The 72,089-nt window shown below is 35.7% G+C and overlaps 3 protein-coding genes across 3 annotated transcripts; 2 read left to right on the top strand and 1 right to left on the bottom strand.

Moving 5' to 3' along the window:
- Nucleotides 1-31,132: 31,132 nt before the first annotated feature.
- On the top strand, nt 31,133-31,786 carry LOC145164262 (uncharacterized). The gene has a single exon (XM_079082983.1). The coding sequence runs from the start codon at nt 31,133-31,135 to the stop codon at nt 31,784-31,786; it is 654 nt and encodes a 217-aa protein (XP_078939109.1).
- Nucleotides 31,787-32,680: 894 nt separating this feature from the next.
- LOC145164263 (uncharacterized) lies at nt 32,681-33,139 on the top strand. The gene has a single exon (XM_079082985.1). It carries the CDS (start codon nt 32,681-32,683, stop codon nt 33,137-33,139), a length of 459 nt encoding a protein of 152 aa, XP_078939111.1.
- Nucleotides 33,140-50,289: 17,150 nt separating this feature from the next.
- Nucleotides 50,290-54,119, bottom strand: DWF4 (Cytochrome P450 superfamily protein). The gene is made up of 8 exons (XM_079085852.1): nt 53,822-54,119; nt 53,389-53,713; nt 53,155-53,307; nt 52,691-52,945; nt 52,447-52,539; nt 52,268-52,346; nt 52,043-52,149; nt 50,290-50,844 (listed from the first exon to the last, which is right to left on the bottom strand). The coding sequence occupies exons 1-8, from the start codon at nt 54,037-54,039 to the stop codon at nt 50,602-50,604; spliced, it is 1,473 nt and encodes a 490-aa protein (XP_078941978.1). The 5' UTR covers nt 54,040-54,119; the 3' UTR covers nt 50,290-50,601.
- Between the last annotated feature and the right edge of the window lie 17,970 nt (nt 54,120-72,089).

Raw genomic sequence — 72,089 nt, forward strand, 5'->3', positions numbered from 1 at the left:
TGTATTATTAGGTTTTAATTGGTTTTGAAACTCCTAGATTCTTTTGAGATTCATTCAACTTTTCAATGGCATGTTTCAGTCTCGAGTGTGCCCTTCAGGTTTTGTGACTGGGATGCCGAGGATCACAAAACAAGGTGTGAAGTAACCATGCAAATATACTTGGTACCCTTAATATTTACCCCTCAATCGATGTGTCGGTTAACCACACACGTTCCAACGATACTATGATAAACATTAAGTTACCCTTTCCCTACCTTGTTAAGTCCAGGTTAGTGTGCCGGTTAACCACACACGCTCCACTAACAGCTTAAACAAAGTGCAAAGTGTAATTTCATGGGTTAGCACCTTATTCACATTTTCCTAAGTAACTAAGATTGAGAATTTATAAGTGTTTAGTTACTTAGTATTTATCATTATACTTATAATGAAGGGAGAGGTATAGTCCTTGTCCTACCTGTTCAGCTAACGACCCTCCACCAGTCAAGGAAGCCGTGAGTGAGAGTGGACACCCATTAAACTGCCATTTTATAGGCAGTAACCTTATACCCCCCTTATAGACCGGCTTCGTGAATGAGGCCTACTAATGGTAAGACGACTTGCTCTTATACATATAATATATTAAACTTTTAATATTATAATAGTATAAGGGTGTATTTTAGACATTTAAAATACTTTGTGGTTTAATCTATTAATTAAACTAGACTTTTAATTTAATTAAACTCAAACCATATATTTCTGGATTTAATAATACTCTTTTAATTAAACGCTCTAATTAACTATTAATAAAGTCCATAAGAGTTAATTTGAACTATTCAACAAAACATCATAATTCCAATTATTAAACTCAAAATTAAAACCATTTAATTAATTGTTTAAGTTATGAACCCAAGAGTCTTAGAATTCAATTCTTTTTTTTCCATAAAAAACTTTTTCCAAATTCCAAAACTTGAGGGCAAGTTTTGTAACTCTTGAAAACTTTTGGATTCCATAACTTATGGAGTTAAATACTTGTTTTATGATGAAACTTTTCATGTTCCATAACTTAAGAACAAGTTATGGAATTCTTTAAAACATTAAGACCAAGTTTTGTAACTCCATAAAAAACTTTGAATCAATTTTTTTAAAAACCTTTACATATCCATAACTTATGGAGGTTTCAAAAAACTCTTTAGATCAAACTTTTAAAACTAATAAAATAATCATATCATTTTATCTTTTACTATATTTGACCTAATTCAACTCATATAGCAAATGATTCAAATTTTACAAATAATTAGTTTTTCACAAAAACAAGTAATTATCTTAAAATTTGACAAACGTCATGTTTTTTTTTCCTTTTTTTTCAACTTGAAATAAAACATTTGCATCAATATAACAGAAAACAACCCATGGCTCTGATACCACTGTTGGTTTTGAGCATTCTAACACTCCTATGGTGTACATGCAACCCTATAAACCTTGGATCTATGTTTTCTCTATTATACATGCAAATATTAACTATTCCAAGGTTTCATCCTAACTAGCATATTATGAAGCACCTATACTACAAAGTTCTAGTTAGATGACATACCTTTTGATGTAGCTTGATGTCTTCAAGCTTTAAGAGCTTAGCCCCAATAGTGTGGAAGCCTCAAATGGAATCACAAATCACCAAAACACCTTGGAAGAACTTGAGAGAATATGTATGCACACTAAAATCGGCCCAGTCTTATTTTCACTCACTTGTGTCAATTTTGTGAGCCAAGGACCCCTTTATATATTATGGAGGATTAGGGTTACATCCATGTAAACCCTAATACCCATGACCTTTCATTTACATAGGATCCATGGGTTAAAAGCTCCATGGACCATCCATGAAAGCTTAGCCCAACCTAAATGAACTTGGCCAATTCCATATATATAAGAGTCCATATTTAATTAGTTCTTTTTGATCACTTAATTAATTCTAAATTAATTCTTGATCAATACTAATTAAATAATATGATTCCATATTAATATATTAGAACTTATAATATATTAATATAAATCATAAATATACTATTCTCAAAAGACTATCCATATAAATTGTGCCGGTGAAGTGCAACCCAAATGGACCATGTCGGGTCGGGTCAAGTACATACCAAATATAGTTATGTAATCCAACAGTTCGAGTACGTCCCCTTTTAGTGCAGGTTCTCAGGATGCAGTAATTATAGCAAGTGTGATTGGAACTCGGGATATGTTCCGCTAGTTTTCAAGACAGGTATTGATTAGTATTGTTCAGTTAGATCACTAGTAGTGGTGAGCGTTGGATTGCAAGCGGATCGATCGTTGGATGGTAAGAGGGATGGGGAATCCTTTCCAAGGATGTGAGATGTAAGGAGTTAGTTGAATCGAAGTAGGGGAGAACCATCCAAGTATTCAGGAGTAGAAATAAGTGCGAGCCGGGATACGTTCGCATCCTGTTGGGTAGGGAAGCAGCCAGATTGACCATTTGGATAGAGGAGTGGAAGAATTGGAAGTTTGGGAAACCTCCCGACGTAGAGTTCGTGTATTCACGATAGTAGATAGCTGGTTTGAGGAAACCAGGTCGGAGAATTCCCGGCAAGACGCAGGTTTAGCCAGGATGTAAGACTACGGGATAGTCGTAGCATCCACCAGCAGTCAGACAGTGAGAAAAGGGTTGTAAGTCTACGGGATAGTCGTAGCATTCAATAGCAGCCTAGTTAGCGGAGTGTGGGCGAGGCCCGTATCTCCTAGTCAGCATGATAAGAGTCAGGAAAGGATAGTAAGCTGAGATTTGAGGAGGAGTGGGCCTGCATAGCCCTAGAAAGGTGAGACCTGTGGGAGAGGCCGCTCCGAGATATAGTTTGGGTGGGACCCGTGGGCGAGGCCCATGTACTTATAGCAGCGCACGTGGGACCTGGTCGAGACCGTAGGGTCAAGGTAGGGGATCAAGGATCCAAGGACTTATAGAGCCAGAGTGGCAAGGTAGATAGAGCAGGTTTAGATAGCCGAAGTTTCTTCGGAAGTCGTTGGGAGCGACTGAGAGATTGAGCTTGGGTTCAGTAACCGGTGGGAGTCCGGTAACCCAGATGATGGCAGACCAGTTGGGACCAGGGTGGTCCCGGTTGATCCAGAAGGCGGATAAGAAACAGCAGAATCTTCAGACAGGTAGTGATAAGAAAATTCTGGAGTGGAGCAGCTAGTTGACCGAGAGGTGCTAAGTCACTCACAGCTGGATTAAATAATCTCATAGTAAAGGGTTTGACTCTGTTACGCAGCTCTCGTATGAGTCTAACCGTTACAGAGATGAATTAACTACTTGAAGGATTATCTGATTTTCACGCTGAGTTGAGCGTTCAGCATCTGGACATTGTAAGTGGAAGCATTCAGTGGGTAACAGCAAAAGAACCAGCACTGGGAGTGGCTGGAGTTTTAGTTATAGCGAAGGATCTGTCCTTCACAGAGATAGGAAGGGTTTTGATTATGTACAGTTGCCTTGGGAAGGTCGTGGACTGTGCAGAGTAAAGAGGTGAACCCCTTGGCATGTCAAGTCTAAGTACTCGGGGAGTACCGGAAGGGTTGTCGGTTGGGTAAGAGAGATGTACTCCGGATTGATAGTGATTAGATAGCTCTCAAGGTTTTTACCTCCAAGGATTAGCTTTTGCTCAGGAAGACCGGACGGGAGCCCCATAGAATCGTTCCTTCGAGGATTTGACCGAGCTATACATCATATAGGAATGCTGTGAGTGGTTGCGGAGCAGGTGGCTGTAGCGAACTTCGAGGACGAAGTCTAGTTTAAGTGGGGGAGAGTTGTAACACCCGGAATCCTAAAGACCAAGAAAGGAAAGAAAACCTTAAATCAAGAAGGCTACTCGTCGAGTCCAGGGAGGAACTCGACGAGTAGAAGTGGATTTTGGGTCGCGGGTTAAGTGGCCAACTCGACGAGTTGTAGGACCAACTCGACGAGTAGTTCTGGGTTTGGGAAACCCTAATTTCGGGCTTATGTACCCTATTTAAGCATCTCATTCTCTACCCCTTGGCCTCATTTACAGCCCCCATTGTCCAAAACCTAACCCACGAAACCCTACAGTTCTCATTGAGTGTGTGAGCCATTTTTAGGTGATATAAGTTGTTCTTGAAGCATAGAAGAAAAAGAAGGATTTTGAAGGTTCAAGGCGAAGTTGTAGATTCAGGAATCTCGCCCCATTCTCATCACTTTCTGGTAATCAAGCTCCTATACACGTGGGCGAGGCCCAAGGAATGTTAGTATGCTAGAGGTATTTGTGATTCTTGCATGTGTCGATATTTGTAGTTTCCGGACTAAGGTCCGATGCCGGGGCAAGCCCGAGGAATGTTTATACGTTGCATATTAGATTATACATGTTGTCTACGTGACACTTGTATGTGCTTGGTAGGGAGGTGAGTGTGGGCGAGGTCCAGTATCTCACCACTAGCTTAGTATGGACGGGGTTCCATATCTCATCATTAGCAAAGCAGGGGCGGGGCGGGGCCCGTGGTAGGAGAGAAGTGAGTGTGGGCGGGGGCCCGTATCTCACTTACAGCAGGAGCATGGATGGGGTTCCATGACTCATCAGTAGCAGGACAGGGGCAAGACCCAAGTTAGGCGAGGCCTTAGAACAGGCACACATTAGAGTATGTTTCTTTATGTGTTAGTATGTTTATGTTATTGTATGTGGATAGCGGGTGAGGCCCAGAGACAGGCGGGGCCTAAGAGAAATAGATATGTATATCGAGCGGGGCTCGATGCCAGGCGGGGCCCGATGCCGGAGCAAGTCGGATGTCGGGCAAGTCCCGATGCAGTGGGTGGGGGCCCAGTGTATGTGCTTGTATGTATGGTATGTGGTTGATTGGGGAACTCACTAAGCTTCGTGCTTACAGTTTTCAATTTTGGTTTTAGGTACTTCTGGTAGCAGAGGGAAGAGCTCGCGATGACTGCACTGCACACACCAAGAAGTTTTAGCCTGGGATGTTTTACTCTGATAAAAAGGAACTTGTTTTGAGATGATACTCTGATTTTAAATAGCGACTTTTGTTTATGAATGAAATGAATTGATAATTATGGTTTTTATTAATGATTAAAAAAGAAATTTTTGGATTGTATTTTTGGGATGTTTCATGCCAGGCCCTGCCCACCGAGATATGGGCCCCGCCCACCAAGATACGAGCCCCTCCCCCACTCACATGACCATATAATCATAAAAACATTCAAACACATGTGCAAATTACAAAGGTAATAGATAATTGTGCAATCATCGGTCCCCCCACATACAAATCATATATGCATAGCCTAATACTAGCATACAAAATACCCATCGGCCCCCGCCCAGTAAGCATACAAACACATACACATGCAAGAGTAACGCATACATCTAACACTCTACATAGCAACTGTGGGCCGGCATTGGTGCCTTCGACCCGCTATACATAGTGAGGAAACTCACCTCGCACTGTTGAAATCTCGCGGATAAATCTCTGGTTGTTGGTTGACAGATCCCCAAACTGTCAACATCAAAACAAAACCCAATTAACAATTGGGTTCCAATACATATCCATAAATCCATACTTGGGGTAAAAAGACCATTTTACCACTAACCTAGCTTAGTCCAAGCCAAATGCCCAAACTCACACTCTGGAGGCCCAAAATCCAAATAATAAGCCAAGGCCAAATTATGGCCCAATTTTCCAAATTACGCCCAAACCCCCTTGCATGGGCCTTACCCTAAAGCCCATCCAAATACCATTGTCCATACACTTGTTCACAGATGGCCCATCAAGAACCCAAACACCTAAGCCCAAAAGAAAGGCCCAACTCGAAGCCCAAACACAATTAGGGTTTTCACATGAAATGACAATTAGGGTTAAGTAAGAACACTAAACCCATTAAGGACTTAATCCATTAAGTCCATAACTCTACTAGGTCAGTCATTCAATATGTTCAGGCATGACCCACGCACTGACGTTCACATCTCATTCTTTTCTCTTCGGTGGTTCTCCCGGCTGCTCACGACGTCACCGACAGTGGGGCTGTGGTGGTGGCGTTCAACGACAAGGTAACAGGTGGTTGGGTGGCGGTCGGACTCGGCAATGCAGGTGGCGGCTGAGAAGGCTCCAAAAATGGTGGTGGCTGGAGAAATGAGCTAGGGTTAGGGTTGATACAAAAGGAAGACGAGGGGGAAAGGGAAGCGGGTTAATCCCGTGTTCTTTTCAAACATATGATAATTTTTCCAAGTTTGGCCCTCCTCCACCAAATATTTTTCAACTTAACTCCAATATTTACCAAACATCCCCTAACTTCTGAAATTCTTTACAAAACCACCCCGGAAATTACACATTAACCTCCAAATCCAAAATTATGACATTTAACTCCCGGAACCAACACCCTGCTAAATTATTATGGATTTAGGGCTACGATAAAATATAATTTACATCTCAGGGTTTAGGGTTTAATATTTATTTACATATTTTATTTAATTTTTATTTATTTTAATTTCAAATAGAATGTTACAGTTAACACCCCAACTTGTGATTGTTAGATACAACCTTGACGGACGAGACGTAGTGGGTGATAATTGTCCACACCGTTACGGCATCGATGAAGCGTCAAGATATTTTTACGGCTCACAACAACCATGCCAAGTAGAGGCATGAAGTGTCATATAGCTCGGTTATAGGGACTCGTTGTAACACTCACTACACTCTAAAAGAAGAAATCATATAAGTTGAAATCATATTTATATGTAGAAAAAACACATACTTCTATTGTTTACAAGTACATATATTTTATATAAGTTCGATAAATACTTATATACGAATTACACAAACATTTTGGTTATAAAAAGTATATTTTTATACAAAGGGGATACATGCTTGTAGGGTTTACAAGTACATTACACAGAAGTCAGGTAAGTACTTATACACAACAATCACATACTTGTAGGGTTTATAGGTACATATAAGTCAGGTAAGGACTTATGCACTGTAAATACATACTTTTTTGTAATAAAAAGTACATTTTCATATATGATGAGAAAGCAGCTATATACATTTTAAACATACTTTTTTTTATAAAAGACACACAGTCAAAACCTGTGAACTCACCAACTTTATGATGTATCTTCAAAATGCATGTATTCTCAGGAATATAAGAGCTGGAAATACACACACAATATTACACATGGAACTTTTTGTTTACCACTACACTGTATTTTGTAAATGCCTATCTATTAAGGCATGTATCGTATTTTGATTATCTTGTAATGGTACAATTGATATGATGTACTCGTAGAACAAAGACAATGTAATTTCTATTTAAGTATAATAGAACCTTATATTTAATGTTGTTAGTTTTGTACTGTTTAGTGTATGCAATGAATGTGATCCATGAATAAGTCACACAACCCGACGTTTCCGTTGCCGGCCGGGGTGTGTCAACATATATAGTAAGTATAGATATTTTGGAAAACACTTCTGGATCGAGCTCCAACTGACTGTACACATCACAAATCCTTTCTCCTTTTATAAAAATTTAATTCAAAATGTTTTTGAAAATTTCTCAGATCCTTAGTTTGAGTTTAGAATCCCACGACGTTTCCGCTGCCGGCCGGGGTGTGTCAACATATATAGTAAGTATGGATATTTTGGAAAACACTTCTGGATCGAGCTCCAACTAACTGTACACATCACAAATCCTTTCTCCTTTTATAAAAATTTAATTCAAAATGTTTTTGAAAATTTCTCAGATCCTTAGTTTGAGTTTAGAATCCCACGAGTGTTCACCCAAATCCCCCAAACCAAAGCTCTGATACACACTTGTAATGTACCACTTTTCAGAGTAAATTTTCATTTTTAAACTAGAATAAACAACCATTTCCATAAATATATATTCAAAGCAAAACCATGTGTTCATCAACCATAATCTAAAAATCAAATTTATAACTAAAGTATCGCAAAATCTCAAATCGTAAAACTACTGATGTGTGTATAGTCACGCCTTCGCCTTCTCATGATCTGATGAAGTACTTGAAAAAACATTTAATCCACAAATATAAGCCAAATCTTAGTGATTTCCCTAAAATACCACATACAAGAATATACATAACAAAAACGGGTCCAAATCAACCCTAGGTCTGTATGAACCCAACGAGTATCTAAGCTCACAACACTTTAGTTTATCTTGCCATCAACTCGCCACATGTGAGTATCTAGACTCACAACACTTAATGTTGTTCATGTCATTAACTTACTATTGGCGTTCAGGCCGCATCTTGGCCTACCGTACAAAGTTGGAATGCATATGCCCATCACAAAATATGTCGACATTTACATAATACAGATAAACAAACAACTCAGCATCACATGTAACAGTCTATGATTTTACCTGCCTAACAAAAAACTAAAGTCTAACCATATCCTAGCACATAAGGACACATACTACATTATATAGTGTAGTGAGAAACTCACCTGAGCCAAACAGTAGAAACTCACTAGCAACCCTCAACACAGAGATATATAATACTGGCCACTTAATGACAAATTGAGACCGATCCTTAGATAAAAACTCAAATCCACCAATGTTTGACCAAAGTCAAACTGGTCAAAAAGCCAACTCTTCGGTCAATAAGTGCACCACTTCCTCCACTGGGCTCCCTGGGCCCACAATAAGACAAAATAGTCAGGCTTTGGTCAAAAACAGACATGGATCAGAATTTTATGAAATACATCGTGCCCTCATAAGATGCGTTGCACCAGGCCAACCTCAGAATTTCAAAACGACTTAATTCATTAAGTCTAAGCTTCTAACTCTCACATCTGTACCTAAATGGTGTCGTAATGGATAAATTTTTCAACTTTATACATTTAAACACTCCAAGCAGGATCCTTTTTCACTATATGCACTCTCTATTCCATTAAAACATCATATCTGAAGTGAAACATGATTCTACGATCATGGACTTGTCCAAACTCTAAATATCAAACCAATAAAGAGGCCAAAACACTACAACATGGAACAAAACACCATTATCTTATAGATCCAAAGATGAAATAAAATAAATCAATGATCTTTGCAACTTGCAAGGGTCCAGAAGAGTAGAGATGATAGATATCCACAAGCTTCAAGCTTCCAATCACAACCTTTCTTGCTTTCATTGCCAAAATACCCAAAATAAACACAAAAAATGGTTCAAGGATGAAGAATGAGCTCACAACACTTAAAGGAGGCTAAGGTTCTCTCTAAGGATGTTTTGGAGGCTGAAGAGGCGAAGAATGACAAACCCTAGGATTTGTGTGTGTTACATATCCCCAAGTAATGAGATAAGGCCACTAGCCTAAAGGTTGGGGCATGTCGCGTTGCGGTTTAGGTCGATTCACCCCTCCTAGGTAAAACCATGGTTCTTAATGATTAAATCCTTCAAGTTTCATCCCTACCTTATATCTACCCATGGACTAAAAAACTACAAACTGAAGAATGGAAAAACACCAATAAAAATAGGGTGTTATAGCTCCCAGAACCTCATGTTTGTGAGTTCACTTTAGGTTATTCGAGTGTGCATTGTGCATCTTCAATTTCAGGAAGTATCCAAAATTGAATTACCCCATCTCAAGTTACTCTCGGCTATACTAAAAGGATTGATGACACTAAAATCACCAATATCCCCCCTATTTTAGTGTAATCCGTGATTAACTTAAATAACAGACATAAAACCAAACTCATGCATAAATGGCAGTATCTAGAATACTGGGTTTTCAAATAAGTATAATATAGATGTGAAGTACTCGAGAGTCTGGGTTTCCTTTTAATTGATGCACTTTTTCAAAAGAACTATTGAGAAATATTCAACCTAACTTTAATATAGAGATCAAGGTACATAGCTTAGGATGATGTGAATAAATATGCTTCCATCTCCTAAAGCAAGCTTTCCACGTTGAATTCAACTGATAGCATTGTATTAGAAGGTAATTAGGTATATAATGCTTAGAGATGTCAAACGACCCTTAAATCTATCTTGATTACAACTTATTTACCATGTACCTAGCTAAACCTTTAGTCAAGTGATCATCTAAATTTTGTTGAGATTGAACAATTTCAAATATATTATCCCATGAGTGATCAAGTACTCACATACCATACTGTGTAAACACCAAAATGTTGCGATTTTCCATTATACACTTGACTATATATTTTAGCCAATGTTTTTTTTACTATAATAATGTACAAAAATTGGTGAAATAGGTATTGACCAAAATGAAACCTCATAAATCTAATTCCTTAGCTATTTTTCCTCATTCCTGAGAGTAGTTAGAGCTACAAATTCATATTCTATTATTGAATTGGTGATCAAGTATGCTTCTTTGAGGCCTACAAGAATGTTCCTCCTCTAAGAATAAATACTCAACCACTCATGGATGAGTGATCTTCAATATTGGTAATTCAACTTTCATTTAAATATCCCTCTAATATGTAGATAAATCCTACATATGACAAGCCATAATATTCGGTTGACTTAAGATATTTAAGCACCCGCTTTATTACTTGCCAATGATTAGTATTATGGTTTCTATTGAACATACTTATTTTCCCACAACGATGGCAATATCAGGACTTGTGGAAGTCATGGCATTCATTAAATATCCAATGATTTTGAATTTTCGATTTACAAAATTACTTGACCAGTATTGGGCATAAGTTTCATAACTGGATCCTTAGGAGTACTAACTAGAGAAAAATGTGAAAAATAGAATTTTTTGAAGTACTTTCTCAATAAATTGAGATTATTTAATAGACATTCATTTGTGTTCACACTTTATAATTATTCCAAGAATCACTTACACCTCCCACATATCCTTCATGGAGAATTGGAATGATAAATTTTATTAGTGATATGAACTTTGTCTTTAATCTATTCCAAAGATCAACATATCACTGATTTTTCTAAAATTAGTCATATATTCTTAGCAATATTTTAATATATTTAGCTACATTTTGGTTATTTATAAAGATATTTGGAACTTATTGTGTGTGAAATTTATTTTATAGCCAAAAAAGACATTCTTAAAGGAAAAGAGGAAAATTGGATAGCTAGAGACTTGGAGATTAGAAGCATTCATCAAGAGGAAGTAAAGAGAAAAAATCATGCAGAAAAGTATCTGCCACGTCGTGGAAGTACCTTTTGCGATGATCTACATGGAAACTTGGTTCACATGTAAAGAAAATGTCTCCCACGTCGTGATGAGAATTGTGCCACGACTTGGTGGATAATTTAAGGCAACATATTTTAACGACTTTTAGGTCGAATTTTAGTGGAGTGTTACAGAAGCCTACGATTTTATAGAACTAAAAGACAATAAAACCTTCTAAGAAACCTCTACAAGGCCAAGAATCGGTTGGAGATCAAGTCTTGAAGAGATATAGAGTGAAGAACATCATTATTCATTTGGTTTTCTAGTCTATTCTATTTTATTCGATGTTTATGCGTTTTTCAGATTTAGTTATGGGCTAAATACCGTAACTTTAATTTAGTGTAGATGAAACCTAATATTATGTGTTGATTTTGAGTTTTATGGATTTCATTGTGTTGGTTTTACTTGTGTTTGATAGATCAATATCCTAGAATTTTAATGTTCTAATTTTTATCACTTTTCTGCAATTTTTGTGTAGTTAGATGATCAGTCTTATTGTATGAACTTAATATTTAGTCATTTATGATCATTGAATTGCTAAACCTAGAGATAGAACAAATCCTAGGGTTAAGTGGTAACAGTTAGTAAGTTTAACTATGTTAGAGAGCATTAATTATTATACTATGTGCTCGAATTGCTTGTCTTGAACATAGAAAAGTAAGTCATTAGATCATGTCATTCAAAGTCCAAATAACCTTAAAATCAATTTAGTGTCCAACTTCGTGCAAGACCATTGTAATAGTAGTTCATGAATTGATCAAACACTATAAAATCAGAACAACATCACTAGTAATTTTATAATTTGGGAACCACATAAATAATCCATTGTATTTGAAATCAACCATAGGAAAGAATGGGGTTTGAAGCTAAACGAAAGTACTCTTTAATCAGATAACCCCCCCCCCCCCATTTACTTTCTTTTATTTAGTTTAATTAGTAGCAGTATTTTCATATTAATTTTCTCGTTCCCTGAGTTCGATACGCTGCCTACCTTTACTTCACTATTACGTGACTAGGTATAGTGCCTATTTGTGTTTTAGCTGGTTAAATTAGTTAGGTTTTATAAATATTAAAACTAATAGTTCAAGTAAACACATCAACCATCCATACATAGGAAAATAATTACTCATTTTCAAGACATATCAAATTTACTATATAGACACTCGTCCGATTGATTCAAATTAAAAACATGAGTTAAGACAACATGATATTGCTATATTTATTCATATATTGAGTACAATATTTAAGTACATTTAGCTTCATTTTGGTTAATTATTAAGATATTTGGTACTTATACAGTGTCAAATCTATTTTATAACTAAAACGAACATTCTCAAAGGAAAATGACCAAAAGGACAAAGTTAGAAAATTGGAGGGTTGAAGTATAAATCAGGAGGAATTGAGGAGGAGAAAACGTGCAAAGTGAAGATGCCACGTCGTGGCATTCATTGTTCCATGATGTGGAGAATAGAACTGTTGGGTCAAAATATTGGTTTATACTTTGCTTTTCTAGTTGATTGTATTTTTATGTAATATTTTATGAGTTTACGGTCAGGTTTATGGCCAGGTGGGTGTTTACGGCCGTAAACAGGTTTACAGCCGTAAACCCTGTTTACGGCCCAATGGGTGTTTACGGCCGTAAACCCATTTACGGCTGTAAACCCATTTATGGCCCATATTCCCCAAGTATATATATAGGTGTTAGGTAGTTGAGGAGGGTTTGATTAACAGAGAAGGAGTGTACGGAATAGAGAGAAGAGATGAGTTTTAGTGTGTGTAAGTGTGTGAATCTTGTGTAAGGGAACTTCATTCTAATCAATACATTCAAGATTCATCTTCTTCTTCTTCTTCTCTTCTATTTGATCTGACATCATCCAATTGATTGGGATTCCGCACCATCAATTAGATCTGATTGATACACAAGCAGATTAGGGACTTACAATTGGTATCAGAACTTGGATTGTATCAGTCAATTTTGTCAGATCTGGAGCTTATTTGATCTTATTTTTGAAAGATTGTTGCGTTTTTGGATAGATCTCTGAAAATTAGGGGGGGTTTGTTCTTCGCGTTTTTCATAAAAACGAGTTTTTGATCGAGTTTTGGAGCAAAAGGGGGAAAAAATCGTTGTTTTTGGTCGTAACCAGCGAGGGGTGGCAGCGTGTACGGCCAGCAGCTAGGGTTTCCGAGGAGTTTACGGCCGGAGTCGGAGTTTACGGCCGGAAACGGTTTACGGTCCGAGGCCTCGGAGTTTACGGCCTCAGAGTTTGCGGTCGTCGGTGAGCTTACGGTGCGAGAGTTTGCGGTCAGCAGCGTGTTCGAGCCTTGTTCAGCGAGTCCGAAGTTCGCGGCCAGCAGGAGTCCTCGCAGGCGCGCCTTTATTTAAAAAAGGGGAAGCGAAATTGAGGATGCCTGGGATCGAACCCGGGTCTCCCATTCTTCCCTCCATCGCGCCTTACCAGTTGGTCTAGGAAGTCTCTTGGTTCATTGCTTCGAAATTTAATTCAAAAGCAGTCCTGTTCGGTTCCTTATTTCACATTTTTACACTTTTAACCCCAAAATCAATTTCTTTTTATTTTTAAGTTCCATTTTCAACCAAAAATTTTAGTTTTTAAATTTTGACTTCTATTTTTGACTTTTTACTTAAAATTTTGACTTTGACTTTTAAAGTTTGACCTTTGACTTTAAACTTTGACTTTCTCGTTTAACTTTTAAATTTTCAAATTTAGCTTTTCGGTTTGACTTTTAAGTTTGACTTTTCAAGTTTGACTTTTGAGTTTGACTTTTTAAATTTGACTTTTAAGGTTGACTTTTGAGGTTTATAGTCAAAGGGCATTTTTAAATTTAAGTTTGACTTTTAAGTTTGATTTTGGCTTCTAGTTGTGTTTTTAATGGCTTTTGAGGTCAACAAGGGAAATGAAGACATGAAAGAGAATCGTCAGGATATGTTAAGACAAAATTTCAACATGTTTGATTATATCCCTGGAGAAACCCTGGAAGCTCAGTTGCAGCGATTTACTACACTTACTACTGAGATGAATATAGCTGGGATTTTCATGACTAAATCTGAGATAAACAAAAAGCTGCTGAATGCACTTCCAAAGTCGTGGGATATGAACGTGGATGTCATCAAGAACACAAAAGATCTCAATCATCTTAGTCTTGCTGCTGTAATTGAAGAACTTGACGCTTTGAAGTGTGGAAAAACAATGAGTTCCGCAAACATCCCGGTCAATGAAGTTTCATGTACTCCATCTTGTGAAGATACGATTAAAATTCTTCGTGAACAAATTGATTTATTAAAAAGAGAAGTTAAGGACCTGAGATATGAAGGTTATCAACTCAGGAAAGGACAGAAACCCCTAAAGGCCCAGTTAGAAACAAAAATAAAGGACTTTAGGAGACTTCAGGAAGACTACAGTAACAAATGTGAAAATTATGATTATATCAAGAGACAGAATGCTGAGTTAATTACTGAGCTTGATACATAAAAGGGCAATTTGAAACTGCAAATTTTGATTTTAAAAGGTTTGATGTATCAACCGAGGTAGTTGCCAACATGACTGACCATTGCCTGCAGTTCAAACGAAACCAGCAAAAGGGTTTAGGATACGATAATGTACCTCCTCCTTTTAATCATACATATCAGTATCACTCTTTGACGAAAGAGGAGATTGCCAACGAACCATTCATGGTTTATGGCAAGCCATCTGGTTTTGTTCAGGAGGATTTATTAATGTTGAAAGTACTAACGTTTCTACTTCCCCTGCAGATCAATCCTTAGATCAGTCAAAGCACGAAGTTGAAGGATATGTTTCTGATAATAAAATTGGGTCTGAACTTGCTGTTTCTGTTTCGAATAAAAACTCTATTGTTTATGATGTTAAAATTGATGATATATCTTGTGATGCTTCTGCATTGGATCATGTTGAGTTAAATTTTTTTGACATATTTGATGATTTGTTTGAAAATACTGATGTTGTTCTTTCTAGCACATCTACTTCATGTGCAGGTAAAGTAGCAGAGGATGAGAACAAGGAGAACACCATTGAACAAACCAACATCTCCTTGAGCTCTGAATATGTTGCTTCGAACTCAGCTGCTTCTGATTAACCTGCTATTGAGAAATACAGGCCACCAATTCCAGTGAAACAGAGTGCCTGTTGCAATTGTGTTTGTGGGAAAAATAAGAGACAAGGCAAGGACACGCCACCAGGGGCAGGAAGAAACAATTTCCCATTGAATAAAAAGACTTGTTTTCACTGTGGAACACCTGGTCATATTGCCCGAAACTGTCCAAATCGCGCATATGTTCCCTACTACGCACAAGGGTGGCAGAACGCGCCAAGAGGGAGATACTCCAAAAGAAACCCCTCGAGGTCACGTTCAGACCATGATGACTGGAACGCGCAGAAGGCCAAGAATCAAACCCACAAGGCCAAGAATCTGAATCCCAAGGTCAAGAAGGGAATGTCGGCCAAGAAGCCCAATCCAAGAGATGCTCCAGTGAAACAAAAACCGGTTAGGTCGAAGTCATCTCGGCAGCCGACTTCAAGTTCAAAATCAAGTGTCGGGGCACCCATCGGATCGAAAAAGAAATGGGTTAAACCCAACTACAAATGGGTACTAAAGGTTCAATCTCCTAAATCTCCTAATGCTTCTAATATTTCTACATCTTCTGTTTGTGATAAATAGGATATGTCATGGGAGAGAGTACCGTGCAAGGATGACAAAGGTCAACCCAGTTTCAAAATGGACTGGGTTCCAAAGACCAACTAATCCCGCTCTGTGTCGGAGCAGCTATGGAGGCATATCATCAAACTTCGATTTGTTGGTAGTGGCTGTTCCAGGCTCATGATAGGAGGCATCTCTCAACTGTACAACACTCAGAACATTGGTTGAGAGTATGTGTCCTTTGTTGGATTAATGTCTAAGTCCATAACTATATTTGGTATGTACTTGACCCGACCCGGCATGGTCCATTTGGGTTGCACTTCACCGGCACAATTTATATGGATAGTCTTTTGATAATAGTATATTTATGATTTATATTAATATATTATAAGTTCTAATACATTAATATGGAATCATATTATTTAATTAGTATTGATCAAGAATTAATTTAGAATTAATTAAGTGATCAAAAAGAACTAATTAAATATGGACTCTTATATATATGGAATGGGCCAAGTTCATTTAGGTTGGGCTAAGCTTTCATGGATGGTCCATGGAGCTTTTAACCCATGGATCCTATGTAAATGAAAGGTCATGGGTATTAGGGTTTACATGGATGTAACCCTAATCCTCCATAATATATAAAGGGGTCCTTGGCTCACAAAATTGGCACAAGTGTGTGAAAATAAGAGTGGGCCGATTTTAGTGTGCATACATATTCTCTCAAGTTCTTCCAAGGTGCTTTGGTGATTTGTGATTCCATTTGAGGCTTCCACACTATTGGGGCTAAGCTCTTAAAGCTTGAAGACATCAAGCTACATCAAAAGGTATGTCATCTAACTAGAACTTTGTAGTATAGGTGCTTCATAATATGCTAGTTAGGATGAAACCTTGGAATAGTTAATATTTGCATGTATAATAGAGAACACATAGATCCAAGGTTTATAGGGTTGCATGTACACCATAGGAGTGTTAGAATGCTCAAAACCCAACAGTGGTATGAGAGCCATGGGTTGTTTTCTGTTATATTGATGCAAATGTTTTATTTTCAAGTTGGAAAAAAAGGAAAAAAAAACATGACGTTTGTCAAATTTTAAGATAATTACTTGTTTTGTGAAAAACGAATTATTTGTAAAATTTGAATCATTTGTTATATGAGTTGAATTAGGTGAAATTTAGTAAAAGATAAAATGATATGATTATTTTATTAGTTTTAAAAGTTTGATCTAAATGTTTTAAGGAGTTACATATTTTGTCATAAAATTTTGGAGCTCAAAAGTTTTTTAAAGTTGTGATCTTAAGGGTTTTTGAAACTTCCATAAGTTATGGATATTAAAGTTTTTTTTTAAAAAAAAAATTTGATTCAAAGTTTTTATGGAGTTACAAAATTTGGTGTTAATGTTTTAAAGAATTCCATAACTTGTTCTTAAGTTATGGAACATGGAAAGTTTCATCATAAAACACCATTAATTCCATAAGTTATGGAATCCAAAGGTTTTCAAGAATTACAAAACTTGCCCTCAAGTTTTGGAATTTGAGAAAAGTTTTTTATGAAAAAAAGAATTGAATTCTAAAACTCTTGGGTTCATAACTTAAACAATTAATTAAATGGTTTTAATTTTGAGTTTAATAATTGGAATTATGATGTTTTGTTGAATAGTTCAAATTAACTCTTATGGACTTTATTAATAGTTAATTAAAGCGTTTAATTAAAAGAGTATTATTAATCCATAAATATATGGTTTGAGTTTAATTAAATTAAAAGTCTAGTTTAATTAATAGATTAAACCACCAAGTATTTTAAATGTCTAAAATACACCCTTATACTATTATAATATTAAAAGTTTAATATATTATATGTATAAGAGAAAAACGTCTTACCATTAGTAGGCCTCATTCACGAAGCCGGTCTATAAGGGGGGTATAAGGTTACTGCCTATAAAATGGCAGTTTAATGGGTGTCCACTCTCACTCACCGCTTCCTTGACCGGTGGAGGGTCGTTAGCCGAACAGGTATGACAAGGACTATAATTCTCCCTTCATTATAAGTATAATGATAAATACTAAGTAACTAAACGCTTATAAATTCTCACTCTTAGTTACCTAGGAAAATGTGAATAAGGTGCTAATCCATGAAATTACACTTTGCACTTTGTTTAAGCTGTTAGTGGAGCGTGTGTGGTTAACCGGCACACTAACCTGGACTTAACAAGGTAGGCAAAGGGTAACTTAATGTTTATCATAGTATCGTTGGAGCGTGTGTGGTTAACCGGCACATCGATTGAGGGATAAATATTAAGGGTACCAAGTATATTTGCATGGTTACTTCACACCTTGTTTTGTGATCCTCGGCATCCCAGTCACAAAACCTGAAGGGTACACTCGAGATTGAAACATGCCATTGAAAAGTTCAATGAATCTCAAAAGAATCTAGGAGTTTCAAAACCAATTAAAATCTAATAATACATTTCGTTATCTTGGTAGAAATTGGTGAATTGTTATTCACCTACCTTCAAATATTTTATAGCTTGGATTACGGCATCCCTCTTCCAAGTTATAAAATAGTTTGTTGGGTCCTAGCCTTAATATATCATATTGGGTATTATATTAAGGACTTAAATCACCTTTACGTGAATTTCTCCCATTGTTGATGTCTGGTTTAGACAACAATGATCTTCCCAAACCAAGCTTTCCTAATGAATATGACTTCACGAGTTTGGCTCATGGAAGTCATACTTCTCTTCCTCCACCTCCTCCAATTATTCTCCCTAACCCACAAGTTCAAGGTCACTCAAGCCCTAATGGCAAGCAAGGTCTATGTGTGATCACATCTTAGAGATGAAGTCACATATTGACAAGCCGGGAGAGTTGGGTGTCAAAGTCTTGAGAAAGTTGGATGTTCAATCACTTTCTAGGTCACATAGTGAGTTCCTTTGGGACTACTATGAAACAGACTATGACATGAACCTAAATGATCATATCTATTTCCTTGGTGCTGCTGAATCAGCAATGATTTGGAACGATAGTAAAGCAAATTTGATTAGAAGATCAACTTCCCAAAAACTTTATGGACAGTGACAATGGTGACACTGGAAATCCAGAAAAAGCATTCTCTTCCCAATGGAAAGGGATTGGCCATAGTCAACCCGGTTGACCAAATGGTAAAGAGAAAGGCTAAGTCTGAGATAGTCTCATTACCAAAGGGTCCATATGTTTATTTTGCCAAAGGAAGGGGCGTTGATTGCAAAGCTGCCAAATTTACCTAAGGATGTTAAAGTCAATAAGTTTGACTCTACATCAGGTAGAGCCCATTATCTAACTCTGTTAAGTTCTATTCTGAGATCCTCATTACATGATGTGACTGGGTCACATGTTCATGTTTTAAGAATCAAAGAATAGAGAGAAATCTTAAAGGAAGTATATGTTGATTCTGATCGCGAAGGTGGATTTCGATCGCATCAGAATTTTGAGCAGTTGCTTAAGAAGTTATGATATATTGCTAAGGAATAGATAACAACAATTTTCCATGTGGATTGTAAGGATAAGTTTTTCCGCAAAGTTTTAAAATAAAAGAAAATTGTTTAATTTTATTTATTTGAAGTATCCTTACAATGGCATTTGTGGAAAATTGTTGCTTATATGATTCCACTGACAGCAATATTGGAAAATGGATTTGATTCTTTCATTTGTGGTAGTGTCTAAATTTACCAAATCAGGAAAGTACCTCATCACCCAAGTTTTAATTGGACCGAAAATTGGAATCATGCAAGTTGAATAGTATGATGAATGAGAACTTTCAAGCATTGGAAAATCAAGACTAATTACTTGTTCACATGGATGTGTGAGTCAAGTGAAGGACTAAAGGGATCGAGTACACATTCTTGTGCACTGGTCATGTCCACCACAAAGCTCGTTAAGACTATTTGATTTACTAAAGTTTAGTAAATATGGTTATACTTACAAGTTTAAGTATAATTCTGAAACATTGGAAAAGTCTCAATGTATGGCAGAACGAATGGGAAGAATCAAATTAGGTAGAAAGATAAAAGTTTCTCAAATCTGAAAAGATGGGAGAGTACTTTAGTATCATGTTTGTGATCATCTTAATGATTTAGAAATCATATCACAATTAGTCCTCTAAAGGTCATCTTAGTGCATTCTTATGACTAAGAAGAGGAGTCATGAATTGTTGAAATGGTTAGATCAGGAAGATGAGTCATACTTCGTTCCAAAACAATTCTTAGAGTCATACTCCAAGATTGTAACTTGAGTGACATATCTTAAAGAAAGGTTTAAAACACTTGTCAAATGTAAAAGTAAAAGTGTCCTACTCTTGTACATTTAAAATTGGTAAGTTGTGATGTTTTGGATAAAACAAAGACCAACTAAGGCCAATTGTGTAAAGTGTTTGTCTTGATAAAGATTCCGCACTATCTCTTGAATATTTGACAAGATAGTCTTATATGTCAAGAGGATAGTGGGAGTCTTAAAGATCCTAAAAAGAATTTCAAGAACTAATCAAGAATAAAACATGAGGTTCTTCACTAGCACACGACTTGAGGTTTATAACCTATCGTGTTGACATATTCTGTGCCCATTCCAGTTAAAGTTGCCTTTGCATAGGAGTTCTGAAAGTTCTCAATTGGTTGCATAACAACTTGGAAGCAATGGCAGGCCCTGTACTGCCAGGTGGCAAGAAGTTAAGATTGCATAAGTTCAGTCCATATGAGTTTGGATTTGTCATTATCTTTGTCTTGTGACTATGGTTTTGACGATTCACATGGATAAGAACACATACACCATAAAATCTAAGGATCATAAGGTTTCTCTCCGATTCATGAAAATGATGGTGAGGAAACACTTCCACCAAGTAGATTTGAAGCAGATGGCAAAAGGTCTAAACAATTGAGACTATGATTACGGCATCCCTTTTCATAGTTCTAAAATTGTTTAGACACACATGCATGCTATCTAAGGAAAGGTGTATGATTTTGATAAAGTTTTATCAAAGCATCTCGTATCAGAAATCTGAACTTTGGTAAGAAAGTCAATAAAGTATTGATTTCTAGAAGTCCAGCTGATTTCTGAGTACATGTCAAAGCTAGTGGGAGCATAAGTGTTATGCTAATAATCATCATGTTAGTGGGAGCATGATAATTATTGTTAGTGTTGCAAGTTAGCAATGTTAATTATAGAAAACAAAAATTTCAATTCGTGAGGCTGCAGGGATTGAAAAAGTTGTTTTGCTATAATTAAGGGAGAGGATATACTTCATTTCAGTTCTAAAGGCTTAGATTGAGACCTTAATCATCTTTAGTCAAGAATATATATATGAATTTCATGTTGGATTGGTTCAACTTAAGGAAATTCTATATATTGCGTTCTCAAAATTCGATTATGATTACGGCATCCCTCTTCATAGTTAAATTTTGAAAACATGGCAAATAAAAATATTGTAGCAAAAGACTGGTCTAGAATCATGTCTTTATGTGAGACATCATGAATCGTGTACCATTTGCTTTGGGTACAGGATCGATTGCATGTGCTATAATATTTGTCATTTCTAAATTTTTCCAAATGCCCAGAGGCATTAAGAAGGGAAAAGGTCTAGAATTGGATATGACTAAAATGATTAAGCAATTGTCGAGGACAATCTGAGGTTTACCAAAGATTGGTTGCTCAGGGACAGTTGGAAGTATAGTGCTAATTTTGGAAGGACCATATTGACATATTCTGAAAAGAGGCATCTCTTATTCAGAAGTGATAGTCAAAATGAGAATATGGAGTTGTCTCCATAGGTAGAAGTTATCTGTGTAAGATTAGAAAACTTAATGCAAGAAGCATGTCCAACGCAATGTACTTTGAATATGAGACTTAGTTTCCATGGAGTTGATCTCCATTGGAATACCTTAAAATGACTGTTGACAAGTCTTTGTGACTTTGTACATATTCATTACAGGAGGGTCAGTGCATATAAGTTTAAAATCTAAACAGATTTCGATAAATGATAGGAATTTGAAATTCTCACATTTTTCGATAAGGATTTGGGAGTGTGAAATTAGAATCATTGAAATTATGTTCAATTGGTTTATTTCACAAAGTAAGGATCATAGACAAACATAGAGTGCATACTTGGTGTATGGCAAAGCTATTGTTTAAGAAAAACATAGTGTACATGCTTGGAGCATGGGACAACTAGTGTTTTTAATTCAAGTATAAAGTTGATAAAACCGAAACTAAGTTGATAATCAGTATGGTGATAAATAAAAGTGTTTATTTATATTCATAGGGTTTGATACCATATTTGATTCATTTATTCTTGTGTTTCACTTTGCATGTTTTGACTTCCAGAATAACTAAGTCGCTCTTCCTGAATGATTAAGTTATTCAAACCATCCACAGTCGGTCATATGTTGGAAGTAGATATGAATCAAGACTGTCATGGGTTGGTTTGTAGAGGTCCAAGTTGGTGGACAAAGTGGTGCTACAACACTCATGAGTGCTCATAAGTTCTGAGTATTGGATTCAACCCGCGCTCATTTGAATCACTTCATGGATTTTATCACGAGTGATCATGAGACGATAATATCTTATATTCTTCAAACCTAGAGATATGAGTTGTTACTATGAGTTGGTTATACATTGATTGCACGAAAACGCATTTGGTAACTCGATGTTATAAAATGTGCCTTTGTGTATGATTCAACAAGTAGTAGAACAAGCCATATGAGTCGAAGTTTATCCATTCCTTTTACCTTCAGGATAAAAGCGATATATGTGGGCCCCTCGATGATTTAGCGATGACACATGTGAGTGCTTGGCCAAGCCAGGACTGATTTGATTTGTTCAATCAGTCAGTCATAATAAATCGAAAATCGGGAAACAACAAATGGACAGAGAGAATGATTATAATCCATGTCTTAGTCCATATGATATCTAGAATGGAGGAATATATGATCCCTTATCTAATGGACAAGTCATTGACAAGGTCAGAGTTCGACAGCGGCTTTAAGAGCTACGATTGCCAGTTAGGTTTTGAAGTCATAGTCAATAATAGCTTTAGACTTATCCAAGTGGGAGACTGTTGGATTAATGTCTAAGTCCATAACTATATTTGGTATGTACTTGACCCGACCCGACATGGTCCATTTGGGTTGCACTTCACCGGCACAATTTATATGGATAGTCTTTTGAGAATAGTATATTTATGATTTATATTAATATATTATAATTTCTAATATATTAATATGGAATCATATTATTTAATTAGTATTGATCAAGAATTAATTTAGAATTAATTAAGTGATCAAAAAGAACTAATTAAATATGGACTCTTATATATATGGAATGGGCCAAGTTCATTTAGGTTGGGCTAAGCTTTCATGGATGGTCCATGGAGCTTTTAACCCATGGATCCTATGTAAATGAAAGGTCATGGGTATTAGGGTTTACATGGATGTAACCCTAATCCTCCATAATATATAAAGGGGTCCTTGGCTCACAAAATTGGCACAAGTGTGTGAAAATAAGAGTGGGCCGATTTTAGTGTGCATACATATTCTCTCAAGTTCTTCCAAGGTGCTTTGGTGATTTGTGATTCCATTTGAGGCTTCCACACTATTGGGGCTAAGCTCTTAAAGCTTGAAGACATCAAGCTACATCAAAAGGTATGTCATCTAACTAGAACTTTGTAGTATAGGTGCTTCATAATATGTTAGTTAGGATGAAACCTTGGAATAGTTAATACTTGCGTGTATAATAGAGAAAACATAGATCCAAGGTTTATAGGGTTGCATGTACACCATAGGAGTGTTAGAATGCTCAAAACCCAACATCCTTTGCGGGAAGGGAAGAAAGGAAGGGATCACTCATGGGGTTAGTGCTTAACGATGTGAATAATTTTTGGATCTGTTCTGAGATTACGCGTGCTGTTCTCAGACCTTCTGGATGCAAATTCAATCGGTGACTTACGGTTTGAGTTTTCTTCTCTATACTCCTGAGTTTTTCTTAAGTTGATTCGCTTTAAAGACTAATTTTTGTTTTAGGATAGTTTCAATTTGCGTATTTACTTTCGTTTCTCTCCTATGCACAAATTTAGGGGGAGAAATAGAAACAAAACAAAAATTAGAAAATTTTAAAAAAAATCCAAAAACATTAGAAAATCAGAAAATCCAAAAATATGTTGGTTATGGAATGTGCTTGCAGGTGATGTGATGGGAAGTGATATAATCATGTGATAACAGGCAATCTGAATCTGTGTAAGGGACTGAATCTGAATTGTCTAGGCTCTATGTTCGATGCGCTGGTAGGCACGAGAGATTAAAATGGACTTGACTAGGCATTAATGAACTTAAGGAATCTAGAGACTTCAAAAATCTTGACCTAGATAGATCCATTTAGCCTGACAATACGACGCTCAGATAGGTTGAGCAGGGAGATATACATGATAATCCATCGGTCACACTAAGATAATCTGTATCTGGAACCGTGGTTTAACTCTTCCTCGATGTACGGACTTTGTCCTTAATTCCGGTATTGATGGGGCGACTGGGGAATTCCGATAAAGTAGGTCTGTAGAAAATTATTTTCTTGCTTTCTTTCTGTTAGTCATATGTTGCCTCCTCTGCGTGATTGAAATAATCCGACCTGGACTGCAACATATGCAATTCTATTTCTCTGCATCTTCTATCTATGCAATTCTTCCTGTCTGTTAGTCATATGATGTCTCCTTTGCGTGATTGAAATACATCGGACCTGGTACACAGCATATGCACCATTCTATTTCTCAATCCCTCTAAATCTGGTTAGTCATATGTTTCACCCTCTGCGAGATTGGAAGAGATCCGACCTGGGTGTATAGCATATGCACTCTAAATCTGACTTCTCTCATAATAATTGTCTGCTCACATAAATTAAGGAGTACTTTGGAAGTTCCTGATTGTTGGGGTATGTCAGGAAGTGGGAAACATGTTCTAGTACATTTAAAATTGAACAATCACTAGGTTGTCCGTAGATCTCGATGCTCAATTTAGGTGGACAACAATATCTTTGGTCGTCGTCAGCTGAATGGTCCTTAAGGAATATTATCTAGGAACTTAGGATCACATTGTCTTGTCACTTATAGTATGTCCTAATTTTGTCACAATCTCTCGTGTTTAAGTGGACCACAATACCGTCGATTGACCAGATCTATTCATGAAGGGAGAGGTACTGATAAACGGATAAAGGCTGTCTAAAAACTTTGATCCCAAATCACTCTTAAAGTTAGATATCATTTTTAATTTTGTTAAATTTGTTCATAGTTTTCTTCTAATTTAAATATCAGGGGAGAATTAAAAATTTTAAAAACCAAACAAAAATCAGAAAATTAAAAAAATCCAAAAATAGTGTTATTTCTGTTTTATTTCTTTTTCAGAAAATATGAAAAATCCAAAAATATTGTGTGCTAAGTTTTCTTTTAGTTTTGTTTTGTCTTGAAAGGTGAATTTAGGTGTAGATGAGACTCATGGAGTTTGAATCGAAAATTTCTGAGCCAATGCTTCATCCGTGAGCATCGAAGAATTCTCATTCGAAGGAGCAAGAAATGAAGATTATTCTTTCAACATTTAATCCTTCAACCCCAGAAGCAAGGTGAAGCTGACTTGAAGATTATGTGACAGATTGCATTGAAGCCTCCTCAATCAATTTGCTGCTATCTTGAACCTGCTGAAGTGATCCAGAAGATTGTTTCTCTCTGATATTCTCTCTGAAGATTCTCAAGCTAAAAGCACTATCTTTCAAGAATCAGTACAAGAAGCCTCCTCACCCAATGTGCGTTCAATGTCAAATTCTGAAGAAATGCCCAACTGCTCAAGATGAAGTCATTCATTAAAGATTCATCAAGTTCATCTTGAAGCTGTGAAAAATTTGAAGATTAATGCTGAAGCCAAAGCTCCCAATGAAGATTAACAACAAAAGCCAGCTACATTTTAGGGGGAGCTTGTTGGGTCAATTTAGAAAAGAAAGCTATAAACCAAGGGGGAGATTGTTGGGTCAAAATATTGGTTTATACTTTGCTTTTCTAGTTGATTGTATTTTTATGTAATATTTTATGAGTTTACGGTCAGGTTTACGGCCAGGTGGGTGTTTACGGCCGTAAACCCTGTTTACGGCCCAATGGGTGTTTACGGCTGTAAACCCATTTACGGTCGTAAACCCATTTATGGCCCATATTCCCCAAGTATATATATATATATATATATATATATATATATATATATATATATATATATATATATATATAGGTGTTAGGTGGTTGAGGAGGGATTGATGAACAGAGAAGGAGTGTACGGAATAGAGAGAAGACAGGAGTTTTAGTGTGTGTAAGTGTGTGAATCTTGTGTAAGGCAACTTCATTCTAATGAATACATTCAAGATTCATCATCTTCTTCTTCTCCTTCTCTTCTATTTGATCTGACATCATCCAATTGATTGGGATTCCGCACCATCAATTGGATCTGATTGATACACAAGCAGATTAAGGACTTACAAGAACCTTCCCGATGAATCTGCAAAGAGGCTTGGTGCTTACGGCGTAAAAATGTATCTCACGACTTGGATGTCTGTTCTCCATGATGTGGTGCCTAACTTTAGGAAACTATTTATATCAAATTTTAAGTCAAAATTGGGGTCATGCGACATAGGCTGCGATATCCAGGGACTAAGAACGATCAAGAACTTATGAGAAACCCTTGGAACGATGTAGAACATTTAGAGATTAAGTTTTGAAGTGATTTACGCAAAGAACACAATACATTCATTTGGTTTTCTAGTTTACATTATGTCTAATCTAGTTAACTTTGTTTTTACTTGTGTTTCTACTATAATTATAGGCTAATAACCCTTTACTTTCGTTTGGTGATGATGAACCCTAATACTTTGATTTGATTTTGTTATTTATGTATTTATTTATGTTGGTTTAACTTGTGTTTGATAGATCGATAATCCTAGCATGTTAACGTTCTAACCTTTATTGTTTCTCCTACAAGTTTTTTGTAGTTAGATGATCACTCTTATTAGATACACTCGATATCTAGTTGTTTATGAACATTGAATTGCTAGATCTAGTGATTGAATAAATCGTAGAGTTAGTGGTCAAATTTAGTAACATTGATTGTGTTAGAAAGCATTATTAATTCATAATATGTTCTTATATTACTTGCCTTGATTATAGATAGGTAATCCTTAGATTTATCATTCATAGTCCAATTATCCTTAAAATCAATCTAGTGTCCAACTTGTGCTAAACCATTGCATAGTAGCTAATAAATTGGTAATTACGAGGAATCGGAACATGATAAGTAGTAAATTAAAAATTTGGTAACCAACATATTTAATCCATTAGTAATCAACCATACGAAAAAAGGATTCAAAACTAAACGAAAGTACTCTTAAATCTTGAATCAAAATCGTTTTTCTATTTTCTTGCTTAGGTTTATAGTTCTAGTAGTCACTTGATTGCTATTTGCTTGATTTAAGTTACTGGTCTTGTAAAATCAATAACCCCCCCCCCCACCCTCCCGCACTTAAAGTTATTTCTTTTAGTTTAAAAATAGCATTTGTTTTATCTTTAAAATTTATGTTCCTTGTGTTCGACTTCTTACTTGCTTTACTATACTACTACGCGACTAGGTACACTGCCTAATTGTGTTTTAGCTGATAAATTTATATAGGATTATAAATTTAAAGCTTTTAATGAATTTAAAATACATCAAGTTTTTGGCATCGTTGCCGGGAAAGAACTTACTTTTCTACTGAAAATTATTTCCCTTAGTTGAACGATTCTTTTTGTGGGATAGGAACTCCCAAAAAGTTATTTTTTCGTTTTTTGTGAATACAGTAACCACGATGTGACCACTACCTTGCCATAATGTGGAAACTGTAGTTTTTCAGTTTTCAGTTTTATTACGTTTTGTCCATTTTATGTGTGTTTCCTTGTTTTGTTTCAGTAGTTCATGACCAAATGATCCTCCTTCAAGATTGTGCCAACTTTGAACGATCCGAAATCCAAATTTCACAAGAAAAGGAAGGGAAAAAAAGCTGGAATATTTTAATTTAGACAAAACTGACACCGAAGGAGAAGCAAGCGAACCAGAAATCAAGGGCTTTTCTTCTGATGTTATCTCTCCCTTCAAGAAACCGGATAAAAAGGAGAGTGGGTATGAACCAAAAATCGAATACAAGAGCGATATCGAAAGCGATATAGAAGACATAGCTAACATTACAACCATGAAAATTGTGTTAGCTATACCCACTGAAGTGGGCCAATTATCAAGGCTTTTACAAGATAGATTACCAGGAACATTGTCGAGAAATACCGAGACGAATCCAAAAGAAAATGTGTTAGCTATATCCACTAAATAATGAGAGAAGTTAGAGCCCTTAGTACTCTTAACAACAACCAAAGCAAGTCCTGATCAAAAAGTCGAAGGAGTAGGGAAGAAATAGAAAAACGAGTCTGCCCAACAACCACGGCGTGGTGACCAAGATGCCATGACGTGTCCATTGAACAGAAGTTTTAAAACTTTTTTTGTTAAGCCATACAAGTCGTCATTTCCATAACCATCTCGAGCCAAGAATACCTACTGGAGCAGGAGCATAAGATATTTTTGGAACAACTGAAGGGGCTCTCGATTAATATTCCATTCATTGAATCTATTGCTAAGATGCCCAAATATGCAAAATTATTGAAAGATCTTATTAGGAATCGTAAAGAGTTGGAGAAGACCTCTACAATAGTACTTAATGAGTAGTGTTTAGCGGCTCTTATGCAATACATTCCAACTAAGATGATGGATGTGGGGAGGTTGACTATTCATTACGAATTGGGCAAATCAACAAAGACGAATGCACTAGCTGATTAAAGAGCTAGCATTAACTTAATTCCATATTCATTTTACCAAAAGCTCAAAACCTACTTCCGGCGATTTCGGTCTTTCAAAATAGTGCAGTCGCCGGCGGGATCAAACGCCGGTGAATCCTAGATATCATCACCATGGGAGATAACTCTTGGTCGACACTCAGTTATCGCAATAGGAACGTCAACGTGGATGGCAATCGTAGGGATCATCAAAGCAGTCAAGAACCAAAAACTAATTACGTAAGGTCAGATATAATCTCCCTCTTTATCACTAATTTTCTGGATTCAGTTCAAGTCGAAGACATTCAGAGGGTATGTGGTCGAGCATGTAGTCTCTTGGGTAAGATTGTTGGAGTGTATATTGCTAAAAAACTATCAAAATTGGGGAAACGATTTGGCTTTATTAGGTTTTCAGGCGATGGTAATTGTGACTCCCTAATAAAACAGTTTCGTGAAGTATGGTTTGGATCATATAAATTGTTTGCCTCCCTCCCTCGTTCCCTTGGAAATAATAATCGTTCCCCCCAACCTGTTGGCCTCTCCTCAGCAGTCCATCATAACGAGAATGTAAAATCCTATGTGAATGTCGTCCGAGGCCATCCTAATAATACGAGAATCAACACTAATACGGAGGAGATCATCAATCTTCCTTCTGGAGACTACATAGTTGAAAAAAGACAAAGGGCATGCCTTGTTAAGGCAAGAGATTTTTCCACTCTTCCCAATCTCTGGGTGCTATGTTTGGATGAGGGATTCGATAACTTTGAGATGAAATATGTTGGAGGTTTGTGGGTGCTAATCGAATTCAATTCTAATAATGCATGCAAAAAATTTATGAATAGTGAAGCTATGGATCATTGGCTTTTAGAAAAGAGAGCATGGGATCGAAATTTTATTCCATCAGAACGATTAGTATGGGTGGATGTTGAATGAGTCCCTCTTTCTACTTGGAGTAAAGAGTCATTTAGAAAAATCCTCTCTAAATGGGGAACAATAGCACAGTTAGATGATGACCTGGGAGAAGATATTTACAAGAATAGGATATGCATACTTACAACTATCCAATCTATCATTTCAGAAGTGATCAAAGTACGTGTTGGTGGGATTATACATTGGATTAGAGTCAAAGAAGCTCCGGGGTGGACCCCATCCTTTGTTCATGATTATCCTGCTCCTGACTTGGCCGAGAGTGAATTACAAGAATCGGAACAAAACGAAGAAAGGAATGATGAGGCTTCATTGGACCCCTTTGGTATTTATGATGCTATTGAAAAAATGAAAAAATATGAGGTCAGCAATGATATTAATAAAGGATTTAATTGTTGGGGTAATGGCAAAAAATACAATAATAACAGAGAGAGACCTCAAGGGCAAAATGGGAATTCAGTAATGGAAATTTTTTTTCCTCATGCTCCTGCTGATCGATGTGCTTCAAGTTTGTCTGCTGCTTCAAAGATTCAGTCATCTATAGCCCCCGGACCTGCTATTTGACCCCCCCAGCCACTGCACCAACTGTTCCGGCCTCTGATGTTGCTCTGAACGCTGCTACTGTAGAACCCGCGGCAGCTGAAGAACCTGCTGCAACAACTGACTCGCAAGCAGCTTTCTCTGCTTTATCCATTCTGATAGCTGCCTCCACTGTTCCTGCTTATTTTGTTAATCCTGGGTCTCTTCAAATTGAAAAAGAAAACTCAAACAAACAAGCTCCGGTTGGTTTCTCATGTGGTTTTATTCGCATGTCGGGCATCCCATCTATGGATGATTCTTTATCTCATCCACCTGGTTTTCAAATATCAATCAAAGAGAGAACGATGTTTTCTCAAAGGGTTCTTTCAACACTGACTCAATAGAGGTTGAATCCCGAAAAACAATTGTTGTAAGAGGGAGTATTGGTTTAAATTTGAATTGTTGTTCTGAGCATGTGAAATATTCTATTCAAGAGGAGCGATTTAATAAAATTTAGATATGAGTTGTTTATCTATTAATATCCAAGGAGCGGGATCTTTTGAGAAACGGGTGTGGATAAAATCTCTTTGTATCAAATATAAGATAAATTTTCTAGTTATTCAAGAAACGAAGAAGGAGCTAATAGACCTTTCTCTTGTTCGCTCGTTGTGGGGTAACCTCGCATTCTCTCATGCTTTTTCTCCTTCTCATGGCGCTTCTGGAGGTATTCTAGTTTTCTGGGACCCAAATATTTTTATTCATAATAAAGTATCCATCTCTGATTGGTATGTGGCGGTGGAGGGGGTTTGGGCTGTCTCTAGCATGGATGTACTGCTAATTTCTGTCTATGCTCCCCAAAAAGACGATTGTAAAAGATAATTGTGGGATGAAATCTCTATCTTGATTGCTTCTTTCTCTGGATAATGTGTGCTTATGGGGGACTTTAACGAAGTCAGAAGCGATTCTGAAAGGTTTGGTTCTCAGTTTCAACATGTTCCTACTAGATTTTTTAATCAATTTATTGATCGGGCCGATTTAGTTGATATTCCTATGGGTGGGCCCCGGTATACATGGAGCAACAAATGGGGATCCAAGTTTTTTGAACTGGATCGTTTTTTGGTCACTGAAGGTCTTTTGCAGTGCTTTCCTCACCTTATGGGTTTGGTTCTGGAGAAAAACATCCATGATCATCGACCTATTGTCTTATTAGAGCACCGGGTGGATTATGGTCCTTCTCCCTTCCGTATATTCCATTCTTGGTTTGAGCTTGAAGGTTTTGATGATGTGGTTCATAATTCCTGGAACTCCAATATTGTTGAGAATGAGATCAATAATCCTTGGGTTATTTTTAAGAAGAAGCTCCAACTTCTCAAATCTAACTTAAGATTATGGAATTCTAGTGCTCGAGATCGTCTGATTAGCAAAAGGAAACTTCTTCAATACAAAGTTGAAGAGATTGATGCCTCTCTTATGATTGATGGAGGTAGCGCTGTTCTTCATGAACAAAGAGTTTCGGCTATTAAAGAACTGACGGACTTAGATCATCTTTCTAGAATTGACCTGGCACAGAAAGTGAAAATTAAGTAGGCAATTGAAGGGGATGAGAATTCTAGTTTTTTTCATGGTACTATCAATCGAAAGAGACGTCAGAGTGCTATAACGAGTATCATGATCGATGGTGTCTGGGAGGATAACCCTGGGAAGGTTAAGAAGGAGTTCCAAAGTTATTATAAAAATCTTTTCTTGAAGAAAAAAGGAATACGTCCTACTACTGATCCTACTCTGTTTCATACCCTCATGGATGATCAAGTTCTCCTCCTTCAAGCTCCTTTTTCTCGTGATGAGATTAAAAGGGCTGTTTGGGATTGTGGCTCTGATCGGGCTTCTGGCCCGGATGGTTTTTCTTTTTGTTTCTTGAAAAGATACTGGAATCTTATTTCTGATGATTTGGAGGCTTTCATTCAACATTTTCACAGTCATTGCTCGATCCCAAAAGGTTGTAACGCTTCTTTCTTTACGGTTATCCCTAAAGTTCGTGACCCTAGTCATGTTAGAGACTTTAGACCTATTAGTCTAATAGGGTGCCAATATAAAATTATTTGTAAATTATTAGCTAATAGGTTGGCGGAGGTTATTAGTTCTATCATTAGTCTGGAGCAGTCTGCTTTTGTCAGAGGTAGACAAATCTTGGATGGCACATTTCTTCTTAATGAGGTGGTGGCTTGGAGTAAGTCCTCGAATAATCCTCTTATGATTTTCAAAGTGGATTTTGAGAAGGATTTCGATTCCGTTTCGTGGGAGTATCTTTTGGAGATTATGCAGATTATGGGCTTTGGCAAACTATGGTGTGATTGGATTGTGGAGCTTCTTAGATCTACTAGGGCTTCGGTTCTTGTTAATGGGTCACCTACTGATGAATTTCAAATTCAACGTGGCCTGCGATAAGGCGATCCATTGTCACCTTTTTTATTCATCCTGGTTATGGAAGGGCTTCATGTCGTTCTACGGAAAGCTCATAATGCAAATGTTTTTCAAGGCATTTCTATTAGTCGGATTGAAATCTCCCATCTGTTCTATGCTGATGATGTTGTTTTGCTATCGAAATGGGACCCAACGAATGTTACCCGAATCATTCGTATCCTGCAGTGCTTTTATTTAGCTGCGGGGCTAAAAATCAACTTACTCAAAAGTAAATTGATTGGAGTGGGAGTTCCTTTGGCTCAGGTTGAGGTGGCGGCTCGTAAAGTTGGGTGTGCTCCTGATTCTTGTCCTTTTATTCATCTTGGAGTCCCTGTTGGCCAGAACATGTCTCGGATTAGTGATTGGTCTTCAGTTGTTTATCGTTGTCAGTCAAAGCTCTTGGGTTGGAAAGCGAATTGTCTTTCTTCTGGAGGTCGCCTAACTTTGATCAAATCGGTTCTTGGAAGTCTTGGAAGCTAGTTGATGTCTATTTTCATGGTTCCGATCTCCGTTGTTAACACCTTGGAGTCTCTTCGAGCTAGGTTATTTTGGGGTGCTGGTATAAGTGAGAGACGCATGCATTGGGTTCGCTGGGACAGGGTCTTAGCCCAAAAAAAGAATGGGGGTCTTGGTGTTGGTAGTTTGTATTCCTTTAATCGGCCCCTACTCTATAAATGGCGATGGAGATTCTTTCATAATCCGGAGTTGTAAAGGCTATTTATGGTTCGGATGGTGGTTGTAGCTCTTTCTCTCATAGAAGAGGTTCAATTGGTCCTTGGAATGGTGTTATTCGGATGCTTGTGCAGCTTCATAATCATGATCTTGATCTCAGTCCTTTTAGTCCTATTAGAGTTGGTGATGGGAATAGAACTTCATTCTGGCACGATGTATGGAAGGGGGATACCCAATTGGTTGCTTCTTTTCATAGGATTTATGCTCTAGATCTTCATAAATCTACATCAGTTCGTGATAGGGTGCTTCTCGGTTGGAACTTTGATTGTCTCAGGCGTTCTCCTAGAGGGATATTGAGGAGACTCAATGGACTACTTTCACTTCCTTAATGCAGGGAGTTCTTCTTCCTTCCACGCTTGATTGTTTGGGATGGACTATCGATGTCTCGGATTCTTTTACGGTTTCTTCTCTCCGAGCTTTTTTAGATAGTCATATGTTACATTCAGGGGGTCCTGAAACTCGTTGGAATAATTGGGTGCCTATCAAGGTGAATATTTTTATTTGGAGATTGCAGTCTAGAAGTCTTCCGACTAGAGAAAATCTTTCGCTCCGTAGGATTACTATGGATTCCATTCTTTGCCCCGTCTGCTCCAATACTGTTGAATCTATTGATCACCTTTTTCTCCAGTGCAATCAGTTGATCGACTTATGGACCCGGTTAGCTGTTTGGTGGGATGTTCAGCTTCTTCAGCTTTCCTCTATTGATTATCTCCTCTCGTGGTCCGATTCTCTTTCCCTTAAAAGAGGGCAACGACAAGCCTTTGACACTGTTATCATCACTACCTTATGGTGCCTGTGGAATTTTCGTAACTCCACCATTTTTGGATCGGCTCAACCCAGGAAGTCTCTCATTTTAGACGATGTGATTGATAGATCTTTTTTTTGGATTTCCAGTAGGTATAGAAAAGCTAAAACTAGTTGGACCTCTTGGCTTCATAATCCCCTCTTAGCTTGTAATTTGTTGTGATGTCTTTTTTTCCTCTAGCTTCTTGCTAGTTTTTTAATAAAATCTCTGCCGTTCCAAATTTTTTTTTACCAAAAGCTCAATCCACCGGAGTTGAAGTCTACAAGAATGGCCATCCACATGGAAAATAAATCCATCACATACCCTCGTTGAATAATGGAAGACTTATTGGTGAAAGTTGGGAAGTTTGTGCTTCCAGTCGATTTGGTAGTTTTGGATATGAAGGGGGATGAAGAAGTGCTCATTATTCTAGGAAGACATTTCCTAAGCACCACTAGAGCACTTTTTGATATCTGCAACTCCAAACTTACATTACGAGTGGGGGATGAAGAAATTACCTTTGGGGTAGATCCTAACTCCAAACCTTCAAGAGGAAGTGGTGATGAAGAATTCGATGTGGACGGAATGGACGAAGAAATGCATGAAGATGATGACAAGGTGATAAACGAAGAAGAGGGAGATAATAAGTTGTTGGATTAGATGTCTAAGCCCATAACTATTATTGGTATGTACTTGACCCGAGAGTAGCATGGTCCATTTGGGTTGCATATCATCAGGACAGTTTGTTAGAATAGACTCTTGAGAGAAGGTTATATATGATTTATTAATATATTATAAGTTCTAATATATTAATCTGAAATCATATGTTTTAATTAGTATTGATCAAGAATTAATTTGGAATTAATTTAGTGATCAAAAGAGACTAGTTAAATCTATGGGGACTAATTATGGTAATTAGTTATATTTATATGTGTTGGGCTTATGATCCATGTTAGACCAAGTTTATGTATGGATACATAAAGAGTTGGGCCACATGAACCATGGATCATAAACCCATGGGTATGGGTTTGGGTTAACCCATGACCTTTGGAATTCCACATATAAATTTGTTGCTTCATAGCCAAAATCACTACCAATGTACTCTTAGAGGATATGGACGGTTTTGGTGTGTATGAATTCTCTCTCAAGTTTCATCCTTTGTCCATGATGTGTTGTGACTTCATTTGAGGCTTCCACACTATTGGGGCTAAGCTCTTAAGGCCAAATACATCAAGACTTCAAGCTACATAAAAGGTATGTAACTCTAACTAGTATCTTGTATGGTTTATGTCAAATGCATGCTAGTTATAGGTTTAATGCCTTGGAAACCATTTTCATGTATAATTAGTGAAAACATAGATCCAAGGTATTTAGGGTTGTATGTGCACCATAGGATGTTGTAGTATACTAAAACCCAACAGTGGTATCAGAGCCAAGGCTTGTTTTCAATTATACTTGATGCAAATGGCTGAAAATCAAAGTTTTTTGATGTCTGGATAGGGGAATCGACGAGTCCATTAAGGGACTCGATGAGTCCATGTACAAACTCATCCAACTCGTCGAGTTTGTTCTTGCACTCGGCGAGTTGGACCCCCTGACAACATATCTTCGAGTTCTTTGGCTGGAATTGGACTAGGAACATTAACCTAAGCTGTTTTTGAACTTCTAAACCTATTTTTGATGTGGTAATGTTCATGCTAATCCAATTTCAAAGATAATTGTCATAATTTCAAGATTTGTATTAGTTTATATGTTCATGCTAATTTCTTGAAGATTGATGATATGAATTATCTTGTTCTTATGAGTTGGTTTAGATTAATAGAAAAATTATGTGATAATTTGTTTTCGATCCAAATTGATCTAAAAGTTGTTCATAATATGTGTTTTTGTAACTTGTCCTCAAGTTATATGAAAAGTCTCATTTATGATTTTTAAGACTCATAAGATTTCCATAAGTTATGAAAAATGAAGAGTCTCATTTTTAAATGTTTTAAAGTCTTCCATAACTTGTCCTCAAGTTATGGAACTTGAAGAGTTTTTCCATTAAAACTAATTTAAACTCATAAGTTATGGAAACCTAAAGTTTTTTGAATTGTTCAAAACTTGCCCTCAAGTTTTGGAATTTGTAAAGTTTCCCCCCATGAATACTTTAATTCCAAGTTAGATCCTTAGAATTTTAATAGTTTAAAATTCAACCCTTATACTATTATAATATTATAGGTTTAATATTTATATATATGTATAAGAGTAAGTCAGTCTTACCGTTAGTAGGCCTCATTCACGAAGCCGGTCTATAAGGGGGTATAAGGTTACTGCCTATAAAATGGCAGTTTAATGGGTGTCCACTCTCACCCACCGCTTCCTTGACTAGTGGAGGGTCGTTAGCCGAACAGATAGGACAAGGACTATAATTTTCATTAAAAGTATAATGATAAATATAAAGTAACTAAACCTTATTAAATTCCCAATCTTAGTTACTTTAAGAAAATGTGAACTTGGTGCTAACCCATGAAATTACACTTTGTACCTTACCAAGTTGTTGGTGGAGCGTGTGTGGTTAACCGGCACACTAACATGGACTAGTAAGAGTGGCAAAGGGTAACTTAATGTTTATCATGGATTGGTGGAGCGCGTGTGGTTAACCGGCACATCGATTAGGTGATAAAGTTAAGGGTACCAAGTTAATTTTCATTGTTATTCACACCTTGTTTGTGATCCTCGGCATCCCAGACACAAACTTGAGAGGGCACAACCGAGATTTAAACATGCCATTGAAAAGTTCAATGAATCTCAAAGGATCTAGGAGTTTCAATTCACTTAAGACCTAAAATTCTTTTTCGTTTTTCGTGGTGGAAATTGGTGAATCGTCATTCGCCTACCTTTAAATATTTTATAGCTTGGATTACGGCATCCCTCTTCCAAGTTATAAAATATTGTGTTGGGTCCTAGCCTTAATATTTCATATTGGGTGTTATATTAAGGACTTAAATCAACTAACTTGAATTTCTCCCATTGTAGATGTCTGGTTCAGACAACTATGATCTTCCCAAATCTCTTGGAACAAGCTTTCCTAATGAGGATGATGTCCCGCGATTGGATAATGGAAATCATACTTCTCTTCCTCCACCTCCTCCAATTATTCTCCCTAACCCACAAGTTCTAGGTCACTCAAGCCCTATTGGCAAGCAAAGTTTGTGTGTGCTGGCATCTTGGAGATGAAGTCATATATAGACATGTCGGGAGAGTTGGGTGTTAAAGTCTTGAGGAAGTTGGTTGTTGACTAGGTTCTTCAATAACTTCCTAAGTGACATAGTGAGTTCCTTTGGGACTACTATATGACAGACCATGACATGACCCTTAATGATCTTACCTATTTGCTTGATGTTGCTGAATCAGCAATGATTTAGGGCACTGGTAAAGCAAATTTGACTGGAAGATCTACTTTCCAAACCTTCATGGACATTGACAATGGAAACATTGGAAGTCCAGAAAAGTCTTCTCTTCCCAATGGAAAGGGATCGGCCATAGTCAACCCGGTTGACCAAATGGTAAAGAGAAAGGCTAAGTCTGAGATAGTCCCATGTACCATTACTAAAGAGTCCATATACCATAAGAAGGGGCATTGGTTGCGAAGCTGCCCATTTACCTGAAGAATCATAAGGATTGTAAAGTCAGAATGTATGACTCTACTTCAGGTAAGTCCACTATCTAACTCTATTAAGTTCATATTTGGAGATTCTTATTACATGATGTGACTAGGTCACATTTTGATGTTTTGTAGAATCGAAGAAAGGAAGCTTAAAGGAAGAGTAAGTTAATTCTGGTCGTGAAGAGATGGATTTCAATCGCATGATCTGGAGATCAGAATCTTGAGTTGCTACTTAAGAGTTATGATATATTGTTTAGGAATAGATAATAACATGTTTTTCATATTGATTTGCATTGTAAGGACAGGTTTTTCCACAAGTTTAAAATAAAAGAAAAAGATTTTAATTTTATTTATTTTTAAATATCCTTACAATGGCATTTGTGAAAAATTGTTGTTTATATGATTCCATTGCTAGCAATATTGGAAAATGGATTTGATTCTTTCGTTTGTGGTAGTGTCATAATTTACCAAATAAGAAAAGATTCTCATCACCCAAGTTTCAGTTGGATAGAAACTCGGAATCATGCAACTTGTATTGTATGATGAATGAGAATTTTTCATCTTTGGAAAATTAAGACTAATTCCTTGTTCACATGTATATGTGAGTCAAGTGAAGGACTAGGAGATCGGGTACACTAGGTTGTGCGCTGATCAGGTCCACCAGAAAGAACGATAAGGCTATTCGTCATGATTTACTAAAGTTTAGTAAATGTGGTTGTGCTTACAAGGTTGAGTATAATTCTGAAACATTAGAAAAGTGTCAATGTAAGGCATAACGAATAAGAAGAATCAAATTAGGCAAAAAAGATAAAAGTTTCTCCAATCTGAAAAGATGGGAGAGTACTTGAGTATCATGTTTTATGATCATCTTAATGATTATGAAGAACCATGTCACAATTGATCCTCTAAGGACATCTTAGTGCATTCGTATGACTAAGAAGAGGAATCGCGAATTGTTGGAATGGTTAAATCAAAAGATGAATCATACTTCGTTCCAGAATTGAGTCTTAGAGTAATACTCCAAGATTGTAACTTGAGTGACATAATCTTAAGAAGATTTATAGCACTTGTCAAATGTAGAGTAAAATGTTTCTTACTCTTGTACATTTGAAATTGGTAAGTTGTGATGTTTTGGATAAAACAAAGACCAACTAAGGCCAATTGTTTGAAGTGTTTGTCTTGATAAGAATCCGCACTAACTCTTGAATATTTGTTTTGTCAATAAATGGTTCTTGACAAGAGAATCTTATATGTAAAGAGGTCAGTGGGAGTCTTAAAGATCTTGAAAAGTTTCAAGAACTAATCAAGAACAAAAATGTTGTTTATCACTAGCACACGACTTGAGGTTTATAGCCCATCGTGTTGACATATTATTGTTTCTGTGCCCATTCCAGTTAAAGTTAACTATGCATGTGAGTTCTATGAGTTCTTAATTTTTTGCATAATTACTTGGAAGCAATGGTAGGCCCTTGTGCTGTCGGGTGGCAAGAAAACTAAGATTAAACAAGTTCAGTCCATATGAGTTTGGATTTGTCACTAACCTTGTCTTGTGATTATGGTTATGAAAAAATTACATGGATAGGAACACATACACCATAAAAATCTAAGTGTCATAAGGTTTCTCTCCGATTCATGAAAATGATGGTGAGGAAACGCTTTCGCTAAATAGATTTTAAGTAGATAGCAATTGTGATATTTGCATTCTCAAGGTCGTTAGTGGAGCGTGTATGGGTAACCGGCACACTAACATGGACTTGTGAGAAATGGCAAAAGTATAAACAATTGAGACTATGATTACGGCATCCCTTTTCATAGTTCTAAAAATTGTTTAGACACACATGTGAGCTATCTAAGGAAAGGTGTATGATATTGATAAAATCTTATCAAAGCATCTCGTATTAGAAATCTGAACTTTGGTAAGAAAGTCAATAAAGTATTGATCTCTAGAAGTCCAGCTGATTTCTGGATACATGTCAAAGCTAGTGGGAGCATAAGTGTTATGCTAATAATTATCATGTTAGTGGGAGCATGATTATTATGTTTGGTGCTGCAAGTTAGCAATGTTAATTACAGAAAACAAAAGTTTCAATTGGGAAAAGTTGTTTTGCTATAATTAAGGGAGAGGAAATTATACTTCATTCCAATTCTAAAAGCTTAGATTGTGAGTCTTTAATCAAATTTAGTCATAATTACATTATTTGCGTTCTAAAATTCGATTATGATTACGACATCCGTGTTCATAATTCGAATTATGAGAACATGGAAAATAGAAAAATATTATAGCAAAAGACTGGTCTAGTATCATGTCTTTATGTGAAACATCATGAATCGTGTCCCATATGCTTCGGATATAGGATCGATTTTATGTGCTATAATATTCATCAGTTCTAAATTTTCCAAATGCCTAGCGCATTAAGAGGGACAAAGGAATAGAACTGGATATGACTAAAATGATTAAGCAATTGTCGAGGACAATCTGAGGTTTACCAAAGATTGGTTGTTCATGGACAGTTGGAAGTATAGTGTTAATTTTGGAAGGACCTTATTGACATATTCTGAAAAGAGGCAACTCTTGTTCAGAAGTGATAGTCAAAATGGAATATGGAAATGTTTCCATAAGTGGAAGTTATTCTTTAAATCTGTGTAAGATTAGGAAACTTAATGCAAGAAGGATGTTCAAAGGAATGTACTTTGAATATGAGACTTCGTTTCCATGGAATTGCTTTCCATTGGAATACTTTGTAAATGTCTGTTGCCAAGTCTTTGTGACTTTTGTGCATAGTCATTACAAGAGGATCAATGCATATAAGTTTAGAATCTAACAGATTTCAGTAAATGGCAAAGAATCTTGTATTCTTACATTTGCAGTAAGGATTTGGGATTGTGAAATGAGCATCATTGGAATCATGTTCAATTGATCTATTTCACAAATTAAGGATCATAGACAAACATAGTTTGCATACTTGGAGTATGGCATAACTATCGTTTGGACAAACATAGTGTGCATGCTTGGAGCATGGAATGACTATTGTTTCAGTTCAAGTATTAAGTTGATTATCTGAAACATTATACAATGAATAATGAGTAATCATTGTGGTGATTAAATAAAAGGTGTTTTATTTACTCTCACAAGTATTGGGACCATATAGGATTAGTATTATTCTTGTGTTTCACTTTGCATGTTTTGACTTCCCGAATAACTAGGTTATTCAAACCGTCCGCAGTCGATCATACTTTGGAAATAGGTATTGAGGCAAGACTGTCATGAATGAGTCTATAGTTTGTCTAGGTGGCCTAGACATAGTTGCACTATTCATGAGTGCTCCTGGAATAAGATTCGAGTACTGGATTAAACCCACGCTCATTTGAATCACTTCATTGATTTTATCACGAGTGATCATGAGACGATAATATCTTATATTCTTCAAACGGAGACGTGTGAGTTGTAGTTGCGAGTCGGTTGCACATTGACATATGTAAACGCACCAGTAACTTGGATGTTATAAAACATATCGTTGTGTGTAATTTGATGAGTAAGTACAAGCAAAAATTTGGGTCGAAGTTTATCCATTCCTTTTACCCTTGGAGGGATAAAAGCGATATATGTGGGCCCCTCGATGATTTAGTGATGACAAACATAAGTGCTCGGCCGGGCCTGGACTGATTTGATTTGTTCAATTAGTCGATCGTCATAAATCGGAAATCGGGAAACAACAGATGGACAGAGAGAATTATTATAATCCATGTCTCAGTCCATATGATATCTAGAATGGAGGAATATATGATCCCTTTCTAATGGATGCGTCATTGATTTGTTCAGAGTTCTACAGCGGCTTTTAAGAGCTACGATTGCTACTCAGGTTGTAGAGTCATACTTGCAATAATAGTTATTAGACTTATGCAAGTGGGAGACTGTTGGATTAGTGTCTAAGTCCATAACTATAATTGGTATGTACTTGACCCGATTTGGCATGGTCCATTTGGGTTGCATGGCATCAGAACAATTTGGATAGACTTTTGTGAGAAAAGGATATTTATGATTTATTAATATATTATAAGTTCTAATATATTAATATGAAATCATATTATTTAATTAGTATTGATCAAGAATTAATTTGGAATTAATTTTGTGATCTAAAGAGACTAATTAAATATATGGGGATTGATTGTGTAAATCATTCATTCTTATATATGTGGGCTTATGATCCATAGTTCTTCATGTTGGGCTAAACCCATGGGGTAACCCATGGATACTCCATGGAGGTTAAAACCCATGGATCATGAGGAATATGCAAAGTCATGAGTTACGTGGTGTAACCCTAATAGCCACAATATATAAAGACCCCATAGCTCAAGAAATCGGCCCTATGGATTCATTTGAGAGGGCTAGCCGATTTTGAGCATAAGAACTTTTCTCTCAAGTTATTCCAAGTTGTTGGTGGTGTTGTGTGAGCCATTTGAGGTATCACACTTGGGGCACTAGGCTCTTAAGCTCCATGGAATCAAGCTACAACAAAGAGGTATGTCATTCTACTAGATTCTTGTATTGTATATACTTCATATTATGCTAGTTAGGATGAAACCTTGGAATATAGAATATTTCCATGCATAATAGAGAAAACATAGATCCAAAGTTTATAGGGTTGCATGTACACCATAGGAGTGTTAGAATGCTCAAAACCCAACATAAGCTAGAGGAATTGGAGAAACTAACGGAAGAAGAATTACGAACTTGGGAGAAGCCAAATCCAAAAAAAGAGGTGAAACATAAAAAACCTCGAGCTTCAATCCCTACGATCTTTGAAGTTTGCGTGTATACTACCCCTAGAATGGCATTAGAAAAGACGATTAAAGAAGAAGAGTTTGATGATGAAACAATGGAACATGTGAGCAAGAAGCCCATAATTGACAAAGGAGATGAGGACATGAAGGAACCCGTGTAAGAGCAAAACAAAGCTAAAGCTGGAGGAACACATGGAAACAAACGCAAGCATGGGGAAGGGGCTAAAAAAAGAAGTAGGAATTCGAAAAAAAGCATACAAGAGATGTGTTGTCGAATATAAGAGAAAACAACTGGAGCTGAAAATGAACATGTTGATCCCACTCCCAACCGCAACAACGTAGAGTGGGAAGGAGTCTGGCTCACGACTCCTTCAAAAGAAGCGCTTTCGGGAGGCAACACGTAGTTTGAAGAGATTTTTATCCTTTTTTATTTTTAGTTTTGTTTATTTGTGTTGTGTGTTTATTTTTATTTTATACATTAATGGTATTTGTTTTCTTGTATTACTCTTGGATTTGTTTGATTTTTTATTTCGTAGAATTTCGAAAGCAGAAAATGAGTTGAAAAGTCGTGAAGAGAGTTAAAGATTATAATCGAGAGCCACGACTTTTAATAAGTGTGGGGTCTGCATCGAGATTTGTGAGAGTTTATTCTATGGAATCATGAGAACCTCGTTGATGATAATGAAGACTTAAAAAAAGGAGTGGTTACACAACATGAACCATTTTCGAGTTATAGCAATTTTGGGATTCTCAGTCCCACGGCGTGGTCGACACTTTCCCACGTCGTGGAGTGTCATCCAGTCGCGCTTATGGAAAAGTCAATTCTCATCGCCACGACGTGGTGTTACCTTTTCCACGCCATGGAGACACATTTGATCGCGATACAAAAGAATCGACGCCATGACATGGTCAACACTTTTCCACGTCGTGATCATTGTTCATTGCAACTTTTTGCAATATTTTGTGCACCACAATTTAGAAGTCGGTGTTCTTGATTCATTTTTACGACACAATAAAAAGCAGTAAAACTCTAGTTTCCAACAACATTCGAGATGTCTAAGCTTTCTCACGACAATCGGTCGATCCAATCTCACGACTACTACCCAAGGCGAGTTCGTTCCCTTTCTTCCTCTATTATTTTATATACTTTAATTTTTTTATATACAATGAGGGAATTGTATAATTTAAGTGTGGGGTGGAGAATCGAAATAGGATTACAAGCATACTTAAAAATAAAAAATGCTATAATTAAATTTTTTTATATATTATAGTCTTGAAAAATGGTCTAACTTAAAAAATCTAGTACATAATTTTTAAATTTTTTGATATTAATGCGTTAGAACTAGTTTTCTAAGGTTTTATGATATGATTTGATAAGAACTCTAAGATTTAGTTAAACCAATATGTTTTAATATATTTGTGGCTTCCCAGACCTAGTGAAATCATAAAACAAAAATGCGAACTTGTGTAGTTTGTGGGACATAATATGTTTTGCATTGTAAAATATCTAGACCCAATAAAAAGCTTACATGTGACAATTTATCTCCTGGGTCATTTCTGTTAAAATAAAATGACTCAAGTTCCAAGGATTATTTGTTTTAATTTCTGCTTCAAGTCTAGTTATGTATAAAAAAAATAAGTAACAATTTAGGAGTGGAGCTAATATGTGGTCTTTGAGACTCGGTGAGTATTCCCCCCCACGGATATTTATATATATATCTACTTAATTATAAAAGCTTGGATGGATGGAAAAGGGATTGTTACATGGGTTTCATCGAAGGTCATGGACTCCATTAGTGGTCTAAGAGATTCCAAATACTCTAATGAATTTCTTAAAAAGTCATGAAATGTAGTATTAATAAAAATAAAGTTAGTATTGTTTGTTTGTGTATATGTGAAAGTTGAAATTGAAATATTGAAAAAGAAAAAAAAAAGTGAAAAAGAGAAAAAGTTCCACAAATATAAAGTGATGCAATAAAGTTATATATATATATATATATATATATATATATATATATATATATGTGTGTGTGTGTGTGTGTGTGTGTGTGTGTGTGAGAGAGATAAAAAGTTGAGTCACTTGGAATTTGGCAATAACTTTTGAAACGAATGGGGGTAATAAAAATGCATAGGTGGTAGGAATGCAAAAATGAATGTAGTTCAAAATAAGTAGGGAGCGTTTATGGGGTTTGTGAGTATTTAGGGCTTGGTAAATGCTTAGGATTAATTTAGACACAAATATATGCATTGAAGTGAAATGTAATTGGTGAATTCAAGTTGGATTGTTTTGTTTGATATTGTTGAGCAAAGTTTTAATGTGATGTATTAAAAATAATGAGTTTTGCTTGGGGACAATCAAAATGCAAGTGTGGGGTATTTTGATATTGTTATATGTATTCATATATTTAGTACAATATTTAAGTACATTTAGCTTCATTTTGTTTAATTATTACGATATGTTATACTTATAAAGTGTAAAATATATTTTATAGCCAAAAGGGACATTCACAATGGAAAATGACCAAATTGGAAAAACTTAGAAATTTGGAGGGTTGACGTATAAATTAAGAGGAATAAAAGAGGAGAAAACATGCAAACTGAAGATACCATGTCGTGGCATTTATTGTTCCACGACGTGGAGAATAAACCCTTCTTGATGAATCTGCGAAGGGGCTTAACGCTTACGGCGTAAAACTGTCTCCATGGCGTGGATGCCTGCTCTCCACAACATGCCGCCTAATTTTAGGAAACTATTTATATAAATTCATAGGTCAAAATTTGGGACATGCGACAGAGGCTGCGCCTTCCAAAGACTAAGAACGATCAAGAACTTCTGAGAAACCCGTGGAAGGCTAGAGAACAATTGGAGAACAAGTTTTGAAGAGATTTACGCAAAGAACACAATAGATTCATTTGATTTTCTAGTTACATTATGTATAATCTAGTTAACTTCGTTTTTACTTGTGTTTCTACTATAATTATGGGCTAATAACCCTTTAATTTCATTTGGTGATGACAAACCCTAATACTATGACTTGATTTTGTTATTTATGGATTTATTTATGTTGGTTTAACATGTGTTTGATAGACCTATAATCCTAACATGTTAAAGTTCTAATCTTTATTGCTTTTCCTGCAAGTTTTGTGTAGTTAGATGATCACTCTTATTGCATAAACTTAATATCTAGTTGTTTATGAACATTTAATTGCTAGATCTATTGATTGAACAAATCCTAGAGTTAGGTGGTAAAAGTTAGTAACTTTGATTGTGTTATAAATCATTATTGATTCATAATATGTGCTTGTATTGCTTGTCCAATTATCCTTAAAATCAATTTAGTGTCCAACTTGTGCTAGACCATTGCATACTAGCTCATAAATTGGTAATTACTAGGAATCAGAACATGATAACTAGCAAATTAATAATTTGGTAACCAACATATTTAATCAATTAGAAATCAACCATAAGAAAAAAAAAAGGATTCAAAACTAAACGAAAGTACTCTTAAATCATGAATCAAAATCATTTTTCTATTTGCTTGCTTATGTTTTAAGTTCTAGTAGCTACTTGATTGCTATTTTCGTGATTTAAGTTACTCGTCTTGTCAAATCAGTAACCTCCCCCCCCCCCCCCACCTATAGTAATTTCTTTTTGTTTAATAAATAGCATTTATTTTCTGTTTAAAATTTCCGTTCCCTGTGTTCGACTCCTTACTTGCTTTACTATACTACTACGTGACTAGGTACACTTCGTAATTCTATTTTAGCTGATAAAATTAGATAGGATTATAAATTTAAAGCTTTTAGTGAATTTAAAACACATCACAACATAATAAAACTTTTAATTACACTGGTTAGGTGTTTGTTTTAACACATATAATGACTTATCCAACTTGTGCATACTTATGGTCATTTCCACACATAATGCAACCCTTTGTTTTTTCATATATACCTATTTCTCTACTCACTATTTTTGTTTAAACATTCATTTGCTGAATAACTAGATTGTAAATTGCAACCAATGAAATTAGTAATCTTATAATAGGAATACAAGCAACTAGTGCATAAGTATAAAAGTAGTCAATACCTATTTTTTGTCTAAAACCTTGAATGAACAATCGAGCCTTAAATTTGTCAATTGATCCATCGAATTTCATATTTTCCTTGAAAATCCATTTGCAACCTAATGGTTTGCAACGTGAAGAATATCACACAATACCTACATATATTTTCATATGATGGATTCCAATCATCATTAATGGATTCTTTCTAGAAACCAACATCTTGAGATTTCATTACATCTTCAAATGTTTTAGGATCTTATTAAATACAAGGGGCAACTCTTCCTTTTTGTCTTTTAAGTTCTGTTTGAGGTCCTTCCATGAGGGGGTAATTTGTTTATAACACTTGATATAGAAATGGATTCATCCATCTACATTTTGTGTTGTTCAAATTTTCCAAGTATACATATGATTTCATTGTACCGTAATCCTCCATTTTGTAGTTGTTAAAATTACTTACAAGGAACTTCTTGAGAGGAACTTCCTTAGCCATATACTATGATTCTAATTGTTCTCACCGATCCTTTGTAGATTTAAAATTTTGATAAAAATCAAAGAGGGAGTCAATCATGTCATTCAAGATGTGCCACAACAGATGTAGACGTCATTTTCCCGTTTGCTCCTACAACTTGTGGTTTCCATATTTTCATCTTCAATAAATTATTGTACATGGGTACTTCGAACATAAATAAATTTTAGAGTGATAAAAAAGAAATGTATATTTTTTTGCTAATGGAGAAAGTCATTTCCTTCAAAGGTTTCAAGTTTTTCGAATTTGGAACTCATGTCCCTCATAGATTTTGCAGCCATTGAGATTCCTTGAGAGACAATCACATATTTTAGGTTAGTATATCAGTTAATACTTGTATAATTCTACTATCATGTATGAACTACTTTCCAAAATCAATAATTTCAACACTAATGCATGAGGTATCACGAAACCATATTTGGGATAATCCAAAAACAAGAATTCTTAATTCCATACCAGATCAGAGATTCAAACACAGAAACACATTGCTTTGTTTGATGCTTAACCGAGCATCCGTAATATATATATATATATATATATATATATATATATATATATATATATATATAGAGAGAGAGAGAGAGCTAGGTTCAAATGTGGATTGACATCTATTGTGCGGACGTGTGGACATTGCTATTCTGTGAGAATGACAAAGAAAATATGTTGTTTGATAATATGAATACGTTCAATCTTATAAAACTATTGTGATTATCACACATTCTCATTCTCACTAATTAAATCGTCTATAAGGTTATTATAGACTTTTTATTATTATTCTCATTCTGTCAGAATGCTGTCAGAATGTTTATTGATTCGCATTCTGTAAGAATGAAAATGGGTGAAAAACGATGCGTAAGAACAAAACGAATTAGAAGGGAGAATGCATGAAAATGACGATACTTGTGTGAGGTTGAACGTACTCACATTACTAAACAACCTATTTTGTTAGTAATTCTCATAGAATAGCACTGTCCACACATCCGTACAATAGTTGTCCATCCACATTATAACCTATATATATATATATATATATATATATATATATATATATATATAAAATAAACGAAGGTTGAAGTTGTATTCGCTTATTTTTTAAGGAAAAAATCATAATAGTTTCGAACAGTTGTGAGTACTATCAGATGGAAATCAATTGCCATGTAAATCATATTGTATATGAATATGGTTTCGGGTCAGGGCATTGCCCTGTACCCCGCAATGGCTTTCTCCTATGATCCTGCGAGGATGCTACCCATTGGACCCTGCCAAGGTGATGCCCCTTTAAACCCCGTCAGGAGCGCTACCCTCGGACCCTCCGTGCTCCCGATTTCACTTTAGCATATCCGAATGTATACTTTGTACTTCTGATCTTGGGTTGTAGCTAAAGCTGAACTTAACATGTCTCAAGTTAATCCCGACTATACTAAATGAATTGATAAACCTAAAATCACCAACATTCATTCTTATTTATCTGAACTGATTAGTGTAATCTTTGATTAAGTTACAAAACAAAAATTAAAGTAAACTCATACATAAATGAAAATAAATACTAAAACTTTTCAATTGGGCTAAAGTCGTGTGTCGAATGGCCTAGAATACCTTGAAATTTAACAAAATAACAAAATATGATCATATGTTGGTTGTCGTTGATTTTTGTATTTTTCTATGGTAGTCAATTTTTGAATGCAACCATTTCACTAAAGGTGGTGGGTATGGATCACACCCTTTACATTATTTTTTACCACATTACATGCCATATCATTTTCCACACCATTTCATTTTTGTTAAGAAATGATCACCACACACAACACCATACCATGTTTTTATTGGTTAAAAAATAATATATATTTTTTTTATTTGTAATCTTTCTCTCATGTCCACAACACAAGGCGTTGAGCTCCTCCTCAACGCATCTTAACATAACATGGCATGGTGTTTCAAAGCCTTTTAAAGTTGTTAAGACGGGTGTCATATATGATTCTCCACATATTAGATGACCATATAACTTACTTTAAAGCACCATAATTGCAATAGCGACTTTTTTTTCACAAACATTATAAATACAAGTGCCCTTTAGTAATTTTTTTCTTGTAATGATAATCAATCATATTTCGGAAGGTTTGCCGTTGAATTTTTTTTTTGGAAGGTTTTGTCATGTCATTCAAACATTACCTTTTACCGTTTAACACTTATTCTTGAGTTAATTTTTTGCGAATAAGTTGACCGTTGTATATCTCTTATAAATGATCCCATTGTCATATTCATAGTCGTTTTCACTAGTTTTGTGTTATTCTCAACTTAAGAGACATGCGAGAAAGTGTCTTTAGATATATTAAATTTTGTCTCTTCCATTAAGAGACTAAGGGACACTTGTTTAGTTGATTGAAATGCCTCTTAAATATGGACGGGAAGAAAATGGTGTACGATAACCCTCTAAACTAGGGATGAGCATAGGCGGGTACCCGCCTCATTTGGCGAGAACCGGAACCGACGGTTCCTAAAAAGTTAGAACCAAAACCGGAACCGCTCAAGGCGGTCCTTAAATTTTTGGAACCAGTCCCGGAACCGACAGTTCCGGTTCCGGGAGCGGGTAACCCGGTTACATTAATTTTGTTAACTTTTGTCGATAAAACCGCAGCTTAGTTCAATCCAAATTGAATCAATTCGGACCAAAGAGGGACAAAATCGGACCAATATATTCTAAACCGTTGCAAGTAACACACATATTTATATGAAATACTAATGTGTGTGTGTGTGTGTGTGTATATATATATAAACCGGTTTCGGCGGGTACCCAGTGGGTAGCGGTTCCGAAAAAATGAGAACCGGAACCAGAACCGCTTAAGGCAGTTCCATAACTTTAGAAGCCGGAACCGGAACCGCTTAAGGCAGTTTCAGTTCCAGAACCGGCAGTTCCGAGGTGGTTTCGGTTCCAAAAGCGGGTACCCGGTTCCAATGCACATCCCTACTCTAAACTCTAAAGACATAGTTTTCTTTTAATACGAGCATCTCATTATTATAATTTTTTGACATCTAAACTGAAATATAACGAAAAACAAAGTTGAGAAAATTATGCAATTGATGTTGATACTTGCATGCAAAATTTCATATAAATATTAAATGTTAAAATACACTTAATATAATATATGACCAAAATACCTACATAATTTGAACTATACTTTTTTAAAATATTATAACTTAATTTAAAATCCTCTAAATTCATGTATTGAGAACTGGCCCCTTCGAAAGCTCCAAGCAACTTTCACCTTCAAGATCAACATGGACCTTTTTGAGCCATTCATTTCTTGATTCTCTCCCACCAAACATAAGATTTGACGAAGTCTTTCCTTATCCATCATTGATGATTATGGATCTTGTCGACGTTGCTCTATTCTCTTTTCAATAGTACTATTTCAAACGATGAATTCTGATTGGTAAACCCTTTGGAAAATCGAGATATGGATAAGCAAAAGCTTGATCTGTATCAGTCAATTCCCAGTTATATCTTAGCACCAAGTGATGGATAAATATCGCCATCTCTAATTTGGCTAACTCTGATCCCGTGCATAACCGGGGTCCTCCCCCAAACGGCATGAAGTTATTGGACGATGTCAATGTTACACCCCCGCTTGAAGATGCAACTTTAGCACTCTAGAAAAATAAGAAAGAAAACAATATATCTTGTTAAACTACAATCAAATACAATTAACAATGATTATCAATACATAAAATTGACCATTTGTTTGGCTAATTTGTCTCTTTAACAACTACCAACCGGTTCAATCAATCAATCATTTAGAGTGTTTGATTAATATAATCTACTATCATGATTCATGAGTTTGAAGTTTGAACTATTGTCACTACTATAGTTTAGAGTTTTCTTTTTTATTGTATATTCAAACTTATATATATTAATGTTTGAATTATTATTATTATATTGATAAGAATGAGAGGATATTGAGTATGGTGATTGGAGGAGAATGAGTGCACGTGCAACCACACACATCCCAATGGAAGAAAAGACCCCTTTTTTTAATAATCATAACTATTCACTCCTCCACCCCCACACGCACGGGGTGGCGTGGACCCATCATCATCAACATTCCTTAATGGGCCCCATGAGCCGTACACGTGCGACCAATACTAGGCCTGCTTATTTTGGGCCCCCATTCATTATACGTCCATACCTTGACTTTTCTTGGGCCCACGGCAGTTTCCTTTCGGCTCCTTTCTTCAAGTGCTCTTTTCTTTCCTTATACCCACATTTTATATAATTTATATAATGATAATAATAATTTATAAATAAAAAACAAATTACTCATATACTTGGTTTATTGCAAAACTATTTCCTTGGAGAATATTATGATGGGTGCTTACTTGTTTGTCATATAGTAACGTTGATATATGATAGACTATAATATATTTTTTTAAAAATATTTGTCAAAAGAATGAGAAAAAATATGTTTTCCAATTAATATTAAATAGGAAAAAAAATCGTCTATAATTATGCTATTTTTTTAAATAAATAAAACGAGAATAATTGAAGTGATGTTATTAATTCATTATCAAGCATAGATACTTAATTAATAAATATTATTTTAAAATATGTAATAAAATATATTAAAATACAATGATTTCATGTTTATATTTGTCAAAGACAAAGATTGTCTTACGTGTCTAATTGCCAAAATTATGAATACGACGCCAATTTTTCTTTTTTTGTTTTCAAGTTATGCCGACAAATAAAATTTAATATATCATTCTATAATTTTAAGAAAATCTTGATCATTTAAATAATTATATCAATAATTGTGAATATAATATTATTAACAAAAAATTTAGTACGAACCTGCCATCGCCATGGATCAAAAAGGTGAGGTTGGTCAAAATTTGTAGGATCCAAATGCACGGCTGCGATCACTGGAAGCACTTTCCACCCACATGGAATGTCATAACCTTTTGGAAAAGTCAAAATTAAAAACTAAATTACTAAAGTAAAGGGGTTCTATTGTCATTAAACATAAGAATAGGGGGTTAAAAGAAAATAAATAAAGAATTTTTTTCATATATTTACCTTTATACCGCACATCTTTAATAGCCTTTCTATGAAGGAATCTCACCACATTCCCGAATCTTAGCGTCTCATTAATCACCTTCATTCACACATTTTTTATCATAATTTAGTTCCACATTAATATATTATTTGATTTAATTTGATCATATGTATATATAAAGAAAAAAGAAAAAGCTTACACATTGCGTAAACTCCATCTTTTTGTAGTCTTCCCAACTCAAATCCTTCTCACCCGATTGCTTCTTCATCTTGGCGATTTCTTCATGTTCTTCCTAAAGTTTATAGACAATATGAATTTCTCTGTTTCTTTATATTTTTTTTGTCATTTAATATATGTATCTCAGGCATTTAATGTGCAAAATGTGCATATAATATATTGCAAAAGAATGAATGTGACATGATTGATTGACATATGGTTCTTACTCTAAGTTGATGAACGGCTTTTGGACAAGTTTCCAAGAAGTAAATGGCTAACGCTATTGAAACCGACGACGTTTCATGCCCAGCAAAGAGTAAACTCAATACCAAATCAAGTATTTGCTCTTTTGAAAGGTTAGAATTCTTCAATACCCATCCAAGTAAATCATCTTCTAGTCCCTGTATGTCATTTCCTTCGTGTAGCTTCTGAATCCTCTCCTCCATTCTCATTTCAATGAATTTAAGAATCGTTGCTCTTGACTATTGATATCAATTATCAAAAGACAAAACCAAATGATGATCATTAGCCTTATTGATATATCAAAACGTGTATGAAACTAGAGAAACAAAGAAAAGGAAAATAGGGTTATACTTATATATTAGTTTGTTGATATATATATATATATATATATATATATATATATATATATATATATATATATATATATATATATATATATATATATTACCTTTAAAGCTTTTCTATATGCAGTTCCAGGGAAGTTTAAAGGAGCTGACACCACACCTTTCATGAAAGTTACATACTCTTTCTTGAGTTGTTCAGTCTCTGGTTTTCCGGGTTCTAAACTCATGATATGTTTCGCCATTAAATTGAATGTAAACTGCATGAAAACAAAGGAGAATTTGATATGATCATATGTGTATATGTATAGTTTTGGGAATTAAAAAGTAAGTTTAAGTACCTTCTTGGCTTCATCTTGGGCACAAAAGGATGTATTTTCTTGCCAAGAATCTAACACCCACAAAGTGTTCTTTTCGACTTCTCTCACGAGTTGAGTTTTGAGCCTTGCATTGGTCAAGAAGTTAAGTGAGATAAGCCTCATGTCTCGATGCATGTCACCAACCAAAACCAACATCGACCATTTTCCAAGAATTCCACCTATGCTTCTTGGATAACTACATTCGAATAATCTCCCTTCGTTTTGTAATATGTACCTATTCAAACCTGGATCCACTGAAACTATCGTTGGCTCTCCAAACAAGTTTGATTTGTATATCTTTCCAAACCTACAAATTAACATAGATCATTGCGAAAATTCTTTAAGATGGAGAAGTGAGAAATGGATGAGATATGTAAATTAAGATTCTTCTTGAAACTTATAGTAATATGTATACCTTGATATGTGTTGTTCCATGAATGCTCCGATGGTGGTGGCGGAGTAGGGTTTGAGGTAACCCATGGTTTCTCCGATGAACGGCCAACCCATGTTCCCTGGTGGAAGGTTGATGAGAGGTGAAGAAGTGGTGTGTTTTCTCTTTTTGGCAAGATTCAAGATGAGAAATAGAGTCGAAATTAGAAGAGATACATAGAGGAAGAACTCAAAGTCGGACATTTTTTGTTTTTCGGTTTGGGTTCTTCAAGATCTTGGAAGTTGGAACACACAGTGAGTGTGTTTTGAGTGTGTGATCGATAGTGGATGGCAAGGGAAATAAATGACTTGAGAGTCCACCTTTATACAAGTACATGATGCTGGCAATGTTCCATCTGATGGAAAAGGAAATTTCAACTTTTTCGGAAGATTTTTTATGAGGAAATTTCGACTTTTACTTTTTGGAGGGGTTGTGTTGTGTTGGAACAAAAAACAAAACTTAATGTTGGTTTTCTCAAACCAATTAGCATCTTTTTTTTTTTTTTTTTTTTTTGTGTGTGTCTTCTCACTTTAATCATTTAATACCACCTATTACCTAGAAAGTAAAATATATTCTTTATTTGTTAAATCCTATTGAAATGGCAATATTTTTATTTGACAGATAATTTATGCATTAATGGGCATATGAGCATATATGCTGAGTTATACATTTATCATTTATAGAATAATTCAAATGTTAAGATTATAAATGGGCGGAGTAACATATATACTATGTGTTATACATTTACCATTTATGGATTAATTCAAATGTTAAGAATATAAATGGGCATATTAACATATATGCTATGTTTTATACATTTAGCATTTATAGATTTATTTAAATTGTAAGATTATAATGTGGCATGTATGCTATGAGTTATACATTTAGCATCTATAGATTAATTCAAATGGTAAGATTATAAATGGGCAGAGTAACATATATACTATGTGTTATACATTTATCATTTATGGATTAATTCAAATGTTAAGAATATAAATGGGCATTTTAACATATATGCTATGTTTTATACATTTAGCATTTATAGATCTATTCAAATGGTAAGATTATAATGGGCATATATGCTATGAGTTATACATTTAGCATCTATAGATTGATTCAAAAGGTAAGATTATAAATAGAGGTGGCAATGGGTCGACCTGGGTTGGGTTCGGGTTCAACTCATTTATTAATTGGGTTGAATATTTCAACCCAACCCAACCTGTTTATTTAAATGGGTTGATATTTCCAACCCAACCCAACCTTTCAGATAAATGGGTTGTCACCGGGTTGACCCGTTTATGTAATTCTCAAACCAACCGATTAAATAAATTGGTTAAATTTGGGTTGACCCATTTAAAATAAAAAGAATAAATAAATTAACTAAAGATTACACCACTTAAATTAGTTATAGACTTAAATAAAATTTCAATGTATGACAAAAGCACAATCACAATTCACATATACAAAGAAATTATTCAAATAACATTAAAGATATGTAATTTCTAAGAGATTTTTTAGAGTGGTTAGTGTTGCCGGCGCCAAGCAAAAAGGTAGAAATTAAGATTCTATTTTTTTAAAACATAAATAATAATACGAACATTGTAATTTATAAACTAATACGTAGATTAATACATGATAATATTATAATAATTATTAAATTTAATATAAATTAAAGTTAAATGGGTTGGTGGGTTGAAAACGGGTTGATAGTTTTTACCCGACCCAACCTATTTAATTAAATGGGTTAGACGGGTTGACCCATTTAACATAAATGAGTTGAAAATCTCAACCCAACCTGTTAATTTTGGGTTGGATTCGGGTTGGATTAGTGGGTTGGGTCAGTTTTTGCCAGCTCTAATTATAAATGGGCAGAGTAACATATATACTATGTGTTATACATTTATCATTTATGGATTAATTCAAATGTTAAGAATATAAATGGGCATATGAACATATATGGTATGTTTTATACATTTAGCATTTATAGATATATTCAAATGGTAAGATTATCACGGACATAAATGCTATGAGTTATACATTTAGCATCTATAGATTGATTCAAAAGGTAAGATTATAAATGGGGAGTAACATATATACTATGTGTTATAAATTTATCATTTGTGGATTAATTCAAATGTTAAGAATATAAATGGGCATATTAACATATATATGCTATGTTTTATACATTTAGCATTTATAGATGTATTCCAAGGTTGTAAAAATAGCTCGACGTTAGCTAGTCGGTGGACTGAGGTTAAAGGATTAATCGGCTAGTCGGGGATTAATTGGGGGATTAATCGGAGACCATTAATTGCTAATTCGATGAATTTTCAAAAATTAAATATGACTATTATCATAACAAAGTTTATAAATATCAGTGACATTATAATAAAATAGGTTAATATGATTAGTACAATACTAATTATTCGCCAAATTGTTTCTATTGAGATAGAACTTCTTCAAAGTATTGAAAGTTTATCGTTTTCTATCATTTCACTCATTTTATAGGCGGGGATTAATCACTAGGCGCTCTCTAATCGGTCGGGTAGCGTCTAGGGATTAATCGGGATCTAGTAGAGATTTTTACAACAGTGATATATTCAAATGATAAGATTATAATGGGCATATATGCTATGAGTTATACATTTAGCATCTATAGATTGATTCAAATGGTAAGATCATATATGGGCATATTAAAATATATTCTTTGAGTTTATAGGTTTAGCATTTATAGAATAATTTAAATGGTAAGATAATATGTATGATTGGCTGGTTAGGAAAACATTTAACCCATGACAATTGAGGCCCATGTGAATCTCGTTGAATAGCTAACACCATGACGTGGGGCTGACTTATAGCTTTGGTGAATACATTGAAAAACAATTTTGCAACTTCGTGTATTATTAAATAGTGAGGTAAATATTTTAAATAGTAGTGAATATACATTAGAAAACTGGGTTCAGCACTCACAATAATGATGGAAAAAGAACGTTGAAAAAGTTTTACACAATTTAAAATAAACAAAGACCATGTTTGAGCAAGCACGATGTGTTATGATTCTCTATAAGAATATGAAATAATTGCGGTTTAGTCTTATACATATATGTATACTTCATATGACAATTATCCTAGAAAAGGCAAACATCGTTAAAAAATGTATCATAGTTGACATAAACATTAGTCTTTAGATTCATTGTATATGTATGATTAGACTGTAAATGTAGATGATATACCTACCTCAAATTATGAGTTTGGCATCATTAATTCAAGCATGTGCCATTGGTATAATTGAATTGAAATGACACAATTGGTTAGATATTACACAATAATTATGTCATGACTGCTAACAAAATAAATAAAGGTAAAGGCTATGTTAGCTGTGGTGGGGGTATTCTTGTGGGTTGTATGGATTGTAGAAACAAAAACTATTCTCCAATAAGCCCCTAGCTATCGCATTCGTCGATGAGTAGCTAATTAATGAGATACAAGCTAAGTGTTTCGTATAATTATAGGGGATTCACTTAAGTGGATTCCTTGGACTTGTGATCTGATTGGAGAGTTCATGAGTTGTATCTAAGCATAAGAAAAGGAGTTCATGGGTTGTGGAGTGTTCAGACCTTGAATAGATACATGGATCAAGTCTCTATCACTTAGGGGGGCATATATACTTAGTGCTATCTATAGTGGCTCAATTGTATGGTTAGATTTCACACATATGATTAGAGTAGTGTATATAGATTCAACAGGTTAGATTAGTGGCTTGGATCATCACATGTCATGGAGTTGTCTATTTGGTTGTTGTTTCTTTCACTTGTATTACGTCGAAGTTACTTCTATCATTTCCCATCTTTCTGTTCGTCCGTTTTTAATATATTTTGGTCGTTTTAAAAAGGTGTAACAACCATATCTAAAGATAACAATATTGAAATAGATTATAACAGCTATATGTATATCTATATTTATATTTATTCTTATCTATCTAAAAATCTTATTAAAAAGATCATTTCCTCATGGTTCAAGATAATCATAATTATGTTGAAGGATGTTAATTTATTTACTTTTAAAAGTTATTGAGAGAAATGACCACAAAGGAGTCATATTTCAAGATAACCATATATTTTATGGTTTTTAAGAAATGACAAGTTGACAACTAATCCTACGAAAATTAGGGAATGAGTTTGTGTGAACTATGTTTCAAAATACTTCTTTGGTGGTTATCTTAATATATGAACTACTTATTATGCTCTACGCTCGCGGTGATCAATGAAATTCTCGATTACAAAATTTTGTAATATACAAATGAGGAAGTTAACATAAAAATAGATCAAAAACACTAATATTCATTCTTACAAGTTCTTCATATACATATCACCAAAAAAAAAAAAAACAAAAAAAACAAAAAACAAAAAGAAAAACACTAATATTATGTTTTTGATATTTTTCCTACCAATCTTGTTTTCGTTTGTGATAGTTACATGGCTCATTTGAGAGAGGTACTAAAGAGTGAGGTTTTGAATGACTATGGCATTGACTTAGGTATTGTCACTTGATGGTGATCAGCAAGGTTTATTTTGGAAACAATGTTGGCAATTCGGATCACTATAGGTATCTTGACATCTACTTTTATAACATGTAAAGTTCTTTCAACATGTTTTTATAGATCATTCATAACCAGGATGGAAATTATTAACCGAATATATTTTATATATATTTCGGATTTTATTTTGTTATATATGTATTGTTATTTAGTCTAATCTGTACCATATTTAGATGATTTGTTTCCTTTTTTACTATTGTACAACTCTGTATATATTGGCTCTTGGTTAATGAGAGGGGGCATTGAATCTCAAAGATTTACATGGTATCAGAGCCAAGGCTCAATACCTATTTTTTTCTCCTCTCGTTCTCATTCACAGCCAAGGCTGTGTCATCTTCCCCATCTGTCATCTTCACTAAATCACCATGACAGACAATCTGGAAGCCAACCCTAGCAAAGCGATCCACCCGGTCTACACCGTCAAGAATATTCAAAACAAGGTGCGTGTTCTTTATGGCATCAAAGTCACTTAGTCGTTGTGGGTACGCGTGTTCAAGCTCCATGCCAGAGGATACAAAGTCCTCACTCGCATCGATGGTACTGCTCCTCTAGCAAACACCGAGTCAGCCTATGAAACTTGGTCAAAAATCGATGCATTTGTTCTCCAACGGATTTATGGAACACTTTCTGGTGATCTCCTAGTTCGGGTTTTTGACCAAACCACCACTCTTGATGCCTGGAATAAGGTCAAAAACATATTTCTCAATAACAAAGGCTCTCGCGCGGCTGCCCTAGAACACGAATTTAACAACCTCACCCTTCGTGCCATGTCATCTCTTGAAGCCTATTGTCAACGCCTCAAAGATCTCGCATCCCAGCTTAAAGATGTGGAGTGTCATGTCTCTGTCAACCGCCTCGTGTTACAACTCGTTCGTATCTTAAACATCATACATACAACCACCTTCGCACATTTGGGTGCACTTGTTATCCAAACCTTAACGCCACTCACCCACACAAGCTCGCTCCCCTCTCAAAAGCTTGTGTCTTTCTTGGCTATCCACCCGAATATCATGACTACCGTTGCCTTGACCTATCAACAGGAAAATTCATCCTTTCCCTCCACGTCACCTTTGACGAAACATCTTTTCCTTTCGCCAATTCCCAAACAACCCCAACCCCACCATCCTTCATTGATCCTGATCCTACTCCTCTCCTCTTTCAACCCACCACCACCGAAAGATCACCCCACCACCCCTCTTTGCCAACACCTCCTTCTTCCACCCCTAATCCCCACCTCACCTCCACCCATTAATCGTACGCCACCACCCTCTCTTACCGAACAACCCATCCAAACAACCTCTCCTCACACTCCCACACCCACCCCCGCTCCTGCCTCCTTCCTTATTACCTATTCCCACCGAAACCACCAGCCACCCCTCCCATGCACTCTCTCCACCCTATGAAAACTCACCTGCGAGCAGGCATCTCCAAACCCAAAACCCAATTCAACCTAAACACCAATACCACCACCTCAACCGTGTCCCCTTTCCCGAATCCCACAAACACGCCGTGTTTGATCCAAACTGGAACTGTGTTATGACTGATGAATACAGGGCTCTAATGGATAATAACACTTGGGAACTTGTGCCACGACCACCTGATGCTAAAATTATACATTGTATGTGGTTATACTGACACAAATTTCATGCAAATGGGAAACTTACTCGTTACAAAGCAAGGCTGGTAATTAATGGAAAATGTCAACAAGTCAGGGTTGACTGTGATGAAACATTTAGTCCCGTCGTGAAACCAACCATGATCCGAACCGTTCTCAGTCTAACCGTCTCCCGCTCATGGCCAATCCATCAGCTAGACGTGAAAAATGCATTCCTACACGGAGATCTCAAAGAAACGGTTTATATGTTTCAACCCCCCAGATTTGTGGACTCACAAAACCCAAATCATGTATGTCGGTTGCGCAAATATCTATACGGCCTCAAATAGGTCCCGTGCGTATGGTATCATCGGTTTGCCAACTATATTCAGGGCACCAAAATTGCATATTTACTATTGTACGTGGATGACATTATCTTAACCGCATCCAACAATGAAACTCTTCGTCACTTTATTGGTCGTCTTTCCAAAGAGTTTGCAATGTCTGACCTTGGGTCACTCCATCACTTCCTTGGTATTCAAGTCCAACATCAGAAATGAGGTCTATTTCTTACCCAATAAAAATATGTGCAGGACATTCTTCACCGTGCTAATATGCAGGATTGCAAACCATGCACCACACCGGTTGATACCAACTCCAAACTAAGTGCCATTGCCGGAAATCGACTACTTGATGGTGCTTTATACCGCAGTTTGGTCGGGGCTTTACAATACCTGACTTTTACCCGACCGGACATTTCATATGCAATTCAACAAATATGTCTCTTTATGCATGCACCCCGAGAACCACATTTCAATTTTCTCAAACGCATTCTGAGATACCTCAAAGGCACAAGCAACTATGGGTTACACATCTCTCCCTACACGTCTACTAAACTGATTGCTTATTTTGATGCTGACTGGTGGGGTGACTGGATTCCAGACGATCTACCTCTGGCTATTGTGTGTTTCTCGGTGACAACCTTGTATCATGGTCGTCCAAGCGACAACCAACCTTCTCCCAATCAAGTGCTGAGGCCGAGTACAAAGGAGTTGCCAATGCAACGGCTGAAACATCATGGATATGTAACCTTCTTCTTGAGCACCATCTTCCGCTACGCCAAGCCACAATCAGTTACTGTGACAACATCTCTGCTGTTTACCTGACCAAAAACCTGATCTAACACCAGCGTACAAAGCATATTGAAATCGATATTCACTTTGTTCGCGAGAAAGTACGCCAGGGTTCTTTGTGTGTGCTTCATGTCCGTGCCGATTACCAGTACGCCGACATCTTCACCAAGGGATTGCCACACCAGTTATTCACCCGTTTCTGTTCCAGTCTCTCTATCCATCCAACTACAGATTCGACTGTGGGGGAGTATTAACCGAATATATTTTATATATATTTCGGATTTTATTTTGTTATATATGTATTGTTATTTAGTCTAATCTGTACCATATTTAGATGATTTGTTTCCTGTTTTCCCATTGTACAACTTTGTATATATTGGCTCTTGGTTAATGAGAGGGGCATTGAATCTCAAAGATTTACAGGAATAAGCATATGCTAGAATCTGTGGAAATAGAAATAAGATAAGGTAGACAGACTATAGGTAGTTTATTGCCATATTTCTTTGTTGGTAGTTATTATACAGGTTTTGAGTGTACGTATCATCCTGTCTTTATCAAGACATAATTCACACGTAAGTTTGGTTAATCCATAATCTCCATTTAACACTACATATAGAAAAAACTGCACCATGCGAACTCTTCGCAATTTGCATTAATGATAGGATACAATAATGATTTGTGCAATATGGTTTATATAATATGCTTAAAGTAAATTGAAAACAAGTCGTCGATAGAGGCGCCAAAAACTCAGTGTGTTATACACTAGTTTAAATTTATAAATTATAATCTATCGCAACTAAACTAATACACACAACTGGCATTCGTGTAGTAGTATAGTTTTTATAAGAAATGGTATCGAACACAAGGGGAAAGAGTAGATTATATTAGATAATTTCAATGTCAATTAAATTTATAAACAGAAAAGAAAGGGGAAGGTGGGGTGTTTAAATTCAATTAAACTTAATTAAAACTAATAGGACGAAAACAAACTAGAGAATAGATTTAGAGAAAAAAGAGATAAGATGTTTTCATATGGATTCGATTTCGCATTTAGATATAGTGGATTTCAAATAAGTGAATGTATATTTGAAATTATTTACCGGTTCTAATGTTATCTTGGTCTCATTAACTAATTTGTATAATTCTTAAGACAAAGAACACAAGGATCATGCAATTAATTATCTAAAAGTTATAATTAAGTTCGTATAATGAGAGATTTAATCTAAGGATTAACTTCATTGGTCATGAAAGTAAATTACAAACGTAATTGGTTCTGTAATGATCTCTTACATATTCAAGTTTATGATTATATCACTTAACCATAGGATTTGGTCAATCACTAGTCACAATCACCAAATGGTATTGGACAATTATCATTCAAGATAATAAAATCAAATTGATCGTCTAAATTCTACTAACACAACAATAGATAATAAAAATTAAAACTTTAAAACATATGTTATTTGATTAAACAAACATAATATATTAAATAAAACAAAATATTCAAACAATGGAATCATACCAAGTCATTAGGTTACATCTACTCTAGTAAAAACATAAGCGTTTTACCCATAACTAGTTGGTAAAAACATAAAAGCAATAGAAAAGCTTTACTAAATACGATCATTAAGCAAACCGATTCAGAGTCACAATGCTTCTAGCTTTTGATTCTTCAAATCGTCGCTCCGAATTGCTTTTCCAACCTTGAAATAGACGTAAAAGCGTTTATGGAATTTTGGAACACCTTCTTACCTCTTAGGAAAGGTTCCCAGGGTGCACACCGAATTAGGGTTGAAAATCTTAGATATTTATAGATTTCAACGATATCATATTGCGACCATAGCATTGTCATGTTATGACCATAGCATTGTCACGTCGCGAAGGTCGAGAATTCGTATCGTAATCGAACTCGTCAGCACAACATGGTGCACTTTTCGCGATCATTGGTCTTTGTCGTTTTTCATCTTTATCAGCTCCAATCTCTTCCTTTTGCTCCTACCCACAAATTTTCCTATAATTATCCAATTCAAATCATATTAAGTACCTTTTATATTTCAATATATCATTAATATTCAAATATATTAAGATAATAGCCTAAAATATATGTATAAATATGACCAAATCAGATATGAATTATTCGTATTTTGCATTAAATGTTACATGAGAAAAAACAAGGCTTAACTAAATAACCTCGTGGACGATTAATGTGTGAATGTTACCATTTCGAAAATATGTTGACCATTGTGAGGGGTACCTATGAAGTGTTTATGAGGTTTACCTTTTCATGTTATATAATCATGAAGGAACACATTTATTTGTGAGGTTTACCTTTTCACTTTATAATCCTCAAGGAGTAGAATTATTTCTTCTTCTTCTTCTTAATGGCTTCCTTATCATTCACTTCAAGCTACCAAAGAAGGGTGAGGTTGATAAGAAATTATGAAATCTATATGTGTCACTATGATGAAGAAGCTCCATTACTTACTACTTAAGCTTACTTGAACCCTGGTAGAATGTCTTTTCCTAATTTTAGGGTTTGTATGACAAATATCTTGGTATGAATTGCAATAGGTGATTTTTGTTCAGGAATTTAATCGAGTTGGCATAATATAGTATTGAATGGATAATTTTTTAAAAATTATACTCCAACAAAAAGATATAGAACCCAAAATCTACATGGACCACGATTAATTTTTCAACAACAAGATATTTTTTTTTTCAAACAACAAGATGTAGAACTCATATTTGATTCAATCATTGAACATGACTTTTTCCCCATCACCATCTATCTCCCACCACCACCATCACCATATATATCACCATCTTTACCATCTATCTTCCACCACCAAACCACTGCGACGATCCATCTTCCACCAACATCATAAGTCCGAATCACAAATATAAGAATAGATCTGTAAAAATATCAATGAACCCCGACAAGGAAAAAAATATAATGTCTCATTAATGTTATATAGATTGTGGCGGAGAAATGAAAACAAACAAATTGTAAAGAACAATGGTTGGGTATGTAGTTTTTGTCCTTTTTAGTAAAAACATTTTTTTAGAAATTAAATATAAAATAAAATATTTAGATGAATTAAAAATTTAATCGAATAAAATAATAATGATATATTTTATGAAATGATTAATTTAAGGTTTAATGGAGTCTAATTAGAGAAATATTTTAAGAAGGGTCTTAGTTCTTAAACCGTAAGAGTTGAGAGTTAACATGGGATTAATGATATTGCAAAAATTAGCCATATGATTCATTATATTAGTATTTTAAATGAATAAATATAAAATAAGGATAAAATATGATATAAAAATGTTCATATTTAATAAATGGAGCAAAAATCCAGAGATAATCATTAAATAAGGAAAATGAAGCTAAATACGGAGTGGATAAGGAAAATTTTCTAAGATACCATAAAAGAAGGGGTTAGCGCTGCAAAATATGAATATTAGTGATGCAAAAAAGGTTTTACTTCGGGAAGATTCAGTAAGGATAACGGTTAGCGTCGCGAAGACGAATGTTTAGTGTTGCGAACTTTATTTTTCTATAAATAAGAGATTTAACATCTTGGAAAAGTGTGCAAGAAAAGAAACCCTTTAAGGTGTGAAAAATAATCGTTGTTTCGTACTAAAAGGTAGAAGAGTTGCAGAGGTGATATAGAGAAGAATTGTTGAAGAAATTTTGAAGAAACGTATTAGGTTTGTAATGTTTAGCATTCTTATTATTTGTTTTTGTTGTTTTTCTATAAACATGAGAAGCTAAGACCTTATATTTCACTAAAATGTAGATGAACTAGAGTACTACGGTGTAATTATAATTTTGAAGCTATGATATCAATCGCGCGTTATAGCATTTATCGGTGGTACATAACCGCTATTTTCAAAATAGAGTTTACAAATAGTGATGACGCTATTATCGGTGCTATTGAGAGATATTTACCGCGAACCTCATCAACGCTATAGCGACGCTACACTCAATTTTACAATTTCATTCACATTTAGGCCATTTGGTTACTTTGTCAAAGAAAAAACCAATTATGTGATACTTCAATGTTAAATCTCTTTTTTAATCAGCCCACTACACATGCGTTTTAATAAGCCAAAAAACAAACTTGGTTAATTACAAACTAAAAGATTTCAAAGCAACGAACAACATCATCTCAATTTCATCTCTTTCTGTACTACTTGGAAACCACAACGACTTGAGATGCGACGACCGAACTCGATTGGTGATCTTTCTGAATCGACCCACAACTGCGAATTGGGACTTCACTCCTTAAATCAACCACGACAACTTGAGCTACAACTGCAATTCGGTCTTCACTATCCTTCAAACAACGTCCACAACATCGACTTACCTCCCTTAATCGACTTTCACACTCCACGGTACCAGGTATGTGATGTTTCCTTTAATACTTTCCTTTCTACACACATACACTTCGACATATGTAACGCCCACAAATTCAGGCTACACATAATAAGTAATAATTATTAAGATTAAATCCTTTAATAGGATAATCTATAATCGTGTGTGCTACTGACTATATAATACAAGTTTCGTATTAAAGAAAAATAGGAAAAATCAACCGAATTGTCTGTAAGTAGTAAAAATAAGTGTGCCAAAACATATATATATATATATATATATATATATATATATATATATATATATATATATATATATATATATATATATATATATAGAAAGTACACGTCGTCCTGATCCTGAAAATATAAACTTCGTAGAAATCTGAGTTCATACGAAGGAGATATGAATTTTATAAGATATAAAAATCAACCGCGTAATTAAAAATTACTAACGTCAAAAGGTAAAAAGAGAATGGTGGACTTTTAGGTAAAGTCGCCAAAATGAAAATCAAGGTACTCTTTAAGATATGAATTTTGGTAAAAGGAACACAAAAATCAGCATCCGTACGAGAGAGTTATGATTTTTACAAAGTCATTAAATCATATAAAAATAAGGATTAGAAATAAATTCAGAATCAATCGATGGACTCTAAAGAAATGTTGTAGATCTCGTCAAGGGGTTTCTGGGGATATAAAGAACGTCGAAAACGGAGCTCGTATGAACAAGTTACATAATTTACAAAATATGCGTTTTGCGCAACGTGCGGTACATGTCGGGTGCGAAACGCGTGCTTCTAGAAGGTGAAAATGCGGACCACGGAGAGCCTGACACGTGGAAAAACTGTTTGAGGATTCTTCATTTTAAATACACGGCGTGCACCCCAAAATTGGCTATAAATAGGAGGTCAAGCCTCTTTCATTCTCCCACAACTTCCCAAACACACACACACACACACTCTCTCTCTCTCTCTCTCTCTCTCTCTTGATTTCTTTCAGTTCTAACCTATTTTCTCTTAGTTTTAGCCTTCTACGAAGTCTTGCAATCCCTGAAGTAGTAGTGGCTAGCGAGTAGAAGCTCTGCCAGTGCAATTTCCTAACTTTTGTCAAGAAGAACCTTTTTAAGTTAAGCTACACTCTAATCTTTTTAGTGTAACTTATATTTATAGTCATAAGTCGTCATAATGAACCTATAAATAAGATTTATCAGTAATTCCATATCGTTATATTGATTGATCTACTTACGAGAGAGGTGTTTATGTAACATCTGTGCTCAAGTATGGTTTAGATTTTTATTCTCTAAGGCTAAAAATGGAGTTTTGGGAAAAACTCTATGCCATGGCATGGAGCAAGGATGCCCACAACATGTTATTGAATAAATGGCATGCGCTTTTTATTAAGCCACCACGACGTGGCAAAGAGTTGTCACGCCGTAGCAGCTGTTCTGGCCCAAGCCCATCATTCTTTTGGGGTTCCCTTCGTATTTAAACCCCTCTAAACCTATTCTAGGGTTCATTATCAGCCTTCAGACCCTCTTTCACCTCAAAAAACCCTAGCCTTCATCCCTTGTTTAATTATTGAGATTTTTGGAGCTTTCTTGGCTTGAAGAAGAAGGTGATATTTTGGTGGAGCTTGCAAGAAATCATCATTATTATCACCTCATATTATCTATGGACCTTTGTAAGTGTCAAATTTCTTTGCTTTATGTCATTTTGCGGTTGGATCATGAATATTATCCAATGTTACTCATGTTTAAGCAAGTTTGGAAGGAAGGAACTCATAAAGTTGGCAACTTTATGACTCTCCTGATTCCTAAGAGTATTATTCTATGTTATGGATCTTGTTTTTGATGGAAGATCTTATCATTTATGTAAGTTTTGGCCTTTAGGGTTCATATTTTGACTTAAGATGGATCTTAGACATGTATTGGGCATACATGTCTATAAAGCTTCCACCTTTATGACAGATCTAGTATTAGAACCCCTTCTGGAATAGTTGGGTTAAGGACTTTTTCGGATTAAGGGCTTAATGATTAAGACATTATGGATTTTGGATTTATTTGGACCTAGGGTTTAAGATCTTCATCTCTTTGGGTGTCTTAACGGATAAAGTTGGAAAATTTATCCATTTAGACAATAGTATGGACTAGATCTGAACTTTGGAGCCCTTAGGATTGACGGAGGCAGCTTAATCCATTAAGCTGCTGAAGACTCAGTGCCCACAACGTGGCACCAGGTCGACACCGCGTGACAATATGGAATATCGGTATGGGTTGTTGCTGGAGGGAAATGGCCTGGCCATAGGTGGCCACAACGTGGCGGTTGACTAAAGTCAACATTGGCTGTTGACTTTTGGCATGGGTTGACTTTTTGGTTCAATCTCTATTTTTAGAAGGTACATTTAGGGTTTGCCTTGTGTGGATTGTTAGGAGGTGCTTTGCACCCATTTTTTGGTAGTGAGAGTTGTTTGTTATGAACGGTGCGGCGTTGCGTGAGGTTTTAGTCAGCATCGTGATTCATGTGAGTTTGTTCATTATGTTGTAGGACGCTAAGGATTGTATGTGCTTGTAGTCTTTGTGACTCCTGGTGTATGCATTGTATGCATGTGTGCCCGTTTACTATATATATGTGGGGTGAAATAGACCCGGTACAGCCTTGTGCTGACATATGAGTTGAAATAGACTCAGGGGTGAAATAGACACGGGGGTGAAATGCACCTAGTATAGCCTTGTGCTAACATATGAGTTGAAATAAACTCGAGGGTGAAATAGACCCGGTACGACCTTGAGCTGACATATATATATATATATATATATATATATATATATATATATATATATATATATATATATATATATATATATATATATATATATATATATATATATATATATATGGTATGCAGTATTTTTAGGGAACTCGCTAAGCTTTATGCTTACGATTTATATTTGTGGTTTCAGGTACTTTCAGTTCAAAAAGGAAGGGACCGGCTTGATCACAGGGCATCCACCCATGTTTATACGCTTTGTGATTTACTCTGATAACTATTTTAACTGTGATATGCTTTTGAATGATTGAAAATGATAAATGGTGTTTATGGTTGAATTAAGAGTGAAATTTTTTTACCTTATAATTTTTGGGATGTTACAAGTTGTTATCAGAGCCTTGGTTTGAGGGATTCAGGCACACTCTCAGGTGTGATTGAACTCAAACTGAGGAATTGGTAATATTTTGAAAGAATAACAATTTCTAAAAATATGTTATAAAGAAAAAGGGGGTGTGATGTGTGCAATCAGCTGAGCTCAAGTAAGTGATTCCCAGAATACCCATACATGTTTGTTATGATATATGTTATGAGAATTGCATGCTAGAATATGGCTAAGGATCTGCTCAGGATTTCATGATTAGGAGAGATGCCTATCTATGCCTAATGTTTGAGCTTTTAGAATTGCATGCTAGTATGGATTTCAAATGATTGGGATAGGATGGCATGATTAGGCGATCCGCTGGTTTGTTTTCCGATGCATGAATGTTGCTTGCTTTGTGCTTTGTGGACCCTTAGTGATGTGAGTTAACCATCCTCAATCCCAAGAATAATATTTAGCAAGTACTTGGAGAAAAGATTTGAGAAGGTGATTTGGAGGATTCGAGATAACTCTTCAGGAAGGTATGGATAGGTGCGGAAGGTAGTATTGGGCCCGTACTACTGAAAGCACATGATCCATACTCGAATCGAGGGGAGTCATAGAGATGCTAAAAAGCCTGTGGGATGAGGATTCTTTGAGTATGTTCTTGTTATTGTATGGTTGCTTATCACTATGGTGATGACTACTCATGACGGAGGGTATGGTTTAGGCTCAGGTGCTGACACCGAGCCAATGGATGAGCGAATGCGGGAGTTCATCTCGTCGGAGATCACCCGTGGTATTTTGGAGCAGACTCCGGTGATTTTTGGTACGATCAAGGAGGGGATCATGGAGATTATGTAGGAGCATCAGGACACGTACCATACTGGGATTATGGAGTTGCTGGATGAGTTTCTCGCGGCCTTTCGGGCCGAGATCGCGGCAAGACTGTTGGGAGCGTGGACTCCCTCATGTCGGGAGTTCAAGGCTTGTGGATCATTGGAGTTCTTTGGAACAAGGATCCCATTTCTAGCCGCCGATTGATCGCTGACATGGAGAATGCTCAGCAGACAAGTTTCTGCCCTGATGGGGCGAAGGTGGGATTTGCATCTTGTCTTTTGACGGACCGAGCCAGTGAGTGGTGGGAGGACGTCGGTAGTGCATTGGGATATGCGGCAATGGTGTCCATGTCTTGGGATGGGTTTGTGACCCGGGTTAGGGTGGAGTTTGCACCAGCTATCGAGGTGCAACAGTTGGCGAGGGAGTTTCAGGACCTTCGTCAGATGACTGAAACTGTGGCCGAGATCACCGCCAAGTTTAGGGAGAGGGCTCTTTTGGTTCCACGATATGCTGCAGACGAGGAGATGAAGAAGATGATGGGTTTTATGTACTCTAAAAACCCTATGGTTCACATACAACCCTAATGCTTTGGATCTAAGTTTTCTCAAATTATACATGCAACATTGTTTTTCCAAAGCATGAAGCCTAAACTAGCATACAACTTGACATATGAATCATAAAACTTAGCTAAAAGATTACCTCTTGTTGTTGCTTGTTTGTATTTGGCCTTTAAGATCTTAGCACCCCAAGTGTGATGCCTTAAATGTTTCGCAACACACCAAGAACAAAGGAGGCTTGTGAGAGAGAAGCTAGGAAGCACAAAATCGGCTAGTACTCTTCTTTAGAATGCATGGGGCCGATTTTAGGGAGTTAGAGGTTACTTTTATAGTCTAGGGTTTCTTCCATGCAAACCCTAATTCACCATGACTGTTCATATTTCATAGGCCTTTTTGGGCTAAACCTTCAAGGACTCTCATAAGGTTTTGTCCAACCCAAATCAACATGGATCAATGGTCCAAACTATAAGTTTTACGGATTTACTTAATCAGTCCCCGTAAATTTAATCAGTCTCTTTTGATCACTAAATTAATTCTAAATTAATTCTTGATCAATACTAATTAAATAATATGATTTCTCAATTAATATATTATAATTATAATATATTAATAAATCACAAATAACTTCTTTCTCAAATATCCATCCTATCAAATTGTTCCAGTGAATTGCAACCCAAATGGACCATGCTACTTTCGGGTCAAGTACATACCAATTATAGTTATGAGCTTAGACACCTAATCCGACAGTCTCCCACTTGGATAAGTCTAATAACTATAATTACAAATGCAACTTCAAAATCCGATTTAGCAATCGTAGCTCTTTAAATCCGGTGTCGAATCCTGACGCACCATTTGGATAAGGGATCATATAATCCTTTGTTCTTCAACATATCATGCGGAAAAATACATGGAACATAGTCATACTTATTGTCAAGCAGTTTGTTTCCCGATTTCTGATTTGTTTGACATAGAACTTAATTGAACACATCAATTGAGTCCTGACCGGTCCCGACACATAAGTCAAAATAAAATAATCAAGGGGCCCAAGATATCGCTTTTATTCCTCTTAGGATAAAGGAACAGATAAACTTTAACTTATATGCTTGTACTAATTACTTATTAAATTATACACAATAGCATATTTTATAACATCAAGTTACTGATGCGATTTCGCATTATTAGTGTATAATCAACTCATAATCAACAACTCATTTATCTTGGTTTGAAGATTATACAATATTATCGTCTCACAATCACTCGTGATAAATTCCATGAAGTGATTCATGTGAGCGTGGGTTTAATCCAATACTAAAATCTTATTTCAGGAGCACTCATGACTGTTGTAGCAAACTCTTCCTATGTCTAAACACCTTAGACAATCTACAAGCCAATTCATGACAGTCTAATCTCATATCCTACTTCCAAAGTATGATAGACTGCGAATGGTTTGAATAATCTTATTATTCTGGAAGTCATAACATGCAAATTGAAACAATAGTAAACAATTGACACAAGATAGTAACTTTACTCATAAATAAAACTCCTTTTATTCAATCATCAAATGTCAATTACATTTTGTCTATTACAAGTTTCTAAACAACTATCTATTCACTAAAACTAATATCGTCCTTCAACCCAATACTCCTTGCATGCTGCAACTGCTTATCCCTACTCAGCCCCTTTGTAAGGGGATCTGCTAGGTTCTCCTCTGACGATATCATCATTACCACGAGTAGTCCTTTTTCTACTTGATGTCATATAAAGTGATATTTCCTGTCGATGTGTCTGGATCTGCCATGATCCCTCGGTTCCTTGGTTAAGGCAACTGCACTCTCTTTGTCACAGAAAATATCCATAGGCTCCTTTACAGCCGGTACAACTCCAAGGTCTCCAATGAAGTTCTTTAACCATATGGCCTCCTTCGCCGCTTCGCTTGCTGCTATGTACTCTGATTCGCACGTTGAATCAGCTATGGTTTCCTGTTTGGAACTTTTCCATGTTACTGCTCCTCCATTCAGGGTAAATACCCAG

Source organism: Lactuca virosa, chromosome 3, assembly GCF_052849685.1.
Source record: "Lactuca virosa cultivar CGN04683 chromosome 3, Lactuca_virosa_CGN04683_v6, whole genome shotgun sequence".
NCBI lineage: Eukaryota > Viridiplantae > Streptophyta > Magnoliopsida > Asterales > Asteraceae > Lactuca > Lactuca virosa.

What these genes read in the sequence shown, in the direction of transcription:
- LOC145164262 (XM_079082983.1), top strand. Translation starts at nt 31,133, where the DNA reads ATGGGGGACTTTAACGAAGTCAGAAGCGATTCTGAAAGGTTTGGTTCT.
- LOC145164263 (XM_079082985.1), top strand. Translation starts at nt 32,681, where the DNA reads ATGGAAGGGCTTCATGTCGTTCTACGGAAAGCTCATAATGCAAATGTT.
- DWF4 (XM_079085852.1), bottom strand. Translation starts at nt 54,039, where the DNA reads ATGTCCGACTTTGAGTTCTTCCTCTATGTATCTCTTCTAATTTCGACT. An exon ending in AAGCCGTTCATCAACTTAGA is followed by an intron (nt 52,540 to 52,690) that starts GTAAGAACCATA and finishes TATAAACTTTAG; the next exon opens with GAAGAACATGAAGAAATCGC. An exon ending in AGATGGAGTTTACGCAATGT is followed by an intron (nt 52,347 to 52,446) that starts GTAAGCTTTTTC and finishes GTGTGAATGAAG; the next exon opens with GTGATTAATGAGACGCTAAG.